At 32.3% G+C, this 72089-nt stretch overlaps 4 protein-coding genes and 1 non-coding gene across 7 annotated transcripts; 3 read left to right on the forward strand and 2 right to left on the reverse strand.

The window, feature by feature from the left end:
• Nucleotides 1-21777: 21777 nt before the first annotated feature.
• Nucleotides 21778-23920, forward strand: LOC131632212 (GEM-like protein 2). 2 transcript variants are annotated; one of them, XM_058902995.1, is made up of 4 exons: nt 21778-22047; nt 22147-22254; nt 23046-23320; nt 23417-23920. In XM_058902995.1, the coding sequence occupies exons 1-4, from the start codon at nt 21921-21923 to the stop codon at nt 23630-23632; spliced, it is 726 nt and encodes a 241-aa protein (XP_058758978.1). In that variant the 5' UTR covers nt 21778-21920; the 3' UTR covers nt 23633-23920. The 2 variants fall into 2 exon arrangements, with proteins under 2 accessions (XP_058758978.1, XP_058758977.1); XM_058902994.1 differs by having other exon boundaries at nt 21781-22047; nt 23043-23320.
• Nucleotides 23921-23971: 51 nt separating this feature from the next.
• Nucleotides 23972-27898, reverse strand: LOC131632211 (uroporphyrinogen decarboxylase 1, chloroplastic-like). The gene is made up of 6 exons (XM_058902993.1): nt 27698-27898; nt 27459-27595; nt 26142-26524; nt 25788-26072; nt 25014-25249; nt 23972-24313 (listed from the first exon to the last, which is right to left on the reverse strand). The coding sequence occupies exons 1-6, from the start codon at nt 27724-27726 to the stop codon at nt 24157-24159; spliced, it is 1227 nt and encodes a 408-aa protein (XP_058758976.1). The 5' UTR covers nt 27727-27898; the 3' UTR covers nt 23972-24156.
• Nucleotides 27899-36494: 8596 nt separating this feature from the next.
• Nucleotides 36495-39126, forward strand: LOC131632189 (uncharacterized). The gene is made up of 8 exons (XM_058902971.1): nt 36495-36587; nt 36690-36797; nt 36927-37004; nt 37189-37266; nt 37865-38476; nt 38568-38615; nt 38734-38781; nt 38881-39126. Exons 1-8 carry the CDS (start codon nt 36564-36566, stop codon nt 38911-38913), a joined length of 1029 nt encoding a protein of 342 aa, XP_058758954.1. The 5' UTR covers nt 36495-36563; the 3' UTR covers nt 38914-39126.
• A 2991-nt stretch (nt 39127-42117) lies between these two features.
• TRNAN-GUU (transfer RNA asparagine (anticodon GUU)) lies at nt 42118-42191 on the forward strand. Its single transcript has one exon. It is a non-coding gene; the product is annotated as a tRNA-Asn (tRNA).
• Nucleotides 42192-46896: 4705 nt separating this feature from the next.
• Nucleotides 46897-50627, reverse strand: LOC131632201 (uncharacterized). Of its 2 annotated transcripts, none has more exons than XM_058902984.1 (4): nt 50550-50627; nt 50381-50463; nt 50142-50246; nt 46897-47154 (listed from the first exon to the last, which is right to left on the reverse strand). In XM_058902984.1, exons 2-4 carry the CDS (start codon nt 50447-50449, stop codon nt 47113-47115), a joined length of 216 nt encoding a protein of 71 aa, XP_058758967.1. In that variant the 5' UTR covers nt 50450-50463; nt 50550-50627; the 3' UTR covers nt 46897-47112. The 2 variants fall into 2 exon arrangements, with proteins under 2 accessions (XP_058758967.1, XP_058758968.1); XM_058902985.1 differs by having other exon boundaries at nt 50381-50459; nt 50550-50623.
• Nucleotides 50628-72089: the final 21462 nt, after the last annotated feature.

Below are 72089 nucleotides of genomic sequence, written 5' to 3' on the forward strand. Positions count from 1 at the left end.
AGTGATAGAACATAAATTCTTTAACTGTTTCATATAAAAATTCAATCCCAAAGAGCCTAAAAGTAAGGAGCTAATGCTTAGGGTTCGAGATCTTCATATGGTTAATCTGGTCCTCTTAAATAAATGGAACATGAGGGTAATTACAAGATGTCATATTTTGTGGAGGGGTGGTTAGAACTTAAAATCACTCTTTTGGTCAAAATGGAGGGTTTAAATGTGGAGAGATAGAGAGAGATAATTGAGGACGAGAATGTATATTTTTAATATCTTTGACGAGGATACCCCTAAGGCATTTATACAATCAATATAAGTGAATTGGGACAAAATTTACATAAGCCAAATATCAGGAAAAAAAATTCTTGGACTTGTAACCATTACACTAACCTGTAACCGGTAACTGGTTACAGTTGTAAAAATAGAAAAATAACAAACAGTAGTAACTGGTTACTGCGAATACGTAACTGGTTACACCAATTCCATGATCACTTTTCTTCAGCTTATTTGACTTATTTTGACATTGGCCGGTTACACACCCGTGTTAACCAGCTACTTCACTTGAATTACTAAAAATCTCTTAACACACCACCTTAATTCAAGTGTTCCAAGTCTTCCATGCTCATGTTCATCTTCAACCTTTTGAACACTTCAATTATGACTTCCTTAGTCAATAAATCAGCCACGTGCTCTTCACTTCTACAGTATCTCAATCTCAACTTACTTTCACTAACAAGGTCTCTCAAGTAGTGAAACCTAATCTCAATTTTCTTTCTCCTCCCATTTGCAATTGGTTTCTTAGGAAGATTAATAGAGAAAACATTTTCAACCAAGAGCGTTACAGCGTCACCCTCGTCGTTGTCCAACTTCTTCAATAGATTCATCAACCACACGACTTGGCACGCACACAACAAAGTGACAATATACTCGGTCTAACAAGACGAGAGTGCTACTATTGGTTTCGTCTTCAAACACCGTGATATTGTTGTTCCACCGAACATAAAGATGTATTCAGCTGTAGACTTTTGATCTTGTTTATCTTTGCACCAATTGGAATCGATAAAACCGAGTAAATTTCATTTTCTTCCCATGTCCGTTGCGGGAAAGAGAATTCCACATCCAATGGAACATTCGACATATCTTAGAATCCTCTTAAATTCTACCGAGTGAGACACCTTCAGTCTCTCTATGAATCTACTCACAATACCGATACTAAACGCCAAGTTTGATCGTGTATTGCACAAGTAACACAAGGGTTCAATCAGCCTCCTATATTGAGTTGGTTTTACCTATTGCTCATCCTCATTCTTAGACAATTGTAACATTGGTTCAGCTAGAGTGATGACAACATTATAATGCTCCATTTCAAACTCCTTCAATATCTCAAGAGCATACCTTATTTGGTGCATGAGCAATCCCTTTTGGGACTTGTGAAACTTAATGCCAAGGTTGGTCATCTCGAATTCTTTTATAAGTTCACTCTTGAACTTAAAAATACACCTTTCGTCGCTGCCTGTGATCAAAAATTTGTCTATGTATATACAAAGGATGATCACTCCTTCCCTTGTGTCTTCACATACACACCATGTACGGATACACACTTCTTGAAGCCAATATCTTTTAAGAACCATCTATCATCTTGTTCCAAGCTCTTGGAGCTTGTTTCAAATCGTACAAATCTTTCTTTAACTTGTATAACTTTAACTCTTGGTTCTTCACAAAAAAAACAGGGACCGCTCTAGATAAACTTCCTATACAAGCGGTTCATTCAATAATGCAAATTTCACATCCATTTGATATATGGACCGATTGTTTTTATTCGCAATACCAACAAATAGTCTTATGGTTTCAATTCTAGCAACCAATGCAAATACCTCTTCAAAGTCTATGCCTACTCTTTGCTAAAATTCCTCTGCAACTAATCGAGCCTTATGCTTGATTATTTCACCGTTGGGATTTGCCTTCACCTTATAGACCCATCTTACAATAATCGGCTTTTTTCCTTTCAGTAGATCAACTAACCTCCAAGTATTATTTTTCTATATCGATTACAAGTATCTTTCATAGCATAAATCTATTTTGGATCACTCAAGGCCTCTTCCTACTTAACTGATTTGGATTCGGCCATAAGTGAAAAATGGATGAAATCACCATCATCATTGGTTTTGTTGTCTCGAAAGATCTCACAATCTTGGATTCTTGGAGGCAAACCTCTTTGTCTTGTTGATCTTCTCACATTTTTTTCAATTCGTGCTTCGACGGGAGGCGTTTCTGCACTATCAAATTGTGTAGAAATAGAATCTTCCCTGTTGTAACCGGTTATAGCTTTTACGTAACCGTTTACTAGCTGCTGCAACTACTTTAATTCATTGAAAACGATGTCTCGGCTGGTCACAGTCCTTCTGTTTTTGGCATCAAACAACTTGTAACCTCCGGTGGAGTGATACCCAACAAGTATCATCAACTCTCAAATAAATTATTTTTTTAACGTATGGATTACTATATTTAATCTACAACAAACTCAAATAAGTTGTATAGTCTCACCTACAAAGGTGAAAAGCCAATAACAATAATGCAAAACAAACAGGTACAACATATGTAATGTAAATTGTGCAAAGAATATAGAAGCAATTAACTATTTCAAGCCTCATACTAAGAAAAAAATGACTGTTATATGAGGCTCTCAAAGCAATATAGTCTAAACCGAACTGTATTCCAGAGTGTAATGGATAACTATTTATTTTGCCTTCATCATCCACAGACTCCAGACCAACTCCCATCACCTATAACATCTAAAACATAACATTTTCCACTCAATATCAATAATTAAATAAACACAACACCCTTTATAAACAACTACTCAGTAGTAAGTTTAACATCAATTTCTCTGGCAATTTTCTGCATGATAAACAATAATGATATCTTATATTCTAAGTATAAAAAAATATTGAAATATAAATGTCTTAATAGTCACATGCTTAATTTCAAAAGAAACAATTCTACTGATTTTTATGACATTTCTTTAAACACACATAAAAGAAAAATGATAGAATTACATTATATAAAACTTGGCTTCAACTTCAAAACTCCCATGTTATTTTGCAAACTCTGCTTTCCATCAGATGTCGCGATCTGATGAATCATCCCTTTGCATTTATCACAACATCTTGCACTTCATATCATGCCATATAAAATCCAAACCTGCAATATAAAATCTCGTAACTCATTAGTTCAAACAGGCTGTAAATCATATCAGTTAAAAAAACAAAAGACATGCATCAAAGCAAATACATACTTAAGCCTACATCGTCCCATAAGCTAGAATACCATTCTCTGTCTGCAAGTTATGCAACCACTGCTTGAATAAAGAGGAATCAATAGCAATCCTGCATAAACAAATATCAAAGTTTCGTTCAATTAACATAATAAACTTTAGTTTAAAATTCATGAATTCAGAAATAGGAAATGGAATATGAATGGTTCGGACTATTTAGTCGGCAGCATGATAGAGTGACTCAATGACGACGGTGACTCGGTTGACATTTTGCAGAAGAAACCCTTTTTGTTCTTAGTAAGCAAATTTGGAGAAGAACACTTATAGCCCTTATGTAGCAGATTAGGGTTTACGAAAAATTGCTCCACATAATGAATATCGGAAATTGTGATACAGAATTCACGCTTGTGATAGTATATTCATATTCCAAAGAAATTGTGAACGTGTATTAAACAGAAGGGTTTACATTTTGATTTTCAAAATGCATTATTAGTGGAGCAATTAATGTAACAATTAAAAAAAAGGAAAAACAAAAAAAATTCAAATAAAATCTACCAATCAAAATGTGACACAATAGACAGCATTTAATGTCAAATGAATATGGTGGATTTATTTATCAAAAAGACAAATTTAGCCATGGAATTTGAACGGTTTTAGTTATTTAATCAGAGGGCTTAAAATGTAATTATCAGGTACTTTACTTTTTATATATTATAATAGATTCTTAAATATTTATTATTCTCTCTTTCAATTATGTAAATTTATCTTTCACATTTCATTAATGAAGAATAATTTTATAAAAACTTTTCTAATTTTTCATTTTCACACAACAGTTATTATTATTTTTTTAACATGTGTGAAAAGTTCAAAACTTGTAAAAAAATACTGAGGAGGTAGTATAAGATAATATCCATATAAGCAATGTTATCTTGACACCACTTCCTACACCAAATACATACACCGTATACACTCTTCACCGTATTTATACAGTGAACAGTGTTTTTTAATTAAAATAATATTATTTTTGAAATATATAATTTTTTAAAAAAATATATTTATTTTTAAAATTTATTTTATAACATAAATATAAGATTGTGTCATTAACCAACATCACAATTGTATTAACCACAAAAATATATGTCATTAATCACTTATTTTACTTATAATTCATTAACCACTTTTAGTACTTCACTAACCAATAAAATGCATAGTATTAACCATGTTCTGACACTAAATTATAAATGTATTAACCAATTTTTATACTATATTAATCAATTTTATTTTACTATTTAATTTATGTTTGAGAACTCATTAATTATATTATGAACTGTATTAACCAACTTTATACAAACCATTAATCAAAATTTGAACGATATAGATATTAACTTTTTGTATCAGAATATATATTAACCAAACTTTAAACCGTATTAATCAAGTTTTAATATTTTATTAACTAAAAATAATTTTAAAGAAAATAAAAATATATGTCAAAAATTTAAAATAATAATAAAAATAGTGTTCATGTATTTGTGAACAGTGTATTGAATATAGGTGTATAAAATTGGTGTGAAGATATTATTTTTGTATCCATATATATGATGGATGCATTTGCAAACCTAGAATTCATCGGGTACCTTTGCTGTCCTCTTCAATATCTTTGACTTATTCCTCCATTTATTTTCCACTTAACTCACGCTTCTCTCAATTATAAAGTCCATATAGATGCATGCATTTGCTGATTTGCAAACCTAAACTTTTTCTCTTTGACAAGATTTGATTCAAAATCTTTGTCATCCATATATAGTTAACTTGCTGTCATCCATATATAGTTAACTATCGCAAATCCTTTGGCCACCAATTTATTGGTCATTATATTGATTGAACTTTTTTTCAATATCTAAATTAGTCACTAGAAAAAGAAAATTGTACATTATGATATATATTTTCATTTTACTTTAAAACCTGTATGTGCTCGACTCCAATTGGACTATATATAAACGGATCTAGCCATGAATAATTAAATACATATTCTAAATGTGTTAGGGTTATAAATAGTTATATATGCTTGAGTAAGATAATGTCATGATAACATGCATGTAGCTTAAATGGTGGAAGATGGTAGTATACTATAGGCAATATAGGTGTAATCCAATTCTTAAATTGAAACGCATCAAGAATGAGAATTAAGTTTTGGATATGATAAAAGGTTACATTTTTCTAATAAGGCTAAAATGAATTGAAGGTAGTTGAAATTTAATATGATACTCTAATGTTTAGTATATTGCCTTTGAAGAAAAAGAGTGCAAAGAAGATATCCTATTTAATTTGGTTTATTGTTATGGAGGGTTGATATCACTTTTTTTTTTCAATCTCACACTCTTCTACCTTATTCCTATTTTTGTCAACTTTTCTATTAATTTATTATTACTACTGATTTTACTGGGAGTGTAACAAAAATAAATTTTTTAAACAAAATAAAAAAGAAATATTTTATTTTAAAGTTATTTATTTTATATTTTATTTGTTTGTATGTTAATAAAATGTGGGTCAACAATCATAATAATTCAATGTGTTAGAACATACAATCACACAATTGATAAAAAATCTCTTAGATATTTTGAATGATGTCAAAATTAAGAAGAATGTAGTATTTATATATTGGACCTTAATTAATTATCTCTCTATGTCTAGGTTTCATTTTCATCTTATAACACTTACGGATCAAGACAAAAGCATTTGGACATGTTAGAATCTTCAAAAACATGCATTTTTATGAAAAATTATGTTTGGAGTCGACTCATTCGAGTTAGGATTCAATACATAGCCTCTTGGAGTTGATACACAGCGCGAAGGAGTCGACTCCCACGAGGTGTGGGTCGACTCCCACTAAAAGCGTTTTCAAAATTTTTTGCTAAGAAGGAGTCAGCTCCCACACATTTTGAGTCAATACATAAACACGAAGGAGTCGACTCCCAGTGTTGTGTCTCGACTTCTACTGAAGTTGTTCTTGAAAAATTCTTTTCTGTCCAAAAGGAGTCGACTTTCAGGTAGTATCGATCGACTCCCTTACCCTTAGGAGTTGACTCTTACTTCGAATGAGTCGACCCCACTGATTAAAATGTCCAATTTTGTAATTTTGCAACCCAATTTTTTTTTATTTTGTTTTTTCACACACACACACACACACACACACACACACACACACACACACACACACACACACACACACACACACACACACATATATATATATATATATATATATCCATTCATGCATCATTCCTCATATACGAAACCACAAATATATAAAGCATTATTCATCATCATCAACCTCTCATTGCATACATACAACAACTACACATAATCATTTTTGTTGAGTGATCAAGAGATGGCTTGATAAGGTCCAATTTAGGATAGGTGTAATAGAATTGGGCTAAGAATTCTTTAGGAGTTTCAAATCAGAAAACCAAGGTAGGGTTTTCCTTCAAGATCGTTGAGATTTGAAGGTTTTGGACAAGATTATGCAATTTAGATTCAGCCGGGTGAAAGCTTTGAAGAACGGTGGGTTCGATCGAATGAGTAACGGTAACTGGGGAATCAGTTTTGTAAGTCTTTGTTCATGATACGTTCTCAATTTGGATTCAGTCGAATGAAGGCTTTGAAGAACGGGGGTTCTATCAAAGGACTAACGGTAGAAGGATTTTCAAATTAGAATTATCAAGTTCACTTGATCGAGCTCAAGATCAAGGGAAGAGAAGAAGATATGATCAACATCATACTTAGGGTTTGGATTGTTGGATTAATACTTGTTCTATTGTAAAACTACATTTGCAAAGGTTAATTTTTCATTATCTCAATTCCTTTGGAATTGGGGGCAGATGTATCCATAGCGAGGTAGATTAGGGAACTATCTAAACAAATCCTTGTGTCTCTCTATCTGTCTCTCTTTTACGTTTATGTGCAAATTGTTAAACCATTGATTGTGTGATTGATAATACATAGAGAATTTTTCTTTTTCTTAAACTTCAAACAATTTTGTTGAGTTGATTACAATCTATGTGATTGAAATTGATTTCTCATATCGACAACATTCAAAGAAAAATATGATTTCAATCGATTGCACACAAAGTGTTCAACAAACTGCTTAAGTCATTTTTGTGTGTTAATTCATTAGAAATAGGTTACTAATGTGTGATTTATATTCAAAGGTAAATTGTTAAAAATATATTGGTTATCTTTCTCATCCTACGTGTTCGTTCGATCGGTTAACACATATTTGGTCTTTTCGATAACGGTTTTGGATAGACGATTGTCGATTCGGGATTGTGTCCGCATGTCTTAGTTAAAACATTTTTAAAACACAATTTTTGTAAGAAAAATTAATTTGCGATATATTCATCCCCTCTTTAGATTGTAGTATATCGTCTAACAAGTGGTATCACGAGCGCCGATTTATCTTGTGCTTCGAAATCACTTATTAGATAATGGATTATGAACCTAAAGGGACGTACAATAGACTGCATGTTTTCAATGACGGAAATTATGGTTATTTGAAATATTGTATGCGTATCCATCAAAATTCCATTGATAGGAAAGTATGGAGCGTTGTACAAAATGGTCCCTTTGAAATCACTATGACCAATGAGGCTGGCATTGTTGTACCTAAACCGGAAGCACAATAGGATGCGGAAGATGAGAAAAGGTGGTTGTATGATTTGAAAGCAAGAAATATCCGCATATCCTCTTTAGGAGTTGATGAATATTATCATGTTTCTTATTGTACAACTGCTAAAGCTATGTGGGACTCATTGCATGTTGCCCATGAGGGTACTAATGAAGTCAAACAATCTAGAATCAATAGTTTGAATCAAGAGTTTGAAGTCTTTCATATGAAGTATGGTGAAACCATTGCCTATATGCAAAAGTAGTTCACTCATCTTGTAAATCATTTGAATGCATTTGGTAAGCATGTTTCTAATGAAATTTCTACTAACAGAGTGTTTAGGTGCCTTAATAGGGAATGACAACCAAAGGTTACCGCAATTAAGGAATCTAATGATCTATTGACATTGGACGCCACTAATTCGTTTGGAAAGCTTGAAAAACATGAGCAAGAGCTCATTTGTTTAGATAAGCATAAGAAGAAGATTAAGAACGAAGAGAACAAGGATAAGGAGATAGGAGTGACTCTAGTGATAATGATTGTATGGATGAAGAAGAAATAGGGTTGTTTGCTAGAAGCTACAATACATATCTCAAGAAGAATGAAATGAAGCATTCCGACAAAATGTCTCATCAACTATAGAAGACAATCAAATTCCTCAAGATAAGATGACAATAATAAAGAAAATTTTAAAGGTTCATGCTATAATTGTGGAAAGGTTGGTCATTACAAACCGGATTGTCAGTTGCTTAAGATAAAGGAAAAGGTCAATACAAGAAGTCTAGTGATCGGTCACCATTTCTACTTAATTTCGTCATAAATTCGGCATAAGATCGTCATACTTGGTAACACTTTGTGGTTGTTTTCAAGAGTTTTTCGTTGATTCCTTTAATATTAGTTAATTGATTGCATTATGTTTTTGTACCCTTTATCATGTCTTTTTAGATGCTTTTGATCTCTCTACTTGGTGGTTGTAGGTTAATCCTGGATCAGATGGAAATTGCACAAGTGTTGGTGTAAAAGAAGCTGAAAATCGTGACATGCGTGTAGTATTTTGATCATAGCTGGAGCTTCGTAACTCGGAATGACGCGGTTCCGGTGGCAAAATTTCGCTAATGAAAAGGGCTACAACTTTGATGTTGAAGTCAAAGCCAAAGGAGGCAGAGGCGGACACGGTCAGACCGTGTCAAGTGACACGGCCGTGTCCAACCTGCTGAAGAATTCTCCCCAAAAGTGGCAGAGGCTGACACGGTCAGCCTGTGTCGAGTGACACGGCCGTGTCAGCCTGTGCGGACAGAATTTCTGATTTTCTATGTTTTTACAATTTTAAAGTTCTGGGGGCAATTTGGGTATTCTGGCTGAGATCTGAAAACCTAGAGGGATTAAAAGAGAATTGAGAGACAAGGGGAAGGCACTTTTGATCGTACGAAAGAATTCCAGAAGAGGGCAAGATAGCTTTATCAAGGTTTTGGAAGACGAAGAGATTCAACGGTGGACACCATTGAAGATCAGAGTTCTCCTAATCTTTGTAAATGTCTAAACTTTTTAATTTTGGTTTCTTGAATACTATGAGAGGCTAAACCCCCCAATGCCAGGGGGGTGTCCCTGATTTGAATTGTAACGACTCTGAATATCGTATTTCTTTAATCAAGTATTTGTATTTTGCAATTTGATTGTTTAATGTTTTTATGCTTTCTTTGTCGGCAAAACAAGATTGATCCATGGTTAACAATCTGTAGGACTACGGTTGTTAAGGTTTTTAAACAATTAAATCTTATAGTTATCACCTAGGACTAGGGATACCGTAAGGTTATTTGAACATTCTTGATCATTTACATCTTTGGTTTACAAACCTATGTTTCTAAGGACTTAGGCATTAGGATTGCAAACCAAAAGGTTTTCACTAAGGACTTAGGAAAACACCCTTAAGAACAAATAGTTGCATCATATGAACTTGTTAAAGAGATCTTTTTACAGAGTCATGATAAGGCTGATCATACACCTACCTTGGCATTACTCTAAATTTATACACAAAAGCTTAACTTTAATTTCAGCTTATTTATTTTAATTTAGTTATTTCAATATAACAAAAACACCCATATGCTATTTTGTTTAATTGACTAGTTACAATAATTTATATTTCCTACGCAATCCTCGTGATCGATACTTGGGGTAAAACCCATTATTACTACATCGGTGAAAATAGTACACTTGCTATTTTTCCGATCATCTAGCAAGACTGGAAGAGCATACATTGCTTGGGAAAGTGATAGTGAATCTTCAAGTGAAAATAGCTCAAGTGATGATGATGAAATATCAAACTTATGTCTCACAACCCATCATCATAAAGGTGAAGATAGCTCAAGTAATAGTGATGAAAGGGAAAACCTTTGCCTCATGGCCCATCAAAAGAAGAAGAAGAATGTAAGTCATTCTAAACATGAACCTAATGATGAAATATCTTATTTTGATTTACAAAATGCTTTTGATAATATATATATGGTGAAGCTAAAGATGCTTTTAAAAGGTTGGCTTAAAAGAATAATTTCACACTTAGAAGCCAAAGTTTTAGAAACGGAAAAATAAATAGAATCTCTTAAGCAAACCATGTTAGATGTTCTAAAAGTTTAAATTGAGGATGAGAAGCTTTCTTGGTTTGGTTGTGAAACTTGTCACAATTGGAAAAAAGAGGTTAATACTCTAAAAAAGTCAAATTGAACAAGGTTTTATAACCAAAAGCCACATTTTCTATTGATCCAACAAAGTTTAAAAAATCGTTAATAGTACCTTACAAAAGGTATAGTTTTGTTGAAAAAGGAATCAAATAGCAAAAATCATTCTCATCATTATTAGACTTGTCACTATTGTTTCAAGAAAGGTAATACCATTGCAAAAGGCAAATTTAGGAGAATTCTTGTTCCTAAAGGTGTCTTTCAATGGTTGCCTAAATTCAACATAGTTTTTACTTACTCTCACAGACCCAATGAAAATTGGATACCTACCAACTTTGTTTAATATTGTAGGTTGAATGTCTTGGCTCCATAGAGAGAATGGGTTTTCTTGATAGTGGATGCTCCAAGCACACGACGGGTGACATCTCCTTATTCATTGACTTTGTGGCAAAGAAGAAGGGGTGTGTGACATATGGAGACAATAACAAAGGTGTTATACTTGGAAAAGGTAGTGTAGGTAATCTCTCATCTACTACTATCAATGATGTTATGCTTGTTGAAGGCCTTAAACATAATATACTTAGCATTAGTCAACTATGCGACAAAGGATACAAAATATCTTTCACAAATGAATGTTGCATAATTGAACATAATGAGAAGAAAGATCAATTTTTAAAAGGCTTGGGGGTAAACAATATCTACACGCTTAACTTGGATGATGTGTCCTTGACAAGCACTAATTTTTTAGTAACCATGAGTGAAGAATCTTGGTTAGAGCATAGACATTTAGCTCAAGTCAAATTTGATTTACTCAACAAAGTGGTCTCAAAGGATCTAGTTATTGGTCTACCAAAGATTAAATTTCCAAAGAGAACATATGTGATGCATGCCAAATGAGAAAGCAAACAAGAGTCGCGTTCAAATCTAAAAACGTTATTTCAACTTGTAGACCTCTTGAGCTTCTCCATATGGATATTTTTGGTCCTTCACAAACTAAAAGATTTGGTAATTACTATGTTTTTTTATCGTAGACGATTATTCTAAATTTTGTTGGACCGTCATTTTGCATAGTAAAGATGAAAGTTTTCGGCTTTCACTAGTTTTGCAATGTTGTCTCAAAATAAAATGAATTTAAAAATTGTTGCAATTAAATGCAATCATGGAGGTGAATTTGAAAACCACCTCTTTGATGATTATCGTGATAAACATGGCATTGAACATAATATTTCTGCTCCAAGAACTCTACAATAAAATGGTGTTGTGGAGCGTAAAAACCGGGTTTTAGAGGAGTTGGCAAGAACTATGGTCAATGAAGGTGGTCTACCAAAATATTTTTGGGCTGATGTAATAAACTATGCAGAAGTGAATAGCAGAAGGTAAAACATACAATCAATTATTAACCCAGTTCAGTGCAACTCACCTACTCTAGGGCCTACTAAGCCAGAAAGTAAATCCACTATGATAGTATTAGTTTAAAGCTAAACAACCCTAGTTTACAACTTATCACCTAATCACTACCTTGTGCAACTTCTACATGGGACTCTCCTAGATATGAGATCCCCCTCTCACTTCCCTCAATCACACCCCTATGATTTTCAACAATAATAACAATTGATAGAAGACATACTTCCAATGACACACAATACACTCTTTGCTCTCATGGGTGATTAAAAATGAACAATGAACAATCAGTCAAAATCTACGCATCAAAAGATACATGGGTGACATACACAAAATGTAGTACTCTAAGAAGAATCCCAAAACCTTAAGACTCTTGCAACAATAATTCTCCTTATTTTTTTGTTTCGTAATCTTCTTAGGTTTAGACTCCTCATTTTATAAGCCAGTGCATCCATTGGGCTTGAATATTCAATCTGGCTATAACCTTCTGCAAATCAAATCAAATTAAATCAGATCAAATCTAATCGAATCTTCAAATGCAAGGCTAAAGGTTTTGACATCCAATCAAGCAAATCAAATATTACGTTATCTCTTGAGCATTGAAACAAATCTTCAGAGAATCCAATCATCAATGCGTTTCTTAACTCACAAATTACGAAAAAAATTCTGGAATAATAGTAACTGATCTTCCAGAAATAGAAATAATCGTAGACTGTAATGTCGTAGCAACATGTGTACAACATCTTGCTGAACTTATTATTTTACCAAAATGCAGCCAACAAACCAAAACCTAACAAGATATTTATATGTCATATTTTAAACAAAACTCCTTATGAACTTCTTAAAGTTAGAAAACCAAATTTATCACATCTTCATGTTTTCAGATGCAAATGTTTCTTATTGAACAATGGCAAAGACAGCCTTAGAAAATTTGACGCGAAAGCGGATGGAGGTATCTTCCTTGGGTACTCTCAATCAAGCAAAGCCAATAGAGTATATAATAAGAGATTACTTATTGTTGAAGAATCTATGCATGTCACTTTTGTTGAATCTTATCCGAGAAATGTTGGGTTCTCTCAAAGATATCGTTGAAGGAATTGATCAACCTAAAGCGGTTAAACCTGAGGAGGAGAAATATGACAATTCTGAAAAGGAGAAGGATGAAAATCCAACTAAAGTGACTGATCTACCCTTGGTCTGGAGGTCTTCAAAGTACCATCTAATTGACAACATTCTTGGAGACATACCCAAAAGCGTAACTACACACTCTAAGATAAGTATTTTATGTTATCACTTTGTATTTGTGTCACAAATTCAACCTAAATATGCAAAAGAGGCCCTACTTGATAAGCATTGGCTTATGACCATGCAAGATGATTTAAATCTATTTAAAAGAAATGATGCATGGGACCTTGTCCCTCGCCTGCGAGATCATCAAGTTATAGGCACTAAGTGGGTTTTTAGAAACAAATTAGACGAAAATATAGTGATAAACGAGGAACAGAGCCCAGCTAGTGGCTCAAGGATATAACCAATATGGGAGCATTGACTATGAGGAAACTTATGCTCCAGTTACCCGACTTCAGGTTATACTCCTTTTACTAGCGTTTGCATGTTCTAAAAATTTCAAATTATTTCAAATGGGCGTGAAAACTGATTTCCTTAACGGTTACATAAATGAAGAGGTGTATGTTTCACAACGTCTTGATTTTGAAAATCATGAGTATCCTAATCATGTATTTAAACTAAAATGAGCTTTGTATGGTCTCAAACAAGCCCTTAGGGCTTGGTATGAGCGACTTAGCAAGTTATTACTATTGGGATTTTAATAGGGGTTTTTCAAAAAATTTATCCTCTTAGCGGAATAATCCCATTGAACGGATCTAATCTGATGAAAGGATCTTTATTAAATCATTAATCACAAACCAAACCCCAATAAGAATTAAAGAATTAACTCTTGAAACATGTTTTATCATTTGGTCACGAACGGCGGAAAATATCGGCGTCTGAATGTAGTCCACGCGAGTGTAAAGTGGACGACGGTGCTAGTCGTTCTTGCTCTGAGAAAATTGACAATTAGCTATTGTTAAGGGAAAGAGCTCCTCTACTTATAGAGAGCTTCTAAAATCCTAATGCTCTTATTTTGGGCTTCTCCAAAATAAGCTCAATCTTATTTAATTAAATTATTTAATTAAATAAATATTATTTATATTTAACTAAACTCTTTTAATTAAATAAAATAATATTAATTAAATTAAATCACATTTAATTTAATCACATGTCAATTCTCATTTATTTAATTAAATCATATTTTATTAAATTATATGTGTTAATATATTGAATAATTTAAATACTATTGACACATAATTAAATTAATTCATATTTAATTTAATAATCAATTCCACTATAAGCACCATATGCGCCTGACCCTGTAGGTTCTCGTAATGTTGGCAATAATATTAAATTAAGTATTTAATATTAAAAACAGTGAGCGGTATCTAGCAATACATCATTGCTATCCAAGTGACGAGAATATCGTTTGATCAGACATAACATTTCTGTGATAATGATCATGTGTACTATTACTCTTTTGCCCTTATATCTATATTGAACACAAGGAATAGAATGTGTCACCTTTTATAGTCCAATATTTTATTCCTTGATCCCCGAGTATACTTGATAACAAAAAATAAATCTAATATCTGATATCGACTTATTTGAGCACGACTATGCATTTTTCAATCATACTCTATCAAAGGGCCCGCAAATATTACTCTTGTATATATAGGACGGACAAATCTCATCTATGTCACTCATGTCCCTCAGCATGATTTGTAAAATACTCATCAACCATCTTTATGGTCATCCTGTTACGGACAATGTTTGATTGGCAATAAAGTATTTGACTCCACATCTAAGGTCCATAGTGATTTCAGGTCGAAGGGTGGTATACACCACTAAAACCCTAATTTTGACCCATAAGCTTTCTCTTTGATTTTGATGCAACATATTGTTAAATATTAACTTTTTCATCAATGCCATGATCACATATTGATATCCATGTCTATATCATGTTAAAATTCACCATACTTTTGAACTTTGAATTACTTGTGTGTTTAATTGTTCACAAGAACAAGATGTTTGTCTTTTACCATGTCTTACTTGACATAAATTGATGTTTGCCTTTCCTTGTTTGATTGATCACACATTATTTGTCTACTTGTGTACATATTTAATTGATCCATATACTTGTATCATACACATTTATTATATACTTTTATCTTGATATACATTGTTGATTAACCATAAATACATGAGACACTTGTCCATATATACTTATCCATGTGATCATATACATCATACTTATACATACATGATATAATTGACATTGAAGTACCATATCCTGTGATATTACTTGAGATGCTTACCGTTGATACTTGCTTCAGATGTATGATTCCTCATTGTTATTGCTCGTAATCCAAAGGAATGGGATAGTATTGAATAAAATTGTCAAGGTACTCACCTCTTTTTCCTCCTATTTACTTTATGCTCTGTATTGTTAAAGCTTATCACTTCCCCCTGTTAAACCTAGTTTTGTATTGTTAGAGCTCAACCATTTTTAAAATTAACCATGCTTTGTATGGTTAAAGCTTAGCATGTCACCCTTGCCTTGTATTGATAAAGTTTAACCCCTTTTAAAAACTCGTTTTGTATTGTTAAAGCTTAGCATTTTAAAGACCCTGTTTGGTATTTATAAAGCTTAGCACCCAGAAAGATTTTTGCCACTTTGGCTTTTTATTTTTTATTTTTAAGGGGGGAACTAAAAATGCTCTGACTTCCCTATTGCATAAAATAGGTATGTAGACACAATATGCGATATCTTACCGAGCATAATAAAACTCTTTTCTCACTATCCCACTCTATTTCACAAAACAATAACAATAAAACAATAATATATATTTTCAAAGAGGTTGATGTGAGGGGTGCTTATACCTTCCCTTTTCATAACCAACCCCCGAACCTAAGATATTTGTTCATTTATTAGTTTTGATTTAAAAACTTATTTGGGTTTTACTTCGTTCTTTTTCCATTTCCTTTGGAAACAATAAAGCGCAGTGGCGACTTTCACTAAAATACGAGTCAGGTCAATCCTATGGCATAGGTCTCAATTTTTCACTGCTACAAGTTCTTTGTAAATCACTTCAGTTTAGTGTTCAACAATAATAATTTATCATGATTACTTTATTTTCTGCTATAGTTTTGTGTTATTTAGAAAGTATGCTTGCAACATGTTTGATTAAATGTCTGCATCGACAACAAGAATGTTATTAAACTTAGGAAGGTTTGTAACCCCCACAATCTGTAGCATTTTTTATACTGTTGATTTTTAGTGATTTGGCACCCCATATTCAATGCCATGCCAGCACTATTAGTGTCACCTCGCCAACATTAGTGCCACATAATTGTTTTTAAAACAGAATTTGTAAAAAAAAAAAAAAAAGAGTAACGGTGCACATGTTAGTTAACTTAAAGGACCAAATTATTGAAAAAAAAAAACTTAAAGGAACAACCTTTTATAATAAAATAACTTAAAGGGTTCCTGGTATAATTTTTCCTAACAAAAATTATAAGATAAGGGTTGGAGATATGACACTAGAGAATTATCTAGTTTTGCTCGAATGTTGGCCTACTTCTGCCCCCAAGAGATCTTCTTGAAAATTTACTATAACATTGAGTTTTTACAGGTTATGCCTACGAACCTCTTTAACAAGTGAAATAAGAGATTTTATAATGCCTTATCCCCAACCAAAAGTTATCTTTTCCACTAGCTCATCTCACGAACCGAGTAGAAAATTTACTGGCTAGTCTCAATAAGCAAACATAATTTTTCCAAGTTGAGTTCTATAACCAAAAGAGATTTTCAATTGATTTATCTCAAGAACCAAACTTAATTCTTCAAAAGTATCACACTATTGAAAATAACAACAGTGGCACGGCACCAATACAACTCTTTCCTCACTAGTAGTTTTCACTCGCAAGGCACTAGGGCAACTTCGGTGAAAAGAAAATATTTAGAGAGAGGGGGGAAGAGAAATGAATTGATAAGAATTAGAGAAAACCCTAATTCTGGTGTTTAATAAAGTCAGGAGGCGTCTTTATATGGGAAAAGAATTGGCTAAAAATAAAATGATCCATGAGCCAATTAACTCACCTAATCAATTAGGTCATATTCTTAATCAATTAGGTACTTCAAACAATCAATTATTTGTGCCCAATATGGAAGGTTTGGATATAGATTCGTTACTAATCATAAAGAGATTGTCATAATCAATTTTTCTTTATCTAACCGATTAACCTTAGGATCTAATCGGTTAGGTAGTTCAGAAATTTCTCCTATAAAGCTGACAATCTCCTAATCAACTAGCTAAGGCTTAAAAATATTTTCAGGTGTTTTGTTATGTAAAAGAAGGCTTAAAAATATTTTTAATGTGTTTGTGAATTTCCTTAGTATCTTGGGAGTTACACTCCTACTTAACAAGACTTTTGGTTTCTCATGCACACACGACCAGGTGAGCTTTCATGCTTTCTCTCTTTCATAACTCTGAGGCTTTCAAGTTCTTTTTCCAAATATACTGATCATATAAGCACTTCATTGGAACCTTGAGTCGTCACTTAATGAGGCTTGAGATGTATTCAAGTTAATCACCATCGTCAAATATTTGGAAAGATGTTACCCCCATCTTCAGCAATCACTAGTGTCATTGTCATCAAAACAATAGGTTTGAGTTTATGATGCTAAAAAGCCATGCTTCTTGTTCTCTTGGAGTAGGTACTTTTATTAACTTTTGGTTATATTCTTGTTGCGGCCAACTCCTTATTTTAAATAGAAACTTAGAGTTTCTTAGGGCTCAAGAAATCAAGGAGAACTTCATTGTCTTAGATTTCATATAGGATAGGAAGTGGCTTTTGCCTCGAAACTGAAAGGATTTATTCCATTTCCAATCTTAGAACTTTCCTCAGGTCCCTATACAAGTTAATAAGGATTATATGCTTTGGTTCATATCTAAGCCAGGTCCTCTTAGCTTCAAGGAAGCCTATTCATTGAAATCTCATCACACACCCCAAGTTGAATGGGCCAAAGTTATTTGGAGTCCTGACATCCTCCCATCAAAATCTCTATTAGTTTGGAAATTAATGCATGACAAGATCCCAAATGGCGACATGATCAAGAAAAGAGGAATCTATTTGGCCTCAATGTGTAGCCTCTATAAGAGTGATACTGAGATCACTACACACTTATTCTTCTTCCCATGCAAGTTTACCAAAAAAACTCTAGATTTGGCTTGGCAAAAAAATGAACATGAACAACATCCATTCAACAATGGAATATTAATGGCCTCATTGCATCAGGGGTGTTAGACGATGACAACTTATCTAGAGGGGGTGAATAGATCTCCAAAGTAAAATTTCCTTTTTAAAATATGTTTCTGAAACGCACAAAAACTATGGCAAGAGGAAGATTTAGCCTAGATCGAACAAGTCGTCTAAACCGAACTGATATTGGAAACTTGGATATGTGCAATACGTATGGAATATACAACAATGATAAGCAACTAATACACCAATTTATGAAGCAATCGTTTTAATAGGATCACTAAGATAATTTATTTCCAATGAAATTAGTGAGAAAACCTAAACTAGCAAATTGTCGAACACTTCACGTGCGATTGATTTTTTTCGATTTTCCTTTTGAGTTTATTGATATCAATTACCACTTACAATCCAATAGATTGTAATGTAATCAACAAAGAAATTTATCATTTAATAATCAAAGGATAAATCTATATGAATTGATTACTCAATCAATGAAATTAACAATTTTCTTATGAAAATTAAATGAGAGAGAGGACACCAGGATTTGTTTAGGAAGTTCACCAATCGTCCTCGCTATGGCTACACCTGCCCCTAATTGCAATCGGAATTGAGATTTCAATCTTACTTTGCAAAAAGTTATTTACAAGATAAATGTAGCAATCCAACCCTACAAACCCTATATTTGATGTTGATTCTAGCACTTCTCTTCCCATGATCTGAGTTTGATCAAGTCACCAACAATACCAATATGATTCATTGTCTCGCGCTACTCCTTTGCAAGAAACCACTATTCAGCTTTCACTCGGTTGAATTCAAATTGTGAATTGTTGTCACCCAAGATCTCCAATCGATTCACCGTCTCATGATACTCCTTTGCAAGAACCTCCAGTTCTTCAAAGGTTTCACTCGATCGAATCCAATTTGCAAAAATCTTTTCAAAACCTCCAAATCAACACCATGATCTTGGATGATAAATCCTCACAATTTTTTCGATGAAATCCCTAAAGATTCTCAACCCAATACACCGGTACACCTACCTAAATTGGACGCTATCAACCTAGTCTAGATGACACCCAAACGAAAAATGATTATGTGTAGTTTGTATGTGTGTATGCATAGATGGAAGGTTGAAGATGAAGAGATATATTTTTATGTGTTTATATTTTCATCAAATTGAAAAAGATGCATGTATGAAGTATTTATAAGTATACAAGTTGAAGGCAAAAGAGGAACTTAAAAATTGAAAAAGAATGTAATTTTTCAGAAAAGCTACAGCACGTGTCGACACGTATAAGCCATGTGTTGACACATGATCAAGGTCATGTTTCAACACATAGAAACATGAGCTACAGGCTTTAAAAATACAGCACATGTGTCGACTTGCAAATCGTATGTGTCGACATATATAAGTAATTGTTTTAGTATGTGTCGACCTAAGAGATTGTATGTGTCGACACATACAAATAGAGGCTACATGATTTATTATTGATGCACATGTGTCGACACATAGACATGTGTTTTGTGTAAAAACTAATTTTTAATGCATTGAAACTAATTTGTACTGCATGATACCTTTTTCAAATATGTTTTAAGTGCATTCTAAGTACCCTAATGCAAAGGTGCACATAATGACTCAGAGGTACCGTCCAATATACATAAATGCTAAAGTTATCCTTGTTTTGACATCACACAAAACATCTAACTAGCAAGTGCACTCACAAGGGGTAGGTCCAAGAAATGCAGTTTGACCATGAAAGTTGCAGTCACTTTCCTAATAAATCAAATGTGTGAAACCAAAAAATATTTCAGATACAGTAATCAGACTTCTAGATATCACATGTCCATCGATAAAATCTTGGCTCATGTAAGTCTTGTCAAAGATTTTGAGGTAAACCTTCATCCTTCTTGAGCTCCGTCAAATAAATAAGTCATTTGGCAACCTCCTATTCTCGGTTGAATAAAATGTAATTGTGATAGAGCTTTCACTCCTTCTTCTTCTACTTCGAGGTGTGGTGGAATTTTCAGAAACCACAAAGGAGATTTCTTATTGGCTTTTGTCGAACAAGTTTTTAGAGGTTCATCCATCAATGCATAATTCAATGTGATTATGATAGCAATTGAAGTATCCAAAAATAAAGGTTGGCACAAACTTTGGATTGAATCAGACTCTCATTTATAGAAAGAAAACAATAGTTGTGCATATTTTTTTTATATACGTGGGTCTCATAACTGCTCCCATAACTTTTTTTGTTTCCACCTCTTTTGGGATTAGAAAGAATTTTGTAAAAAAAAAAGTTTATTTATGCTTTTCTTTTTGATAGGGTTTTTCAAAAATATCCCCTCCCCCTATTTTGTAATGTCTTTATGTTCAATATATGGGCCTTATTCAAACCTAGCCCATCTTAAAAAAAATAAAAACCCAGAAATGTGAAGAAACAAAACTCAATAAATAGTTTGTGGAAAATAAAGGAGAAAGAAATTTTAAAGGGTGAGAAGGTGATTTACAAAAAATTTGTTTAAAAGAATTGAGGATAATGAAGGGAAGAATGTTTGTTGAAATGAATTTGAAAGATTTTATTTTATGAGTTCCAAATTTTTAGATTGTTGAAGATGATGAAGTAAAGGAAGTTTTTTTTTTTTAAGCCGAAGTAAAAGAAGAATCTTAACAATTTAAATTTTTAAAATGCCAAGTCTACAGCTTTTAAACCGAAATTAATTTAAAAAAAAAAAAAGGATTAACGGTGTAAATAAAAATAGCAATATTAATAATTTGGAACAAAAGATAATTGAAAAAGTCGATCCAAAAAATGCTTCTAACTTAAAATGTGACATATGTAATTTTACCTTAAATCAAACCAATATAGTATAAACTCTTAAATTCACACCCTAATACCCAAAATATGTCTCTAAATTATTTGTCATTTTATAATAATAAGTTAGTATTTTTAATAATTTTTCTAACAATTTTTTAAATTTTAATTCATCTAACTACATTATTGATTATTATTAATAAAAATATTAATCTATTTTGTTAAATCTGGTAATTATTAAAAAATATCAGATTTAGAGGGCAAATTTAAACTTGTGATATCTCATTCACCTGTAGAGGCGACGAAGTATCATTTATTTCCTCCATTATGGTATGCTTTTATGGCATCTTATTCCACAGCTGCAGCATCTCTCTTTTGGTGTAATGTTTTTCATTATCTTGAATTTATTCTCCACAATCACCTCTTGTAGTACTTAACTTTAATCCCAATTCCTAAACAAGTAAACATTCACACACCACTTCAAATATGCTCCTTGATATTTTATTTTTCAGAAACTCTTTTCAAAATAGCATTTTATACATCATAAACAATGTTTTTAATGGCAATGTGATGTGATGTTTTATTCCTTAACATATATTTCTCCAACTATTGACAACTACTAAGTTTCTATTATTCCACTTTTCTTTCACTTCCACCTTCTTCTAGTCTCTCTCTCTTTCCAATTTTTTATCCACTAGTGTTATTTGGTTCTTCTGCTGCTAAACAAGAGAATGAGCTTCAATCACAGAGAAATTCCAGTTACTGATGGAACAATTACTAGGACTGGCTTGCAAAACAATAGCAACAACCCTTATGTTCAACTTTCTCCTGCTAAGACTTCTTCTGCTGCTGCCAACCGTGAGTGATTTCTTTGAGATTTTGTGTTTTTTGTTGTAACAAAGTTGTTCTATTTCTCTGTGATGTTGATGATGATGACCCTGTTGGTATGATTTTCAGGTTCTAATCCCATGGATAAAATAAATGGTGCACTAAATACTTGTGGTAAGAAGGTTGAAGAAGCAACTAAACAGGCTGAGAGCATGGTTGGCAGTATTTGGAACCATGGTGAATTTTGCTCTTTCTGTTCTATTGCAGCAAATATATGTATCTATCTTGTACTTCTTACCTTATGTATGTAGCACATCAACACTTCTTAACAAAGACATGTTATGTGTATGACATGTGTCTCACACGATACAATACTTGACACATTTGATTACGTCTACTTTTGGATTGACATAAATTTATTTGGCCCTAAGAAGTAAGGTCCATGATAAGACAATGCAAACTAATTGCTTCAAAACTAGGCGAGTGTCCCACACAAGGTGACTGGTCGCCCTAAACGAGGCATAGGCCGCCCAATTGGGCTTGAACCGCCCGAATTGATCCATTTACTTATCTTATGTGACCAACAAGGTATCTAAGTAATAATCGGCTAGAGGAACGGTTCAAGGAGAGAGAGTCACCTCCCCATGATTATAAGAAGGACCCAGTCTTATTTCTCATATCTTTAACCTAGAAGATAGGGAAACTGTCTTTATGTCTGTCAATCCGGCCCAAGATGGAGTTTTTTCCACAAAGTCTTAACTCTATAAATACCTCAGTTTTAGGATTGAGGAATGGAACTTTTATTTTTCCCCACAAAACCATAGACATAATTACAAGTGTCAACATGACATGTTTGTGTCGGTGCTTTATAAATTCTTATTAATCTTGATTTTCGCTAGGAGTGACAATAGAAGGGTTATGAATACATAGTTATTTACTTTTGATGGTAAGAGTTTGAATTTGTGTGTTAATATTATTTGACAATGAAACTTTATTCTAATGGAATCCATTATCATTGTGTGCAGCAGTGAGAATGAGTTCTAATCCAATTGATACTGCAATGGCTAGAGTAGTTCAGGGAACAAAACTGATTGCAAATGGAGGTTCTGATAAGCTATTTCAGCAAACATTTGGGATTATTCAAGGAGAGAAACTGCTGAAGCAACATGTTTGTTACATATCAAAAATCTCTGGCCCTGTGATTGGAACACTTTATATAACAAACAAAAGATTGGCATTCTGCAGTGACTATCCACTCTGTCACCATCCATTCTCCTTGCAGCATCAATGTATCTACTATAAGGTACTTCCTTATCTCATTGCATCTTTAGCATCAACATGTATCAATAATTTTATGGTATCTGTCAAGTGTTGATTTTGAGTGTAACATAACTTGTAGGTGGTAATGCAGCTGGATCAGTTGAGGGCAGTTAGTCCTTCAGCAAATATATTTAACTCGAAAGAAAAATACATCGAGATTGTGACAGTGGATGGTTACGAGTTCTTTTTTATGGGATTTGTGTCATATGACAAGGCTCTCAAAACTCTGAATGAGGTTCTACACCAATATGGCAACAGTTCTTCCACTGACAAGTTCAATTGTCAAGTGTTTTAACAAACCTGAAATTCTTGTGAAACATTTTACTGTGTGCATGGAGACACCCTTCAAAAGACAGAAGTTAAATAAATATAAGGAATGTATTGTAGATTTTTTATTTCAGAATAAAAAATGCATTTAAATTTTCTATGGAAACCAAAAATAACTTTTGAAGTTTGGTCATAAGTTACCTTAAGTTTGTTAGCTTTGTTTTCTCGGTAATGAAATCAAAAGTTTATATGTCATTGTATTATTTGTATAATTTGTGTTTTCGCTGTAATGAAAGCATAATTAGTGTTCAAACAATGGAAGGAATCCTCTAATTAGTATATTGATTTATCATAAACAATTACAAAATACAGGAAAAATGCAGAGACTATTTTCATAAATTAGCCGACACGGTAATGTGTAAATTCTCAGACAATGATCAAATGATCATCATCGCATAGTTGGATTAGGAAGGACTGAACCTGTACTATTCCAGAAATGGCTTGATCTACCAGGAAAAGTACAAGAAGCGGCTACACTATTGACATTTTCCTTTAAACTACATTTGCAGTGTTATTTTGAGAGACTGTGTCAAACTTCAAGCTTCTAGCTACATCAAAGAAATGAGCAACAGCTTCTTCAGGTGTGCCAACAAGAACACCGTGCCCAAGATTAAGAATGTGTCGTCTAGGTCCCGCAGACCTCACAACCCTGACAGTCACATGTAATCATCATATTAAGAAATCAAGATAAATAATCAACAAATTTCATTTCTCTACTCTTATTTATAGCTATGAAGGTTCAATTGGACAAAAAAGCTAGTAACATAACAAGTAGAGATATCAGGATCTGTCACCGGACAAAACTTTGGCCTTTCTGGCAAAGGCACACTAGTCTTATTGATTAAATTCATAATTTTGAAACAAAAAAGATAAATAATAAAGCAACAATTCCTTGAAGAACATTTCTGTCATTTTTTGTTTAATGCCGTCCTTGTCATTTTTATTTTTGGTTCTTCAGTCAATTAAGCAAATACCATGGGCAGTTTAACCTACGCGTCTTAGACACTGGATCATAAGCAGCGGGATCACCTAGGAGGGTCACTTAGGAATCACTCTGGTGCAGTGTTGTCAAATAGCAGCTACAGAAGCACTATAGTGTGGGGGTATTTGAACAAAATGTTAATCTTTCGCAAAACAGTGTTTCGCGATATACTATTTACTATTTAGTACAAGTTACTGTCTAATAGTTGCTATAACTGCACGATAGCAATGTAGCATAGCGGAATTTGAACAAACTGTTATGCCTTGTGACACTGCTCTGATAGCGTAGCCACCCCTAGAATCTATATGCTGACGACCTAGAATGAGTATAAGAATACTAAAACGTAAATGGCAGTTATGTCACCAACCTCTGAATTTCTTCTGTCAGGGCAGTAAGAGGAGAGAATAAGCAAGCAGGGTCCACATTTCCTTGCACGCCTATCCCGCTACCTAATCTTCTTCTTCCATCAGCCATATCTACTGTCCAGTCTAGTCCAATAACATCAACTCCAGTATCAATCATACGCTCGAGAAAGCCACCATTTCCATTTATATAAAGAACAAGTGGTGTCTCTGGGCACTTTTTCTTCACCAAATTTACAATCTGGAAGTTCAGAAAGTAGTATACAACGAACAGAAAAAAATTAATTAAAAGAGATACTAATAGTAATACTTATCACAATGAAATATTTAGAATATGAAGATGTAGCAATAGAGTTCTAATTTCAAGTTTTCTCCCCTGAAGTCAGAAGCATGCTTAGTATACAACGAGCTTATGTAATAGTCAAGCTTGCAATAACAAGCTTTTTACCATAAGTGAAAAAAGTTAACAAGTTAAAACCTTTTAACCAATCACTTTATTTACAAAGTCAACCAACCACAAAGAATCATATTTCAAGATATAGACGCAACCTTCCAAAGTCTTTCCCTCTAAAAACCAACACCCAAACAGACCTTTAGTAAAGTATATACTAACTAACTTAACATAAAACCTATTAACTGTTGCAAAACTTGGCAAGCTACATTCTATTTTCCTTTCGTCAATAAAGAAATTGGTTTAAATTAGGATTAACAATGAAAAGTTTTAAGACCTAAAACAATTTTACAATGCAAGAAAGAAGCGGTGATTTTCCTATAGTTACCTCTTTGATATAAGGCTTTGACCAAAGCTCCCACATATGAGGAGGTAGCTGTCCGCCCCATGAATCAAAGATTTGTATGCAGTGAGCCCCAGATTCGACTTGGAAAACAATGTAATCTGCTATTGCCTTTGTCAAATGAGAAAGCAGAGTCCTCAATATGTGCGGTGCCGTATGGCACATACTTTTAATGTTTGTATACGTGCGTGTTGTACCGCCTTCAACTATATACGTTGCCAATGTCCAAGGTGCCCCCACAAAACCTAAAACAGCAGCATCACCACCAACCTAAACAAAACAAAACAAGTAAGAAAAACGGCCTTAGAAAAATCGCCAAGAAAAACAACCAATTTTTACCTCTTTCCGCAGGGCTTTAAGTGAATCTCCTACAAATGTAAGCTTGTCAAAGTCAATCGCGTGCAAAACGTTTAATCCCTCCTCAGAGCGGATAGGCGATTGTATTACAGGTCCCCTCACATCTTCTATGTCAAAATCAATCCCAAATGCAGGTAGAGGTGTAAGGATGTCGGAGAAAATAATTACTCCATCGGGCCTGAAAGCTTTCCAAGGCTGCAAAGAAATTTCTACAATGAGATCAGTTGTCTCTGACCTCTCTCGGAAGGAGGGATGTTTCTCAGCTAACTTTTTGTAAGCAGCCATGTACCTTCCTGCCTGGCGCATCATCCATGCTGGAGGACGACTAACTGGGTCTCCTCTGGCAGCTTTAACCAAGAGAGGATCTGATAATAAAAAGTAAAATGAAACATAGCCTCCGAGTCAAATTCTCTTGCCTATTCTCAGCAAGGTCACATTCGCATACACGACTGAACAGAGGAGAATGGAAGAATAATAAAGGGTGAGAAATGCTATAAGACTTTCTCAGACATGGATTAAATTGCGGTTTGCAAGCACAATCTTGACCACATCGGCGGCATTTTCCCGCAATATAAAAGTCAGCGTAACCTTGACAATATGACAATACGGTATAAAACACACTATTTTATTCAATTCATGGTTTTAAATTGCAGTCCGCAACAGCAAGCGATTGCAGCCGAATATTATTGATGCAGTAGCCTCCGCTACCGCATCGGACTGCAATTTCGGTGTGAATTAAAATCATGCGTCTGAGCGCCATTAGACATCACATCACAAACAGTTTTGCCCATGTTTCTTTAAGTATTTTCAGCAGAACTCAAAATTCCAGAAACCAAAAACTCAATTTCCTTATGAAAAATCTTAACATAAATTGTTTTTTAACGGTATATTTTAAACATCTCCCAATTAAAATTCACACCGCAATGCGCATCGCATCAACCACAATCGCAACACCCGCAGCCACAATTTAAAACCATGGTTCTATTCTCTTTTTTTTTTCACTTTTCTAATTGATCCATCTACCATTTGAATTGAACCAAAATGCATCATATTTTTAGGCTTATATCAGTTTTTGCAATACTTAAAAACCCACCCAAAATAAAACAGATACATATGTTATGTTGTGTCTCATTGTAACAACCCAAAATGAAATGCAAATATGAAAGAACACAAAAAAAATGGCATGGCATAGATAAAGCAAAAGCAACTACATTTCAAAATGAAAACAAACCAAACTCAAATTGAGAACAATTAATTAACAGTAAAAGACAAAAATGAGAGAAACTCAGCGGAGAATACCGGAAGAAGAAGAAGAAGAAGCGGCAGAGCAAGTAAGAGAAAACTTGGCGAGAGAGGGTTTTGGTTTGAGAGGAAGAGAAAGTAGGTTGAAGCAATTTGAATGTTGAAACAAGGAGGAAGAATTCCATCCCAAACCACTGCAAAAATTGCAAATTTCACAAGTCAGCACTTCAATTCAGAATCAAGGAGAGAGAAAGAGATTCAGAATGAAGGAGAGAGAAAGAGAGAGAATGGAAAACCTGTTGATGGAAGTAGGGATGGTGTCCATGATGAGAGAAATTTCGTCTGTTGTGTGTTGTTGAGAGTTTTGTTTATCCCTCTTAACCTCACCTTGTTGTTTTTCTTCTTCTCTCTAAGCTTGTACACAGTCCATAGGCATAGCCATAGCCATATGAGAGAGGGGACCTACACAACCAGGTTATAGCCATTTATTTACTGAGTAAAATTATGTAACCCAAATGTTACAGAAAACGAAATTAAAATTGTTTTTTTATACTAAATGGAAAAATTTGAGGCCTCAAATGGGCCGGTCGAACCAATCCGCTTTGAATCGGAAAATTATACCCCGTACCCCTACATTTATCCCAATACCCCTACAATTTTAAAAAAATTCCAATTTTGTCCTTATTAAATTTTTAACCATTTTTTTTATTTTTTTTTTTAATTTTACTGAACCGGATATCCCAGGGGTGGGTGTTCCGGTTCTTTTTTTTTTTTCAATTTTACTGAACCGGATATCCCAGACTTGGGTGTTCCGGTTCTTTTTTTCAATTTCTCTACATATTACCATCATATCCGGAACCAGAAGCGAAGAGAACTCTTCCGAGAAAAGAAGCGAAAGCCATTGCGTTGCGTTCTTGAGAAGAAGAAGAGAAAATCTAGGGTGAATTGAAATGCTGTTTTTTTTTTCTTTCTTGTATTTCTTTTTTCGGAGGAGAAAGAAAGAAAGAAAATAGAAATTATATATTTTATTTTTTGATTTGAAGAAAGTGAAAGAGAGATGATGATATGATGGTAATATGATTTTTGTTCCGGTTCTTTTTTTCAATTTCTCTACATATTACCATCAATTGAAAAAAAAAAAAGAACCGGAACACCCACCCCTGAGATATCCGGTTCAGTAAAATTGAAAAAAAAAAGAACCGGAACACCCACCCCTGGGATATCCGGTTCAGTAAAATTGAAAAAAAAGGAACCGGAACACCCACCCCTGGGATATCCGGTTCAGTAAAATTCAAAAATAAAGGAACCGGAACACCCACCCCTAGGATATCCGGTTCAGTAAAATTGAAAAAAAAAAATAAAAAAGAAAAGTTAAAAATTTAATAAGGACAAAATTAGGATTTTTTTAAAATTGTAGGGGTATTGGGATAAATGTAGGGGTACGGGGTATAATTTTCTTTGAATCGGTGAGTCAATATATTTAAATGGGTTGACTCGGTCAGGTCTAATTGTTTAATGGATTAAATGAGTCTGAATTGTTTTTCAATGACCCACGCAGTTTGATGGTCAAATCTGTATTTTAATATTATAATTTTAATTGTATAACAATTGATGAATGGATAAAAACTACATAAAAGTCATCATAAACTTAGTTAAGTGGTATTTAAAATAGGATAAACCTAACATGTGCCCTTTGAGGCACATGTTAAGAAACCTATATATAGAAAATTTGTATTGAAAAACGTAATAAACACATTAATTATCAACTTTTAATGAAAACAATGCACAATGCACAATTTCTAAAAAATAATTTCATATATATATATATATATATATATATATATATATATATATATATATATATATATATATATATATATATATCACAAAAACATTCATATAAAAGTATAAAGTAACTTAATATTATCACCAATATTTATCAAATTTTCTCTTCATCTCACATCATTTTCTTGATCACATCGTCTTGAAATCATATCTTCATCATCTTTAACTTTTCTTTATCACTTGAAAACACATTTATGCAATTGTATCTTATCTCAAATTTTTTTCTTCAAAATTTACCAAAATCTTTTTTTAATGGGCTAGCCGGAAGCCCGTTTGACACATTCCGACCCAGCCCTTGAAAAACATAGATTCGATGAGCTGGTCTAAAAAGATAGAGTTGTGTTTCTTTGAGATAATTTACGGTCCGACTCCCAATAAATTATTGGACTTATGGGCCTGCCTATTGGGCTGGAACGATTTTGACAGCTTTAAAAAAAATGTTGATGGATAGAGTAAATTTTTTTAAATTACTAACACGTAATCAAAATTCCCTTGTTTTATTTTATTGTTAACTTTTTGTTCATTTTTAATTATCTTTTCTTCAAAGTTTAAAATAGTATTAATCTCATTTTGTCAAAATTATTGTTTGTTATTTATTACATAAACTAAAAAAAAGTAAAAGACTTAATTGCAATTTTGGTCCCCCTATTATCTCTTTTTTTGAATTTTGGTCCCTTCATTTTAAAAATCAGTATTTTGGTCCCTTTTTAAATTTTTCTTTTGGATTTTAGTCCCCTTTACAATTTGGGTCTAATTTTGAATGACATGGCACATATACTGATGACTTGGCATATCCATATCATATTAATTAATTTATAATTACTTTATATTTTAAAATAAAAATTAAATAATATTAATCATGAGGAAAATACATATGATTAATAATATTAATATTAAATTTACTTCATTAGTATTAATACTGTTTAATAATATTAATATTAAATTTAGTTCATAAATATTAAAAATTCAAAAAAATATAATTAAAAATACTTCATTGTTTTATTTCATTTCATAAACAAACACTAGGCAATGATAATTTTTTAAATCATATTACTATACTCTAAATCTAAATCAATTAAAAGCCTAAAAGGCATGAACAAATATTAAATGTATTCATTCTAAATTATAAATTAAAATCACATGAAATCCAAAATAGGAATGAACAAAACCCAGAGAAAATATGAATAAAACATATAAATCTGAAACATTTAATTACTAAATAAAAATCTGAAAAAAAATCTCAATATCATCATTATTAATCTGTTGTAAACTGAAATTTTTTCTTCTACGTTTTAGTTAACAAAGAGATGAAATAAGGTTGAAAAATGAAAACCCTTTTCATTGATTTTGAAGAACAACAATCTATTACAACAAATGATTTTGAAGAACAACAATCTATTTTTCATGGTTTTGTTTGAAGAACAACAATAGATTATAATCAAAATCAACTAATGTAAAATCCCTAAAAACCAGAAGAATTTCTAGAGATGAGGAAGAATGAAGTAAATTAAGGGAGATGAGGAAGAAATAAATTTGCTGAGCTAATTGCTAGTGGAAGAGAGAAACTGTCTTTAATTCCTTCTAGTGGAGGTAATGTTGTTTTTGGTCCATCTGATTGCCCTGATGAAGCTGCTGAAGCAATATATCGAAAAGAATGTTAAAAGAAAAGGAAGATGATGTTGAATAACAAGGTAGGCTATGTGGGTCTCCTTTTTTCAATTGGGATAGTGTGTTTGGATAAAAATGTTTGATGAAATTTAATCTTCTTGAAGACAGAACACTTGGGTTTATGCTTCAGCTTGAAGATGAGGAACGCTTGGGTTTAGGGTTCCTTTTATCGGGAGGAGAAGAAGGGAGAATTCAATTTAGATTCCTTTAATTTGGAAAATAATAACTTATTATTAAATATTACTCCCTCCGTCTCATAATAAGTGTCCTATTTGAGTTTTGCACGGTTCTTTAGAAAATGATTGGATGTGTTGGTTTTAATGATAAAGTTAATATCATTTACTAAAGTACCCTTATTTCTTATAGGTAGTAGAATAGTTGAAAAACGTGAAAGTTAATAAATAGGGGTATAGTAGTGGAAAAATTAATAAATGTTGCATTGGTTTTCTAAAGAGACATTTATTTTGAGACATGAAAAAAGTGCAAATGAGACACTTATTATGAGACGGGGGGAGTAAGTTAATAATTTAAATATTGTTAATTAATATTACATGGATTTAAAATAGTTAAATTGAAATTGACAAGTCATCACAATCAATGACACATCATTCAAAATTAGGGGACTATAATCCAAAACAAAACTTAAAAGAGGGACCAAAATTCAGGTTTTTAAAATTAGGGGATTAATACTCAAAACAAAGGGAAAATATGGGGACCGAAATAGCAATTAAGCCAAAGTAAAAAAAAAAGTTAAGAGTATTGTAGATGAAAGAACAACTAATCAAATTTATTAGCTTCCTCAATTATATAAAAGGTATAAAAAAAATACAATTTTTAGAATAGTTCATACTTGAAAACATTTGGATAGGTAGTCTTTACATCATCCTTAATTGTCATTAACTTCACCTTAAAAGCATCATTTGACTGCAAGTCATTTACAACTTATTTTCTAAAGCTTAAACTTCTCATCAAAGTTTTTTTTCCTCGGTCCATAACTTTTGGTACGTAGTAAGCATGGAACTGGTCAGAGTTATCGCTTAGACTAGATAAGGAACACACTCAACCAAGACTTTGTGACTGCCTAGGGGCAATATCTCAACCACCAAGCGCAGTTCACCACAAGAATTACCCAAAAATCTTTTTCAAATAATAGATAGCGAGCTAGTTAAAATCAACATAAATTTCCCTTCTTCATATCTTTATGAAGTAGAGTTTTTTCCCTTTTTTGGAACGACATGCCATAGAAATATTAAGAGAGGGAGCCATCGGAGAAGATAATGTTATATAAAGCATTCTTAGTAGTCTTTGCAACAGTAGTCAAAGCAAGAGTTTGGGCCCAAGACCCTTAATAAGACTTATTTTTTTGTCAATGGACATGTTATCTACAAAAAAGAAAAACAAAGGCAAGTACAATGCAAAAAAAGGTCGTCGAACCCGCCCAACAAACCCTTGGCTTTGTTCCAGCTAAGGGTTAAGATTAGATATTCTTCTTGATCAAGTGACTCCAAACACAAGAGTGAGGTGAATTGTAATATTTTAAAATCAAGATTAATTTAATTTTAATTAAGAAAATGTTCTATTTCATAAAATGTTAATGCTAATATAAATATGGTAGAAAGAAGAGAGGGATAAAAAGTGATACGCAGCGGAAATAAAATAAGTAATGAAAAATAAAGAGAGAAAAGTTAGAGAAATTGCACTAGAAATTTATACAAGTTTGACCCAACCTTTTAGCAAACTCTTGTCCCCAATAGTTTTCTCTTGAGAGTTTCCACTAAAATGATTTGAGCTTTTCACAAGATTTTCTCACGAACCTTCTTACAACAAACAATAGATTTTTCAGAGAATAATCTCTAAACTCAACAAAGATTTTACACCGGCTAGCCTTACAAACCAAACATACATTTTACTAAGACGAGCTTAAGAACAAAACATCGGCCAAATTCAATAACCAACACACAGCTTTCACAAGGTGAGCTCAAGAACCAAATAAAGTTTTTCATAGTTTAAGCTCAAGAACCAAACAACAATTCTTAAAAGATATTACGCAACTGAAAATACCATTTTGAGTGATGTTACAAAACATCATATCACAAGTATATCAAAATTCGCACAAAGGATTTTTCACTCTCAAATCACTAAGGAAACTCTAGTAAAATAGAAAATAGAGGAGAAGATAATAGAAAGAATGATAGAAAGAGTTCTATTCTGAAAACTTATACATAGTGAAATGAGGGGAAGTCTTCTTTATATAAGAAAAAGTTTGGCTCAAAAGGAAATTGATTACAAGTTTTTTTAATAGATTAAGAAGTTATTTACCATGGTCTAATCGATTAGACCATGTTCTTAATCGATTATGCAATGTAAAAACTTTTAGTAGAAATACTTCTTAATTAACTTCATATAAACCCTTATAGGTTTTTAAGATGTTTTATAAAATCATAGAGGTTTTGAAAATATTTTTTTGTGTGTGCTTACCTTAGTTTTTTTAGAATTACTCTAATAAATTAAATTGATCATTCAAACATGCGCTAAGCGCAAGACTAGGCAAGCTTTCACATTTTCTCTCTTTCACAACTTCAAATCCCTTGCATGATTCAACATTGAGATCACACTTAATTTTGAACCTGGGTCTTAAGGCTTAAGATAACTCTTGAACAGATACCTTCATCAAAGATTGCTAGGTAGTTTACATCAACTCCTTTTTTACATAGTTTTCTCCAAGGACTTCAATGAATGTCGTTTGACATAAGGTGTTATCATCATTAAGGTGGATTGAATTTTGATTTCAAAAAGAATATCTTGATCGTTGAATCATCTTGACAGATGAATACTTCAATAAATGTTTGATATAAGGTGTTAGCATCACCAAAACCAACAAGATCCTCTAACGGTTGTAAACAATTGTACTTTGAAGCATATAGATTCACATTCTCCCTCTTTTCGGTGATGATAATGCATCTCTTAGGAAGGTGATAAAACATAAACAACTAGGTAAAATATTGAAATGGTTAAATTCCTCCTTGCAAATAAAGAGAGTATTTTCTACTTTGCCTAACAGTATACTTCTCCTCCTTTAGAATTATTGAAAAGGTAGGATAAAATGAAATATCACAAGCGCATAGATTACAAAATAACTCATATAAAAGGAATGTGCTACTTGATAAAAAGATAAATAAGCACAAAGAGAGACACAATTAAGCACAACATATGACCATACTTTTTTCCACACATGACAACATCCAACTTTGAGATTTCTTCTTTTAGCATAAGCTTTTGTTGACCTTCCCTTTTTATTAAAACTTTTTATCACATGTTGGGTAAACCTTAGAGGAATTCTTCCTCTTGATTCTTTCTAGAACCGAACTCTACTTTTCTTTGGCTCAACCATACTTATCAGTCTATTAGTAAAGACGAGGATCAAAATATTCCAAGCACCATGAGGACCTCCAATTTCCTTAACCACCTCATACTTCTTTCATTTTTTTTGAATCATAGTAAATCGAAGGAATGCCTAAATAAATGTAATCTACCCAAAAGCACAAATAACATTTTTCATTATCAATTATGGGCTTGGAAGGGCACTTAATTGTAAGAATCATTGTACTTAATCACACAAAAATATGAGTGAGTTCAAGGAAGGAAGTTCATATGCTCACTACTCTCATTCCCTTGAAAAGAATGATAACATAAATACCATTATACTAACCATCACACCATAACACAAGCAATTATTCTAAACCTTCGTCAACGAAGAAAATAGATGAGGGATATAGGAACAAAAAAGGAGTATACTACATCAAACTAGTAAATATCACTCCTAAAGAAATATGAAACAAGGAATAGATAATAAGAACTTACTAGTAGAGAGCCCGAAGAAAGTTAAAGAAAAGTATAAAATGCACGAAATAATCAAAGGGAAAAAGAGAAGAACACATCTAATGCCAATATTTATAGATATAATATCATCAAGGAAAGAAGACGAAGAGGAAAAAATTTAACGATCTAAAAGCGATAGAAATTAAGGGTCAAGTATTGACCAGTAAACAAATACCACGTCATTAAAGATGACACCAACGAAATAGTAATTATAGACGTGGTTCCTGGGAAACAACTATACCATTCTTAATAATAGACCACCACCTTATGTAGTATAAATGACGTGTGGTAGAAATTAGAGGCTACAAATTCCATATATTCTCATTACTTCATGATAAGAAAATAACGAAATACCAAAGATTAAAATCAATAAGATATGCTAATGATGGATGAAACATCCATTGAGACCGCCATAACGATGGACTAGGATTACAAGTCACGCTCCGGCTTCGATGGGCCAAGCTTAGAGCCTTATTGTTCATTCATGGGCCAAAAAATATAATAACCATGACCCGATACGAATATGAATCCATAATGAAGAACATGATTCGATTAGGCCCACAACATAATAATGGTTAGACGAATGGAAAGAATAAAACATATTAGGTAGAGAGAAATAAAACATAATAACGGTTATCAGATGACAGAACGAATGATATTCTGATATCTCTCATGTCTGGGACACTTTTAGATCCTTAAACCTTAAAATGTACCTAAAAAAGGGAACAAATGTCAAAATCAAGGTACAGACTCTATATAACCTAAAATATTCCTTTCAGTACCAAATTGTCACTAGTTTGAGCTTTTGAATATTTGTTGGTACTATCCCAAAACATGAGACAAAACTTCAACCACTTGTCAAACTATTAAAACTCATCATCTCACCAATACAATCAAACTAAACATCAACCATTTCAAATTCCAACCAAATCACATAAAATTAAAAATGTTATTGTCTTTAATAACTTGGTATTAAACTGATTATATATTCTTGACCGCTTAGATAATTTCATTTAGGTTTAAAAAAAATGACAACTCTGTTTATTCATAACATAATTGATTTTTCTAAATTTACTATGATTAAATTTTGGCAGAAAATGTGAATCCAACATACTTTATTATGTAAGTAGTTTGAAATTTTTTATTTCTTTTAAAAATATCTAATATTGATGTAGGATGTTTACTAAAGGAAAGCACAAGTCACATTCTATTCTATGCAACCCCTAAGAATAACATATCAAACTCATGTACTGTGACAGAAAAAAATAACACATCAAACTCCTCGTGGCGGAAAAAATGGATATAAAATGATGTCTTCTTTGTGCTGAAGAATTACTTACAAAAAATAACATATTGTTATATTATAAATACAAGGGAATACACTAACAATGTTGTAAAGTCAATTTAAAAAAAAAAACATAAATTTTAATAATCAATTTTAATAGTACAAGCAAGTTTTAGAAAATAATATTATAATGCAATAAGATAGTGAAATGTAATGTAATGTAAAATGTAAGACAGTACATAATTTAATGTCAATAGTTTTTTTTTTTTTTACATTAAAAAGTATTAATTAAAAATGAATGAGATGGTGTATAAGTAAACAAGTAGAGTGTGTTAGCAAACTCTAGAAATGTAAAAGAAACTGGGTTGGGCTTTTGCACCAGAATAGCAAGGCCCAGGCCCAAATGTTCAAAACTATTTCACACTTGATCAATATTTGACACTATACCCTAAAACTTCGTCAACAATTTTCTTCTCAGTGTGAAAATGAAGCTAACAGAGTCATCGGAGGTAAAAATGCATGCTTTTTTGAGCTTAATCGAACTTTTTTACTGCTTTTTCTCATGTTATTGTATAAACAAGTTGATATTGTGTGATTTTTGAACTTTTTAGAGCAATGCTGATGCTGGAAATGATTTTCCCCTTAAATCCGATGATCATGAATCAGTTCCAGTTGAGGTTCAGGATCGTGTAGAAGCGGTTCCTCATGCTGGCACTGAGGTTCGTTTCTTTGTATTTTGTTTATTTTTGTGTGTAAAGGTTCAATTCGGTCTTTTAAGGGTTTATATGTTTTGGCATGGTTTGAAATTTGTAATGTTTGAAGTTTTCTATTGGTTGTTGTGCATGTAGGGTTCTTTGAAAGAAGGTGAGATTCAAGATGAAAAAACTTTGGGTTTGAGTTCAGAAAAAGGAGGAGAATTAGTTGAGGTAAATCAAGTGTTTAAGGCCCTCTTTGTTATAAGATTAAAATTAAAACATAAGTGATTATGAAGTAAAAAGCTTAAGGAAATACAATTAAAATCACTAAATGTTTTTGTAGTTAGAAATGCTTTTTTTAGAATAATCTGTAACAAACGACTCTGAAGTTTTCGATTGATTGTTATGTGTGTAGAATGGTTTAAAGGAAGGTGAAATTCCAGATGAAAAAACATTGGGTGTGGGTTCAGAAAATGGAAGCGACTTAGTTGAGGTAAAACAATTGTAGTCCATCTCAAATTATATATGTTGAATAGAATCATATCTGTACTCTTGTTATTTTCTTTGGTTATTATTATTTTTTTCGTTTTTAATTCCTCTTATCTGTTTGTTTCTCTATAGTATAGACATAGTCATTGCTATAATGCTATTGCCTTGATACTGTTTGTTTTTATATGCTAAATTATGTGTTATTTGGTAATCTAGGTAAAATATAAGGCCCCTCATTTAATGTTTAATTCTAAAACCATTTATAGGCTAGAGAAGAAATAGTTACTAGATGTACAGAATTGGGTTTATATTCTGCTAGTTTATATTTAATTGAAGTTGTATCTTTCATGGCTACTATTGGTAACTGTTGTGAGCTGCATTCACTTCAATTTTGTGTAAATTGGAATAGCAGATGAATACTAGTATTAGTATTGTTTGTGTTCTGGCTCAGGAATCTCGATTCTTACATATTGTTTTGAAACAAACAATGTATTGTTGGTAATTTAGTATTATATTGGGGGTGAGGATCGGACCCTCGACCACCTTATCACTCCACTTTTAACAATGCTTTACTTCTGATTAGTAATTAAATTACAATGTAGGTAACTCACGAATCTGTGGTTTCTGATGCTAAATGGGTTTCCTCAAGTCCCAATGATGGATTAGCTTCAACGGCTTCAGAGTGGCCTTCCCTCAACTCTAATCCATATACTTACCCTTATTCTCCTGTGGGGAACGAAGAAGCAATTGTTGCAGTTTTGCATTTGCAGCACAATGCAATTGATGTTTGCCAAAAGTTCTTAGCTCCCGAGGATGGTTCCGACAGTGATGAGGATGTAGTTGAAGACGAGGATGAGGATGAAAGTGAAGATGAGTTGGTAGAAAATTGTGATGAAGAATCTGAACATTATAAGTTCTTTGAAAAGGTGTTTGCTGAAGATGTTGGGTTGAAGAAATATTACGAGGACAATTGTAAAAAAGGAGATTTTTATTGTTTGGTTTGTGGTGGTATTAAGAAGAAAATGTGGAAGAGGTTTAAGGACTGTGTTGCACTGATTCAGCATTCAACTACTGTTCTAAGGACGAAAAGGAAGCGAGCTCACCGGGCTTATGCACAAGTTGTCTGTAAAGTTGTTGGTTGGGACATGAATCAGATATCAGCAATTATGTTGAAGGATTTGGGTTCTTCTGTAGCAGCTTCAAAGAAGCTTTTGGTGAACAATTATAATTGATCAATCTATAATTTCTATTACGACTTTATAAATATCTTCATTATTGCTTATGAGGTTGTGTTGATTTTCACAGGCTGAACCTGAAAAACCAGTTCCTGTGAGTGGTGTTGATGATAAAAATGTAAGCATCATAAGTGAGAAGTATAATCATAATAATTGATATATGATTTATCTATAATTTCTATTTCAAGTTTATAAATACCCCATTATTTCTTATTAGCTTGGATTGATTTTCACAGGCTGAACCCAAAAAACCTGCTACTGTGAATGGTGCTGATGACCAAAATGTAAGAATCATTGTTGAGATAGTTGTATGTCACATGTAATTTGGTTTTAGATTATAGTTACTTTAAAGATATGCTGCTGACTATGATTTGTTCTTGCAGGGTAAACTTGTTAATTCTGTTGATGACAATTAGGATGTTAGTGAAACCAAAATGAGTAGGAATATGGTTTGTAGAGAGACCATTGCTGTTCTTCACAAAACTGGGGAGCTTGTTGGTTTGTGACTCAAGATCTTTGTCTAGGGAATTTCCTCTGTGCACTAACTAAGGGATGATTTTGTAAATACTTGCATCTCAAATTCCATGAATCTCAAAATGCAATGCTTAAATTGCAAGTGGTTATTCTCATTTCTCCATGTTCCTTTTATAATGTTGTTGGCCATTCTCATAGTGAAATTAGTGACTTAATTATAAGATTTTATAACTTTTTCTTTGACTCTAAATATAAATCCTTTTACAAAATACTACACACTAGCGATTTCATTACAAAATATACCTTTATTAAATCTGTCAATAAAGAAGTTTTTTTTCTCTTTTTTATTACGTATATAGGAAGCAAAAACAAGTTGACATAAACTCAAATAGACTTGGGTAGAATCAATAAACTTGCGAGTCCATGGTGAGTATAAGTTTTTTCAGAATTTTTATTTTTTTTTGAAAAAAACTCAAAAAATGTCCAAATTCCCCAATATTTTATAAAATTCCTTATTTTACTGCTTAACAGAATTAAAAACTTATCTCTCCTAGTCTCTTCTTTCATCAATGTTTCTCCCCCCTTCATCAACGATGTGGTCATGTTTGTTTATCTTTTGTTGAGTTTGCATTCGTTGCTGTAAATTAGTCGTGTTTTCTTGTATATTTTACTTGAATGCTTCATTATATATTCTCTTATGTAAAGGTGATGCGCCGTTTTGTTTCAATCAGGTCCAATGATGTAGTAATTTACACATGACAAAATGGTTTAAAACATTTACAATTTATAGTACAACAAGTTTTTGTCTATTTTGCAATAATGCATTGCTCACATGAAATTTAATGTTGAGCAAGATGATGTTATTATTTAGGGGTGTTCATGGGTTGGGTAAACCCAATAAACCCAGTAAAACCCACCCAAATCGATCCAAAAAAGTGGGTTGGATCGGGTTATTGGGTGAATACGGTTTTCAAAAATAAAAACCCATTCAAAATAATTGGGTTATGGGTAAAACCACACCCAACCCACAAAACCCATGGGTTATTGAGTGACTATATTTTCTCTTTTTTTGTAATTTGACAAGTGATGACTTTGATGTTTTTTATTTTGCTTGCTTCAATTTCAAAATTTTGAACATCTTTTATTTAGGATGCCACATTTTGATTATTTTGATACTTATTCTAATAAATTGCAAGTATTTTATGCAATTCTAGGTTTTACTAATGTAACTTTGGTTTTTACAAATATATGGTTATGATAAATTTCATTATACATTTTGACATTTGATGTTTAAAAAAACAACAGTAATGTGTTAAGCTATTTATTATGAAAAAATGTAACAAATCATTAATAATTATATAAGAAAAAATAATGTTGGGTAACCCATTACCCAACCCAATCCAACCCATAAATTTGTGGTTTTACCCAAACCAACCCAATGATATTGTGGGTGGTTATTTTTCCTCACCCAAACCAGTGTACCATGTACGGGTTGGGTTATGGTTTTGGCTAAATTCAACCCAAACCGACCCATGAACACCCCTATTATTATTAACAATGTTGTGGAAGCTGATGTTATTGTTAATAATATTGTGCAAAGTGGTGGCGGCGGCAATGTTGAATTAGGTGAAATTGGAACTTTAAGCAATTCAACTTTGGTAAATGATGAAGAAGTTTTTTCAATTGGGGAACAATTTGATGATGATAGTCAAGATACCAATGAAGAGATGGTGATGATATTAGTGGTGGTGATTTCATTGGAGCTTTGGATGTTTAAAGCCATTAGCATATATGTTTTATGATTTTTTTGTTTTATGTTGTAGCAAATTAGGAAGGAATTAGTACTTTAAGTCTTTAACTGAATACTTTTCTATTTTGTTTGTTTTATTATCGAGTTTGTTTGTAAAGAAGTTTGTTATGAAGTGTGAAATTAAAATTTTGATGTTGATTGGTATTCTATTATATATATTTGTGTCATATATGAAGCATTTACATGTTTATAAATATATGTATGCCACTTATAGATTTTTTAAAGTCATTTTTAATTTTCCATAAACTCCTACAAGTTTGCGAGCCAAGTCAGCGAGTCGAGTCTACGGACCTTTTACGAGTCTGAGTAGACTCGCGAGTCCGACAACCATGGTAGAGAATACTTGTCATATAATATAATTTTAGAGTCATTCAAATACATTGACACACAACAAAATAATGTCTCATCTAACAATTCAAATAGACAACTAAATAAAGTATAAAATAGAGAATTTTTTTTGCCAAGTCCTTTGAACACTTGGCGAATCTAACAATTGGATCATCTCCACTTCTACTATATTTATCCAATTCGTAATACATGATAAATCAATAACTAAAAAGCAAATCCAAATTGAAAATAAAATGTGAGGACTATGAATTACAATTTACAACTTACCAGAAGGTCCAACTCCTTTAAAATAATGCAACCAATTACATATAAAAATTAAAGTTTGCATAGTTTGAAAGAATAAGCAATTCTTATACGACCAATGTTGCTAAATAAAAATTCAGAAGCCATTATTGTGTTTGGAATACTTAAAATGTCCCAAGCTATTAAATAAAGTTGAAAAAAGTTGAACACTATTTAATTTTCAATATTGAAGAATATCTACATCATCATTAATACATTTTTCATCCAAATATATTTTAAGTTTGGACTTGTCGGCATTTGAAATTTTTGTATATTTTCTCGATGGTATTCTTAAAGTTAGACATATCATTTGAGTTTAGGAGTGGAACCAAGATTTTATATGAATTGAAATTGTGAACTCCTGATGTGGTGCTACAAATACTCCAACACTCAAGTCAATAAATAAGTTCATACAAAGTGTAGAGTAAAATATTAAAATTGTGTGTGTACATTAAATCTTAAGCATGTAGAAGTATATATATGGATCAAGTAGTCATTTGACTTTTTTTATTGGGGTTTGGCCGCCTGAGAATAATTTGTATCTTTTCATTATATTTTATTGCAGCCTGACATGTCTAAAATATAGAGTTTATGGGTTGACTCGATGAGTCATCCCATTTTGAAAATTCAACAAATTAAACTTTAAGAAACATAAATTATACTTGTTAATTAAATAAATTGAAGTACATTAAATTTTAATCAACAAGCTGGAATAGCTCAGTTGGTTAGAGCGTGTGGCTGTTAACCACAAGGTCGGAGGTTCAACCCCTCCTTCTAGCGTTTTTAATATTTATTAATCATTTTTTGACTCATAGTCGAAGCTGGTTATTGAAGCATGCACTTCCATACATAAGGTCGGAGGTTCAATTCCTCCTTCTAGCATTTTTAATATTTTTTGATACATCAAGTACAACTGAATGAGAATTTCGGAAGCACACCAAAAGAAAAAAAGGGAAAATTGCACTAAGTGGTTATAAATCAATGACAGTGAAGTGACTTGATCGAAATCAAATAAGTACAATCGAGGAGGAATTAAGAAGCATACCAAAATGAAAAAAGAAAAATTACATTATGTGGTTCTAAATCAAAGACAACTAAGCGAATTGATCCACCAAATATTCATATCAAATAGAAAACTTTTATTCCTAGAATTATACCACCACCTTACATTAAATATAACTTGGTCTAGAATATGCGATACAAAAAGTTCTTTTACTAAAAAGTTTATTATGTTCTTTCCACAAAATCCATACACAAGGTCGGAGGTTCAACCCCTCCTTAAGTGGTTATAAATCAAAGACAGTAAAGTAATTTGATCCTCAAATATATTGAAATCAAATAAATATAATCGAGGAGAATTTAAGAAGCATACCAAAAAGAAAAAAAGAAAAATTACATTATGTGATTGTAAATCAAAGACAACTAAGCGAATTGATCCACCAAATATTCATATCAAATAGAAAACTTTTATTCTTAGACTTTTACCACCACCACACATTAATTTTAACTTGATGTAGAATATGCGATATAAAAAATTCTTTTACCTAAAAAGGTTATTATGTAATTTCTAAAAAATTCATACACAAGGTCGGAGGTTTAACTCCTCCTTCTAGCGTTTTTAATATTTTTTTGACACGTCAAGTACAATCTAATGAGAATTTCGGAAACACACTAAAACGATAAAATAAAAATTACATTAAGTGGTTATAGATCAAAGACAACGAAATGAATTGATCCATAAACATATTGAGATCAAATAAAACCCTTCCTTCTAACGTTTTTAATATTTTTAAAAACATATTTAGTGGGAACTAGAAATTCTTTTACAAATTCTTGATTTAGCAAGTGATATGTCATATCGGACATAGTACTTTTCATTGTCGTTAAACCTTCAAATATATCTATCTGAAACATTTTCTGTTGCAAAATGTTATTCACCAAAGAACAACAGTATAATAAAAAGGCATCCTCTTGTAAGAATAAGATTTGGTTTTGCATCTAGCCTTTAATTTTGACGATAACATTACGTGATATCTTAGAGAACAATTTTGTACCCTAATGGTTTTTGTCTAGTATGTAGCTTTTACTTACTGGTTCTGATTCTGATAGTATGGCATGTGACGTCATCAGTTTCTAGAATCAACACACTCCGACCATGAAGAGTTACAACATGTTCTTTATAAAGACCAGTCAAGTTCTGGAACACTCTTTAACTATGCTTCTAATAAATTGGTCATCAAATAGTTTCTGACTTTGACTCTGATAACTAAGAGAGCTTATGGAGAATCTCAAGCTCTTACATCTGGCACAAGTTCTAAAGAACATGTTCAGAAGACTCTGAAAACAAGGTAATGGAGAACAAGTTTTGAAGATTATGAAGACAATGTTCTGAAGACTTTGATTCAGCATTTGATCCTTCTAAACATGTTTCACCAACTTGCGTTCTTAAGCCTCTGAAGATTAGAAGATAAGATTATAGGTTTTACGTGAGACAAATAGTACATGGTACAAATCAAATATTCCTTCCACTACACATGTTGTGCGGCGCAAGGGTTATATTATTGTACAATGTTGTCTACCACTCTCTGCTGACCATTGTGAAGAATACAACCAAGAAATGTGCAATTCCATCTTCACCCTTCAACGGATCTTTTTATGCCTAAAAAAATGAAGAATCGCAAGATTTCAAAAGAACTAACGAAAAACAAGTGAAAATAATTTTTGAATACAATGAAACTCTGTTCCTTTGAAAAGTTGTAATAGCAAGGAATTGTTGTTCATAAACTTGCTCAAACAATGTTGTGTTATCTTTTATATTTCATTTATGTAATCTGCTTATTAAGAAGCATCTTATAAAGACACTCTTTGTACAGTGGGTGGTTGGCATGTGGGACCGACACTATAGTTAGGTATCTTCCAGAGCGATGCATGCGGCAGTTTGGCTATGTCCAGATCATACTCAGATCTACATCTTAGGCTGCTTCCGACACTATTGTCTGTCGGGGGTCTTGATGACATCTTTGACGATTGAGAGCATCATATGGTGTTGTAGGACTATTGGATGATGCACGCATTCAACAATTGGCATTGTGTAGACGGATAAGTGACATGGCTCTACACAATGTTATACCCTATCAATACACCTGATGCTCCTAGACGTTCACCTAGGCCAGCTCATAAGGAGATTTTAGAGAACTAGCAGGTCGATGATGACCAAGCCACTGACCTCTTGCCGGTCTGTCAGCGGATACAATTGATTGGGCATAAGGCTTTGGAGTTAAGTATCATTGAGAGGGGCTGTCCCGAGGTAGTGACCATCGTAGAGAGGACGGTTAGGGAAGAAGCAAGTGCGATGAAATACATGAGGCAGAGGAGGGGTCAGAGGGTGAGGATTAGGCATACGTAGTAGGCTATGCCTTTTTTTATTCCATAATAGTTTATGTATAATATTTTACTATTTTCAGAACAACATTTTATACTTATCGTTTGTTATTGTTTGATATGACTTATTATCGTTTAACATTTTTATTCCGTTCGAGGTTTTATTTAAAGTTTTAATCTAATTCCGTATTAAAACTTTGATGAATTTCTATAAAAAAAAAACACTGTCAGAGGTTATTTCAGAGATGCATCTCTGAAACACCTTTAAAACGCATAAAGGGTGCTTTTGGAGATGCATCTCCGAAAACACCTCTTTTGTAGAGCGTTCGGAGATACATCTCCAAAAAGTATTTTGGAATTTTCAGAGGTGTTTTTCACCATTACCATGTAAAAAAAAAAGAAATTTTCTAATTTTTCTGTTAAAACCCTAGTTAGAAGGGTAAAGTTGAGAGATAAGTCTGCTAGGCTCTATGAACAATGGATAAATTTGCAATTGTAAAAAATTTGTTAAGTCTCATTTCAACTAGAAGAGTGAGTCAATGGGATTCGAGACAAAATTTATTTCAGTGAAAATATAAAATGGCAAAATAGTGTTTTTCTTTCCTATTATCGGACATATTTTTACAAGAAAATGAGAAAGCTTTGTGAATTTGTAACTCATTGGACAATAGTATTTAGTAAAAGATGCTTATATGATGTTGAAAATTATGCTGTGGTCTTGACAACAAATCACGATTTAACGTAGAACAAATTGGTCACAATATGACATGGAACAAATTGGTCTCATTCATAATATCAATGTTTACTTGTAGGCTCTTGAATATAAAAATTTTCACAAGACAATTTAAGATATCAATGTATTAGGTAGAAAAATGTGCATAAATTGTTAAGGTTTAAAAGAATTGACTCCACTTTTATTTTGTATTTTTTTTGGAATTGCCAATCTCACCCTTAAGTGTTAAAAAACATCCTATAAAAATTTAAATATGTTTTTTTATTTTAGATATACATCTCAAGACACACCATATATAAGTATTATTTATTTGTTTTTGAGCTGCACTACGATTTTATGACTAAGTTTATTCCAAAAATGCATTTCTTGAGTGTAAATACATGTTTTTACCACTTTCATTCCAAATTTCCACACACTATAGTGACATTTATCAGATAGAGACACACCCGAGACATATTTCCTATTTAGACGCAGAATATTAACATTTTAAAATTCTCTTAATAGGATGAAAAATAGACAAAGATTACAAAGAATAGCTGAAGGAAAAGGGCGTAGAATATTAATATTTTAAAATTCTCTCAAAAGGATGAAAAATAGACGAAGATAAGGAATGCAAAATAGACAAAGATTACAAAGAATAGTAGGAGGAAAAAGGCGCAGAATATTAACATTTTAAAATTCTCTCAAAAGGATGAAAAATAGACGAAGATTACAAATAATAGCATAGAATATTAACATTTTAAAATTTTCTCAAAAGAATAAAAAATAGACAAAGATTGCAAAGAATAGCGGGAGGAAAAAGACGCAGAATATTAACAAAGAATAGCGGAAGGAACCAAGCGCATAATACTAACATTTTAAAATTATCTCAACAGAATAAAAAATAGATGAAGAATACAAAGAATAGCGAAAGGAAAAGGCCACCGAATATTAACATTTTAAAATTCTCTCAAAAGGATGAAAAATAAGTGAAGATTACAAAGAATAGCGGAAGTAAAAGGGCGCGGAATATTAACATTTTAAAATTCTCTCAAAAGGATGAAAAATAGATGAATATTACAAAGAATAGCAGAAGGAAAATGGCGCAGACAACTACAAATGAATGCAAGATGTGTGTGATAATAAAAGTTATGCTGGTTAACCGTAGGTTTCAAAAATGCATTTCCAAAATTTGGAAATATATATTCAAAATAAATTTAGTCATAAAATTGAAACGTGTCTCAAAAACAAATGAATATACATGAATTGTGTATATTTGAAATGTGTTGAGAGATCCATCTCTAAAAACATGGATTCTACTAGTTAGCGTGAAAATTATACAGTAGTTCATAATTTTACTAATCTTGTAGTAAAAAAAGAGCATTATACTAATTTAAAAATTGAAACTCTGACTTGAGTTTTATACTAATTTTTCTACGTAACAAAGTACATTTTTTCAAGTGCATGAAAACTTAAAATGCCATGAATCAAACAATTATTAGTATGCATTCTCTCTGATTCATTCTCATCTTTTACTTTGAGTTGGCTTCATCTTGGGTATCATAACTGGACAGTACAATACCACAGTTTTCCAATTTATGGCATTCATTAATACCCTTTGTTTCCACGAATCCTTGCTCTCATATCAATCTGAAAAGGAGAAAAATAGCTGTTTAGTTTCAATATCATGCTGAACTGAAGCTTACACATTAATACTAACATAAAAGCTATTCATTTTCTTCACCAAATATATGCAACAACACGCATACTTACCAATTTGAAATCTTTTAAGATCATAAACAACCCACTTTAGCGGTTAATAACTGACTAAGCTAACTAAATTACAACTATTAACATATCCTCCTTTAAACAGAATTGCATTTTGCAACCAGTTTTGTTACACATCCTGTCATTTTGAGCCACTTAATGTCTAATTCTACCTAGGTCTGTCATTGACTTCCAAGATAACACACCTGATGTTCTTGTGGTCCAATTTCTTTCTTAGAGTGTGTGCACATTAATATGTATAATCCGCCCAAATACTTGAAATGACGGACTAACCATTCCAAGCCTCCTCGGGTGCAGTGCGGTATCCTTTACCACTAAAGCATGTATATTATCCAAAATTCTTCAGGAACCTCTTTTTCTAAGAACATACCTCTAAGTCTAACCATAATCATTGCAGTTCTATTTTTCCTTTATACTACTTCATTCTACTATGGACTGTAATGCCACGGTGGAGTTGTCTTTTAATGCCATTAGTTCTGCAAAATACATCAAATACTGAGGAAGTGTATTCTCCACCCGTCTATTCCAAGGAACTAAACCCATGTTTTGGTACTTCAGTCATCAAAAAAGGTGATGATGAAATACCTCTTATTTTCCATTTGATTCAGGTTTGACGGGTCCAGAGATGTTAGAATGACACAAGATGAAGTCTCTAAGAAGCTTTCAAATGACTCAATCTCCTAATGTGAAGAAATTCTCAAGCCTTTAATGCTGATATGACCATATCTCTAGAGTCACAATTGAGCGCTGTCTGCACTCATTTTTTGCAAACAGGAAGATAGAAATAAGGCCTCTTTCAGAATGATAAATAAACCACTTGTTTCCCTCAATTGTGGTATTTGTAGCCTCTGTAGATGTCATGAGCATCATCTCCTCTTCATCGAAGTTTACATAGTTGGCAATCCCTTCCCCACTAGGACATTGGTATTGCCTCAACTTGTTGCATTTGTAACATTCCACCAACTCTTTGTTAAAGGGTTGTCTTCCTCTATCTCTTCCCCTGCGACCCCAGCATCTTCCTCCTGCTCCGTCTAGCATTGGAGATTGTAAGGGCTAGTTCTCCATTTTGGCCTTTCATCCGTTGCTTGAGCACCAAGAGACCAGTCAATGGACACGGTGGTTACATTGCTCGACTCCTCAAAATATCATACCCCATAATCAAATCTTGCAGTCACAAAGCTGAGGATTTTTTAGGCAATCATATGTTGCTCCATCTTCTCATCACGAATCTTCATTCTGTTCACAATTGCAAGCAATGTTGTGAAACCCGTAAATCGGATTAGGATCGGGAGAAGGGTAATAGTTCGTAACTCGGATAATCGTAACACGGATCGTAAGATCCTACCAAAATAGATGACCATAGATCGGAAAAGGATCGTAATACAAAACCGTAGGATCGTAACCTCAAACATAAAGATTAAAATTCAAAACTCAAACAATTCAACATGGAATTCAAACAGAAAGAAAAATGAAAATGAAAACGGTGGTATCTCAAGAAAGAAAGGTTTAATTTTAAAAAAAAAAAAGGTTTAATTTAAAAAGAGCTTTAATTTAAAAAAGCTTTAATTTAAAAAGCTTTAATTTTTTATTAAAAAAAAAGGAAAATGAAACGGTGGTATCTCAAGAAAGAAAGGTTTAATTTTTTTTTTTAAAAAAAAAGGCAAAACAAAGCAAAGGTGGGTTTCGTGACCCGACCCGGAACATAAACAGATCGGAACGCACGCCGTTCCTGCGATTCACCGCTCCAGCACGACGATCCGGCGCCGATCCTCTTCTCCGGCGATTTTGATCACGATTTCGCTCGGTCATCTATGGGTAAAGCGCAAACTCGTGCAATTCAGCGAGTTGACTCGCGATTTTGACAACACTGATTGCAAGAGTTCTTGCAAAAAAACAATCATCAAACCAGTTTTCTGTTCCTTATTCCAAGAATTTCATGATCCCTCCTAAGGGCTTGCAACCAAGTGCCTTTAACCTTTGTAGAACTTTGATATTCCTGCCCTTAGCTTGAAATAGATATATTTTACCCCTCAGATCTTTAAACTTGCTCTCTTAGACAATCTTGACCTGTTTTAAAGTTGCTACGACAGGGAGAAACAGAATCCTAGTTTCCATCAAGTTCCAATACTCCTCCAATCAAAGGAGACTTTCCATAAGAGTTTCCTACTAGTCAGTGGCCATCAAACCATGGGATTGCAGGAAGTTGCTCCCATCGGCCATGAATTTCTATTGTTTCTTGTTTTCTTTCATTCACATAGAAGAAACTACAATTTTCTATGAGGCACTAAACCAGACACTGACTCTGTACTTGACATTGACAAGTCGACCCCAATAATATATATTTTTAAATGAATGAATTGAAAGTAGTCACATGTGTCCAAGTCATGTCAGTGTCCAACACAACACGTGTCGAACACCAGGCACATCTTCCATCATAAGTGTCACTTATACATAGACAATTTCTATATCGAACCCCACATGTAGCTCTGATACCAGTTGTAAGGAAGACCGGTAGAGTGAAATTTGGAAAAACTAAAATTTTGTAATAGAATTCTATTACTTATACAAGTCTATACAATAGTTGGTTAGCAACTTAGCATAAACAAACAAAAATAAAATCTAACTAACCAACTCAAACCAACTAACCCACTTAAGGAGGTAATAACTATCTAAAAGTCCACATATATATAACAACTAACAAGCTATGAAGCACGACGGAAACAGGAAAAACGATACCGACACTGACACGTAATCACAAGTGTCGCACACTTTTTTACAGAGGTGCCGGTGCTACAGACCTAAGAGCTAACAAGATAACATGATGAAGACAAGAAATAATAAAAACTTGCCTGGCCTCTTTTGCAATTGAAATAGGTTTCCCTGAGTCCTACACACTCGCTTGATATTGATGGACACTTCTCTCCAGCACAATCCCTGTACGATCTGTTCTCAACCTATTTACCAACAACGTATAAGCCATTAAACATAAAAAACAATCAAAATCAAACATTGCAAAAACTACACAAATAACAAAAAAAATCATTTAAAATTTCAATAACATCACAAAAATAGAACAAACAGACCGAACCTTAACACAATCAGATTCACTGAGACACTTCACAAGCTCCATGGCCAATCCCTTGCAAGACTTGGCCATTGTTCTTCACCTATCTTAAACATGAGAATTAAAAATCAACATCAATAATCAAAATCGAAAAAAAAATGAAATTGAATATTAACACGAAGAAAGATTGAACCTTGAAACGCTTTTTTCGCAGAAAGGAAGAAACTTTTCCTCTGTGTACTTTGTTTTGAAGAAGCGATTCTGGAAAAGCCCAGACGGTTTTTCTAAAGTGGTTTATTCCGTGGATGTTTTCGACCCGACCCGATCCGGTTTAAAATCTTTTTAAATTAAATATCTAATTAGAACGATTTTAGATAAGTATTAAAGCTAAAAAAAAAAATGTCAATGGTTTGTACAACAATTTGGATTCATATTAAGCTCAAGCTATTTCATTTTTCATTTTCATTTGTTAACTTCTGAAATTTGTTTTATAATTATAATTATAAACATTCGCATAATCATAGATATATAGATTAATAATTTAAATCAACTTTTAAATTGAAATATGATTCAATAAGTAATTTTGAGAACTTACTTATCAACTATATATTTTTTTACCGTTTGTAAAATATTTGTATAATAATAATTTTTTTTCTATTTATAAAAATATTTGTATCAACAATAAATTTATTATCATTTATTTGTATCAATAATAAATATATAATGTATAATAATTTAAATCAACTTGTATTCTAATCTAAATTGAGTAATTCAAGCCCAAGCCAAATTAGAACCTACTTAGAATACAAGTTAATGGTATATAAATAGACATAGTTTGTAAATCAGTTTGTACAATACAATTCAATAATATCAATCCTTATTTTTCTTATTCTCTCCTCATTAAAAGTGTCTCACACACTAACAAATTGGTATATAGAGCTTCCGGTTCGTGTTCTTGATCGTGTTTTCAAGAGCTTCACGTTAGTGGTTGTGTTTCTAGGGAACGTGAATCAATTGCTGCAATGATGAATGATACTAACGGAATTCTGAATTTTCTTCCAATTCTTGACGGCAAAAATTGGAACCGATGGAGCAAGCAGATGAAGTCCTTGTTCGATTTTCATGAATCCCTAGAAGTAGTCAAAAACGATGTTTCTGAGCTTGCTCGGAATGCAAACGACGTGTAGAAAACTGCACACAATGAGGCGAATAAGAAAGATGGCAAAGATGCATCTTGCATTCAATCGGCGATAGATTCAGAGAATTTTGATAAGATCTCTTATGCTGAATCGGCGAAGGAGGCATGAGATATTCTTGTCAAGTACCATGAAGGAGGTGAAAAAGTCAAAGTTGTCAAATTGCAAACTTTGCAACAGCAATATGAATTACTTTAGATGGGAGAAGATGAAAAGATTGCAGGATATGTGTCGAAGGTGCATAATCTTGTCCATATCATGAAAGGCTGTGGTGAAACTCTAACTGATAAGATGATAGTTGAGAAGGTAATGCGTACGTTGACCTCTCACTTTGATCACGTTATCGTAGCCATTCAAGAATTCAACAATCTTGAAAACTTAAAATTGGAAGATTTGGTTAGTTTGTTGGAGGCGCGTGAGATTAGGATTGTTGAAAGGAAATGGGTTCAAGATTCGATACAAGCACTACAGGCTCAAACATGGAAGAAGAATGGTGGTTCCAACAAATTCAAAGGCAAAACCGACAAGACTCAGAGTCTTGGTCGAATCCTCACAAGAATAAAATCGACGATAGGGCTTCTGAATCCATGAAAAGAGGAGGAGGAAACTATCAGAAAGACAAAGAAGATAAAAAAGGTGTGTAGTGCTATAACTGTGAAAAGTGAGGTCACTTGGCTAATAATTATCGGTACTGGAAAGACAAAGGATCAACAAAAAGCAAGGACGAATGAGCGAACCTTGCACGTCAAGATTCAGATGATTCAAATGATATAGTGGTTATTATGGTTGTAGTTACAGATAACCATGTTGAATCCAAGATCTGGTTCCTCGACTCTAACTACTCGAATCACATGATTGGCCGAAAAGAGCGGTAGTAGATTTCGACGAGTCGAAGAAGAGTAAGGTCAAACTTGCTGATAATAGCTCATTGCAAGCATAAGGTACTAGCAACATTGTTTTTCAAAGGAGCAATGTTGCAAAAGCCTTGATCAAAGATGTATTTTATGTACCTGGTATGAAGTGCAATCTACTAAGTGTTGGACAACTAGTCGAAAAAGGTTTCTCAGTTGTAATGAAATATGGAGCTTAATTTGGTCTTAAAATCTCCGTTGTTGTATAATCGGGCATTTAAGACTATGATCAGTTCGACAGAGGTACAATGCTTGAAAATAATTGTCGACGACAAGGATAATTGGTTGTGGCATTTGAGGTTTAGGTCATTTGAGTTTTAGGTCACTCAATAAACTAAAGTACGAAGATTTTGAAATCTTTAAGAGATTCAAAAGGCTTGTTGAAAACCAGAGTGAGAAGAAGATCAAAATTCTGCAAGATGGAGATGGCGAATACACATCCAAGTTATTTGAAGAGTTTTATGCAAAACATGGTGTCGATTATACGATAACTACTCCTTATACGCCTTAACATAATGGAATTGAAGAAAGAAGAAACAGGACCATATTGGATATGTCGATATGCATGCTAAAGCAGAAGAATTTGCCAAAATCCTCATGGGGTGAAGTTGTTTCCACTGTTGTTTATATTCTGTACAAGTGCCCTTCCAAGAAATTGAACAAGGTTCCAAAAGAAGTGTGGAGTGGCAAATGACCATCAGTGAGTCATCTAAAGGTGTTTGGCTCTATTTGTTATAAGCATGTTCCTGATGCGAGACGAAGGAAGCTTGATGACAAGAGTGACCCTATGATTCTGGTAGGATATCGTAAAACTGGTGCATACAAGTTGTTCAATCCAATTAATGAGAAGATTGTGATGAGTCGAGATATTGTGATTGATGAAAATCGTGTCTGGGATTGGAATTCTGGTAATTCAATTAACAAGCCATTGATGAGCTATGGCTTCGACGAAGAAACTGATGAAGTTGAAGTATAAGAAATTGCAGATATTCCAATTGAAGAAGTTTCTGACATTCCCGACATAGTCGAAGTCGAAGAGGGTGTGGCTATTACAAACCAAAGACCTCAAAGAACTAGAGTGTGTTCAACAAGACTTCAAGACTATGAAGTGACTAGCAATGATGAAGTCACACCAGATGGAGATTTACATGGGGCGTGGACATCACCTTGCTACGAGTTGTAGCAGGCCACTTCATTTGGCCAACTATTTTCCGTTTTTCCCTAATTGTGTCTTTTGTTGTGTATACCATGTATTCCTTCCTTGATTACCTTGAATTATGGAAAATAGAATTGAATTAGGAAGGCGGTGATTGATTGGAGAATTGATTGGATTATCCTTCACCATGAAATATATGTTAGGTTCATCACATGTTGGAACCGTAATACAGTAGAAACTCTTTAAGTTAATACTCGGTAAATTAATAAACTCTCTAAAATAATAAATTTGCCCGGTCCCGACTTGGGCCAGTGTAAAAAATTGAAAAACTCGATAAAATAATAAGATAATAATTTTTCGGGAGATCCCTTTATAATTTTCTATCCCAAAAAAATCATAAATTAATAATTCATAGAAACTGAAAAAAATATCTTACACTCTATTGAAATATAATTCAATAGTTGTCTGTTTTACTTTAAAGTTCAAGTCTATTTGGAGCTCATCTCTAACTTTTCTTATTGCATCCAATAGCATATGAACACAATAGTTACTAATTTACGTTGAGTCCCAAAATTCGCTGCAACGTAATTCTAAGAGGCATAGAGTAATTTGTCTTTTTGTTTGGTATGTATAGTATAATTACTTAAAAGCTCTTTAAATTAACAATTATTAATTTATCGATAAATTAATAACTCTCTAAAATAATAAATTTCTCTGGTCCTGACATTATTAATTTAAAGAGTTTCTACTGTAGTTATGTTTGTATAACATTGACGTTGTATGTTTCAATAGCTATTGAAACTGAAATAGTATGTGCCCTATAAGATTGGTATGCGTGTTATGTTTCATTTATAACATGAAACCAAAATTCTTTATTCTTGTTTCCATTGGAGAAATATGTTTTATCAGTGAATGAAACCACAATGTATGAAGTAGGCTATGCTTCAATGATGATTGGGGTCGTAATAGCTTAAGTTTCATTCAACTTTGGATATCGTGTATGCTTCATTAATAATGAAATTGTAATAGTATGAGCATTATGTTTCGATGTTATGGAACCGTAATAATGCGTATTGTTTTCCTTGTTGGATAAGCATTGTTTCATTTGAAATGGAATGTAATAGTGTAAGTGATATGTTTTGAAGTAAACAAAATCGTCATAACACGTGTATATGTTTTTAAGTAATGATATTGAAATGATAACCTATACTATGTTCAGATGTTAAGGGAAATTTAATAGTACGATATTCCCATTTTGGTTAATCACTCAATACAAGACCTAGGAAAGGTATTAACTAGAAGTCATCTAATCTGTAAGCTAGTTAGAAGTTGGCTTCCAAAGCTGAAAACCATCGTTCTAGAGTTTCAAACTTTGCTTCACCGTCAAAATTATGTGCCACAATAGTCCAACCCCTTCTCCTCTCCGTTTTTTTCCTATTTATAAAAGTCAAAACGTGTCAGTACGTCACATGCAAATACTTATAAAAATTAAATGATAACAATAGGTCATCAACGAGTATTAAAATATTTGTAGCAGCCAGGATTCGAACACTTGATCTATTGGTTGCTTAAGAGGATATCAAACCACTACACCACTTCACACTTATTTGAATATCTTACAAACTTAGTGGAATAAAACTGTCTCTTTCTCCACTCAAACCAAAGAGAATCATCATCAACATAGGTTGCCCAAAATTTTCTTACGAACCCAACAACACCAACAATCAAACATTTACCTATATGATATTATTAATTATTCCATTCAAGTTTATTTTATTTCATCTGTGCAATTAGATGAATGTTGTTTGTAGGTCTTCTTAAAAAATTGGATGCCTGAAATTACTTGAAATAATTTGTATAGACAGGCTTTTGATCCGGCAGAAAAAGAAGCAAATAGAATAGGACATGGTCTAGTCCTTAGCACCTGCATAACCCAATGCAACTTTTTCACTTAAAACAGATTTATACACATAAAGTGATCAAGGAATCCCTAATTCATAAGCAGTACGAATAACACGAACAACAATTTCGTCTCTATTCGCGATCAAGATCTTCTGGCTACCTTTCTCGCCGTAAGTAAAAACCCAGATTTATACACATAAAGTGAAAACTCAAATTTATACTGAAAACCCAGATTTACCACAACTTTAACCAAATACCCAGATTCTTCGTCTCTTCACACTCTCAAACCCTTCTAACTTCCAAAATCGAACCTTTTTGCAAAAGGGTGTAATGGGTTGTGCTTGAAAATTTGTAAATCTAAGAGAACTTTGAGGATTGAAATTGGAGAAATAATGAGAATAAGAACTAAATTGAAATTGCAGATCTAAAAATTTGGTTTGTGAATGTTAGATTTTGGAGATCCAAATATCAAAATAATTGCAGATCCAAAAATTGCAGAAAGGGTTGTCCTTCATTTTGATGTTAATGGAGGTTAGGTTACTGTGGTTATGGAATGGGTTGAAGAAAGCATGGTGAAGTTACGGTTTGTCAAGGTTGTGGAATTGACGAAGAAGAGTGATTAATAACGATTTACTTGATAACAAAGTTGAATGTAAAATTAATCATCAATGACTAAGCAGCCCAGTGGAAAGTTAGTTTCTTAGCAATCAATGTAGCCTGAGTTGGAATCTAGGTTTAAGGCAAAATTTTAGAATTTTGATGACCTTGCTATTAAACATATGCCACGTCAAACGCCAGCATGAAAAAATAGACGCCGTTACAAAAAATTGGACGGAAAGGACTAACGTGTACCTTTTTGAATAATTAAAGGATTATTTTGACAATTTTTAAAGATTAGGGACCAGAATGGACCTCGAGGTATACTTAAGGGATAAAAAAGGATATTTTGCCTATTTTTTATGAGAAAATTCATGAATTTTATCTATTTAATTTCTATCTTAAAAAATAATTAAATAAATAAAATATATTTGAAATTCAAATTAAGCTTAAATATATTATTTTATTGATTTTAATAATTATTAAAATATAGGTAAAATATTAATTTTGATCCCTTAACTATACACTTAGATTCAGATTGATCCCTTAATTTTTTTTCATGTTACCTTGGTCCCTTAACTTCTAAAACGTTTCATTTTAGTCCTTTTTGTCTAATTTGAGACGGATTTAGCGACCGATTTCAAAAAACATTCGTCGCTAATTAGACAAAAATAACTAAAATAAAATATTTTAAAAGTTAAAAGACCAAGGTGACACGAAAAATAATTAAGAGACCAATATAAACTCAATAATATAGTTAAGGAAGTAAAATGAGTATTTTACCTAAAATATAATATTAAATTATACACTGATAGTTGATAGTTAATAATGTTCACCATCTGAAAAGAAAAATACTAATAATGTTAATAACTATTTAAGGAAAAACCTGAAAATATCCACATATGTAAATAATATATAAAAAAAGTAATACAAAACTCATTTGAAAAATCACTTAAGAAATAAATAACTATTCTTAATTTAAATAAAGTTTAAAGTCAAAAAAGGATATATTTCATTTTGAGTATTTTTTTGGTACATGAAAATATTTCATATTAACATATTAAAAATTATATGTTTTTATGAAAATAAAATTAATTAATTTAATTCATAGTGAAATGATAAAAATACTTTAAAAATTAAAATATCTCACCTTTTTTTTATTTAAAAAAGAAATTACCTTTAAAAAAAAAGATGATTATTGATAAAATAATTTTAGTTTTGGATTAATATGTTTTTATGCCTATAAATATTTCAACTTTCATTGTTAGTCCCTATTAAAAAAAGTATATTTTAGTCCCTATAAAAACTTTATGCATGTAATTTTAGTCCCTCATATTAAACCAATATGTATTTTTGAATGATTATTTTGAAGACATGTTTAAAACGTTATAAAAAGTTCCTCTAAAAAAAAGAAACTTAAAATTTGATTTCTAAGTCGAGGTTTTCAGTACTTTTATCATTATCTTTTGAAATTTAAAAAATTCATATTTAATTCTTCTTATTTTAAAAAATTCTAAAATTTGGTAAAGAAATATTTTATTGTATTCTAAACATGTATGAAAATAATTTCAAAAATATGAAAGTTTAAGGATAATAAAACAGTTTTTAAAATTTTAGAAAATAGTAAGGATTAAAACTGTATGCATAAATTTTTTTTAGGGATTAAAATATATTATTTTTTAATAGGGACTAAAAATGAAAGTTCAGATTTTTATAGGGACCAAAAATATATTTAACCCTTTAGTTTTTTATTCTAATTAATTTTTTACTATTTCATAGATATTAAGATTTGTAATTATTGATGTATAAAAAAACAAAATTATGAATGTTTTTTATAAAATCATTTTTTATTAATAGTATGTGAAAGATAAATTAAAAGACAAAATAATAATAAATATTTGATGGTTTGAGTCATATTTTTTTAAAAAAATATTTAGTATAAATGAAAAAGTAATTATAAACTTTTTCCTTATCGACATAAATTATAATAATTGTCTTATAAATGTTGAAAAATATCAGTTTTTTAATGCTATAGCATATACTACTTTTAATTTTATATTTAGATCTATATTTTTAATTCTTTTAAAATATATTTTAATATAGACATACAAATAATTATAAATCTCTTCTTTATGACATGATATTTTTAATTAGAGATGTTCATGCTCCAGTTTGAATCGGTTTTGATAAAATTACTCAATTAAAAGTGTTTGCGGTACAAGTTAAACTAATTTTGAGACAAAAATTTAATCTAATCCCGTTTAATTTAGAATAATTTTGAAATCTCCAAATTATATATTATATTTTATTAATATTATAAAATAATATATTTAATGTTATATATAACCTATATAATAAAAAGTAATATTTAAAAATAAGAATGATATTTGGATTAATCTTTGGATTACAATTTCTATTTTTATTAAATATTATAATACATGGTAAACATTAATTTATAATATGTTTGATGTAATCTCATTTTGAAAAAAAGTCAGAAATTTGATTCAAGTCGAACAGTTTTCACAAAATAACATCTTAACACATTCAATAATATTTAATTTTTTTTATAATTTATAATTTTTTGAAATCATTTTTATTTAGATTGTTTTGGACTTCATACCCCTATTCTCGACCCCTTTTGATGAAACTTTATATTAATTTATAAAAATAAAAACAAGCTATCTCATTTTCTTTTTTCCATAAAACAATTGCGCCCATAGTATTTTTATCGAATTTTTGACCATCACAAATTTATTCTACATGATATCCGACTAGATCTAAGATCATCTCATTTAAATATTTTATTTTCACCATTCTTTCTTCTATTCATTTCTAGTCATCAAAAGATTCATTATCGCCTTGCTAGATCACTGTGAGTATCTTATAGTTTTTTCTATCACTTTTCTTATTTTCTTTTTATATTTTATTTTGTCAATCTCGATTCCAATGATACAAATTCTAAATAAATTGTTAGTGTTGAAACAATTCATATACAAATTCTAAATCCATATACTATTAGATTAGACTATGGTATAGTTAGTGTTGAAACAATTCTAAATAAATTGAAGATCACATGTATGTTTGTTTAAAAATATCAAATTCGACGGAAAAACACCATGATATAAATTTGTTTAAATCCAAACAACCAAATCTTGAGACATCTAAGGGATCTTAGTATAATAGATTATGATTTTATATATGTGTAGATCAAGCAATTTATTGATTTAATCGAAGATTTGATGATTATTACATTTATGAGGGGAATTTTGGATTTTATTTTAAAATAGTGTAAGAGTTAGGTCTTTTTTATAATAAAGACTTGGAATTATGTTGCAAAATCTTGAAATCTATATAAACCATGACAAGACCAATGATCTTGAAATTTTAATTGAAGAATTATAAGTTATTAGATAGATTTTAACAGTTGAATCAAAGTCGATTTTTATAATCTTTAGTTTATTTAAAACATATAATTTTGTGTCTTAATACATGCAAAGTTTATCAAATATTTACTGGAATTTTTTTTTAAATTGAAATATCAAACTATTATTTGTGATTAATTATGTCATCAAGTAGATGAATACACTTGATCTTATTTCCTTAGAAAATAGTTCCTTAAAAACTATTATTATGAATGAATTATTGGTGACTTTTGTATGAAAAAAAATGCAAAGAGGATATTATTCAAATGATTAATTGATTTTTTTTTGTCGTTTAAGAAGGCTCAAATAATTTCATGGATGATGCTAGAGGTCCACCCAAAAGAGTTAGAATAAATCGCCAATCTCCTAATACTTTGGCCAGATCTTCTGCTTCTTCCTCCAATTCAAGACATGCTAATGAAGTTGTTACTAGGGATAATCCAGCATTTCCCTTTCAGCCTTTGTTTAATGTTCAAGGTAAATCTTTCTTTTAATTATATGTTATCCTTTTTTGTTATTTATATTCTTCATTTAGAGTTCTAGAAAACATAATATACATATTTATGACCACATAAAAAAATCTTTCTCAAATGTAAAAAAATTATGCAAAGCTATTTTTAAAAAATTTAAGTTTGTATAAATGCATACATGATTCTCCTATATGTGATGTGTTTAACATTGAAGCATTTCTTTGGATTTGTTATGCTGGTTTATTTAAGATTGTTTTTTTTTTATAAGTAAAGTGATTTTATTAAAGCGAGCACATGAGAAACTCAATTTATTGTCTTGTTATAATTTTTCAGCACCTAATACAAATGAAAGTTTATTAGAGAGTGCAAACATGGGTTTTCAGAGATACTATAGTGAAACAATTGGCTTAAGATTATCTCATCGTCCTATCTTCCGACATCAACGTCGTCGGTATGATCTCCCAACAATTCCTATGCATGGAGTTCCACCAAATCCTCCACATGGTGTTGTAGTCCCACCACAGGCAAGCTTTCAAAATTTTCAATTTCATAGGGTATGCTTTAGAGTATTCTTGACATAAAATAAATACATTTTAATTTTGTTACGAACACTCTCTTTCTCTAACAGTTATTTTTTTATTGGATAAAATACATGTGAGTCTCACCCTTTTATGTGGAACACATTTCTAAAGTGAGGAACCCACATATATATTTTTCACCTGATAGAAATATGGTTTTGAACTTCATTTCACTTTTGCATTCATGATATTAAATTCATTACAATGTCATGGCCCCTATATTTATAGATTTTCATGCATGCTAGCTCACTTATGTTACTCATGCATATGCAATGTCATGTTTCATGCATATACTTCTAATACTCCCTCACAAGATCATGGACGGGTGAAAACCACGACTTTGAGCTTGGTGTGAAGCTCTTGGAATGCATTTTTGGTAAGAGGTTTCATCAGTGTATCAACAACTTGCAATGAACTTGGAACATGTTGAATTTTCACGTGTTTTGATATAACCTTTCACGTACGAAATAGATGTCAAGCGTAATATGCTTAGTATGCGCATGAAGAATGGGATTACGTGACAGAAGAACCGTGCTGAGATGGTGACACAAGAGCGTATGAGGAAGGAATGAAATGACAAGTCCAGTGAGAAATAACTCCAACCAAATTAAGTCAGATGTCGTGTACGCCAAGGCACGATACTCAGCCTCCGTAGTTGATATGATGACAAGTGGTTTTTTCTTAGAGCTCCATGAGGCAAGAACCAAGCCAAAGAAGATACATGATCCTGATGTAGAGCGATGATCATCTGGGTCAATCCCCAGTGTGAATCACTATAAGCACGTAGTGAATATTTTTAAGAAGGGGAGCTGGAGACAATAAGAAACCATTGTTAATAGTAGAACTTATACTAAGGATCCATTTGACAGTTTACCAATGTGATTCCAGAGGAATTGTCATGAATTGACAAGCTTTATTAACACAGAAAGCAATATCTGGTCTCGTGAGGGTCACATATTGAAGTGCTCCAATAATAAAGTGAAACAAGTAAGGCTCTGTGTGTGAGAGAGTGTGTGTGTGTGTGTGAGAGAGAGAGAGTATGATCCATGTTTATTGAGTTTGCAGTTTCTTAGAAAATGAGTAGTGACACCATTGGCATTACACATTTTGGATGGTGTAAGAAGGTCTCAGATACATTTTTCTTAATTAAGAAGTAGAATTTATGTAGACAAATACTTGATTTCAATGCCTAGAAAGTATTCAGGAATGCCCAACTTCTTAAGAGCAAAAGTAGCATGGAGGAAATCAATGAGTTTGTGAACCAAAGTAGACGAGGAACATGTGATTAAGAGATCATAGACATATACAACCACATAGAGAGTAATACCTTAATGAGAGCTAATAAAGAGGGAGTGATCACATTTTCTATGAGTGAAGCAAAAGCGAACTAGTTCCTGAGTTAAATTCTCGTATCAGGCCCTAGGAGATTCCTTAAGTCCATATAAGGCTTTATGTAACTTAAAAACGAGTGAATGGTTTTGTTTCTCAATCTAAGGTGGTTGATACATATATACTTCCTCATTTAAGGAGTCATTAGGAAATGCATTGTTTATATCAATCTGTTGTAGTTCCCATTTGTTTGTAAGAGTCAGAGTAAGAATCACTCGAATAGTAGTTGGCTTGCCAACAGGATAAAATGTCTCAGTAAAATCAAAACCAAAATTTTGATTTTATCCTTTATCAAAAAGCCTAGCTTTGTATTTATTCACATTTACATCAGGATTCTTTCACTTTGAATACCCACTTGCATCCCACAAGTTTTCTATGATGTGGGAAAGTGGTCACTGTCCAAGAATGATTAGCCAACATTGCGTCATATTCAATTTGCACAGTCTAAAGCCAAGATGGTTGAGATATAGCTTGTTTAATTGATGTTGGTTCCACTTGTGTGAGAAGATCATTGGGTTTAGAATGGTATTTTTTGGATCTAGTTAATATTGGATGTTCATTGAACTGAAGAACTTAAGGGAGGGAAGAGTTATGTAAGGAGCGTGAGAATTATTGTATTGAGCTAGTAACATCAGGGGAATAATGAGAACTAGGGATGATGTTGGATAAGGTGTTAGAATTGACTTGAATGTCTGGAGGTGTCGGGCTTGGTTGAATGGATTAAGACATTTTAGAAGTGCTGTGAGAATTGCTTTGAGGTGAACCAGGTTTAGGAATAAGTTGTGACATAGGATTGGATTGGTTACCAAATGTTGGAATAGATGACAGACTCTTAACTACTACAAAAGGAGATGGAACATTATCCACTAGACTAGTGCCAGGTATGTGAGACACTTTAGTTGAATACAATTATGGAAAAGGAAGTGACTCAAGGCAATAATATTAGTTTTAGAGGAAAACAATACAGAAAAAGAAAATGAGTGTTCATGAAAAATGGAATATTTTGATATGATTATTTTGCTAGTCTTATTCAAGCATTTTTACCCTCTATGGTGATATGAAATACTAATAAATACACACTATTAACTTCTAAATTCTAACTTGTGTTTGTTGTAAGGTCCGTGTAAGGAAAAACATGCACAACCAAACACTTTGAGAGTGTCATAACTAGGTAGCTCGTGGTACAAGGCATGATAAAGGGGGTTGAAGTTTTGGAAGACCAACAGATGGTAACCTATTGATGACATGAACTGATGTTTCAAAACTATGTTCCCAAATTAGGGAGGAATGAAAGCATGTGATAACAATATAAGGTCTATTTCTACAATGTTCTTATGTTTCATTTCCACTGTTAAATTTTGGTGAGAGGTGCGTGGACAAGTAAGCCTGTGTAAAATGCCCAGCTTAGTTAGGTACTTGGTGAAAGGCCTAAATTCTCCCCCATAATTTAATTGTAAGGCCTTAATATTGGTGTGAAGCTGAGTTTGGAAAATTTTCAAAAATAATTTGAAAAGATAAAATGCTTCAAACTTCTGCTTCAAGAAGTAAATCCATGTGTGCTTGGTATATGCATCAATAAAGGAAATGTAGTAAAGAAAGCCAAAACTAGAGGGAAAAGGTGCAGGCTCCTAAATTCAAAGGAGCTCTATAAACAATTTAGGTAAGAGGAGCATGTATCCTATAAAAGAATAACCATATCCAATTTACATCATAGTTATTTGATGAGGATCAAAAGTTAAGGCTTCAAGTTTATTAGTAGAAGTGTCTAAAAACTATGGTGTTGTCGACTGTGTTGGTGTAGGTGTAAGTTTCTCATCAAACCTATGACACCGATCAACTATAACATATCCATATTTACCGTATAATTGACATGTAGGTCATGTTCCAGGTGAGGCACGTCCTTAACCACATGGCATGCATCCTCTACCACAATTGCTTGGAGCACTTTCACGCACACCACATGTTTACTGATTTTCATGTGCTATATGTGAAAATATAGATGACACAACCAATTCTTGTAAGAAAATTTCAAGTTAGGCCTCCTAAACATAGAGGAGAGCTTCCACATCGTAGAAAGATTAAGGCTCAGATGTGCTAGACATTTGCATTACAAATGGATTATATTCCTCAAGAAGTCTATCAAGAATCAAATCAATGTAATCTTGCTCCAAAACAACATTTCCAACTACAAGTATCAAATTGGAAATGACTTTAATACGTAGAACATATTCATTGATAGATTTATTACCTTTCTTGATGGATTTTAGTTCAACACGAAGTTTCCTAACTCAAACTTTCATGTGCACATTGAAATACTTATGGATCTTGTTCCAAACTTCAAATGCATGTTTGCAGGATAGAACATGAGGTAAAATTGATTCTGAAAGTTAGAGAGTATCCATATGAAGATAGCTTGATCTTGCACTATCCATGCTTCATACTTGTTTAAAACTCTATCTTCATCTTGATCTTGCACGACCTTGAACTTCTGTGGAATTTGAGGGTTTACAACTATTTTGTGAATTCTTTGAGCGAGAGTGATACCCCCACCTATTGATTCCATAACAGAGTTATTCTCATGCAACTTGATCGATGGTTTTTGTCCAAATTAGTGTGAGGAAAACGATTCAGATGCATTGGTCACAAAGCTCTATGGATTATGGAACATGCTTCCAAGTGGTATAGCTTGAGCAACTTGTAGATTTTCAGCTATGGCGACTCAAGGAAGAAGAGACAGTTACGTGCCTTGAGATTGGTGAGAATGTAACATAAATAAGTTAGGGTAGTTAGAGAGTGCAAGGGATCAACTAGGCAAATGGTACTAAGATAGCATTATAATTTTTAACTTCATTGGAATTTTGTATTCATGAAAGCTAATTCATTATAATGTCATGGCTCATATATTTATAGATTATCATGAATGCTAGCTCACATATGCTACTCATTCACATACATAATGATTTACATTAATTTCATACATACTCATTTATGAGTTTTATGCATATACGTCTATGGTGAAATGTCTTGTTTCTTTCATTCCAAGATAATCTTGTAATATCACTCAATAATAGAGTGAGTATTTGAAAGACTGTTCATAGCACTACTTAATCTATTTTCATGATATAAAGCACATACACCTCTAGGAGTATACGTGTCGCAGTGTCCAACACTTATTAATGTTCGACAATCATACGATACATGTTGGAAAAGACAAACATGTGTCTGAAATATCATACAAGTATCTTCTAGAAAAATGGTTTTTTTCTTTCACACTCTAGAATCAGTGTATGACACTTGTATAACACTCATACAACATGTAATGGAAAATCCCGACAAGCTTTTTATAGAAATATGTTTTTTTCTCTATTTTAACATGCCTTATAGATTTTATGAACAAATCTCACACACATCTAAAAAGGTTAAATATGTATTGAAATAATATTATCGATGAAGAATTAAATATATTAATTTTGATTATAATAGTTTTGACTCTCTAAATAATACATGCACAAGTGAACCTCAAATACTATCATATATGTAGCGATGTTAATGTCCTATATTTTTTTACGTTATCAATGTCTGAGTATATGTATCTGCGTCATGTCCAAGCAGAGTTGTCTCAAACTTTTGAGATGCCATATGTAAGAAGTTGGAGTTAACTTTCCTTGAGTTGTGGAAGTTTTTTAACAGACTATATTTAAGCATAAATTAGCCATATACATGTGCACGAAGGGCCTTTTTTCTATAGCTTAATCATAAAAAGGCGTGAGGTCCTGTGTTGTAGGCCTCCTTGCACACCTTTAACGATGACCATGTGTTCTGACGTCCGTGTCAGAGTCTGTGCTTCATTGTTTTAATGTAATTATTGATTATTTTATTAGAATATATATATATATATATATATATATATATATATATATATATATATATATATATATATATATATATATATATATATATATATATTTACTTATCAATTGAACTTCATTTTTATAGGATATTAATCATAAAAAATTGTGAGGTTCTATAATGTAGGCCTCCTTGGACACCTTCAAACATGGCCATATGTCTTGATGTTTGTGCTTCCTAGGTTTCATATAATTATTGATTATTTTAGTATAACATGTATACTTACTTATCAATTGAACTTCATTTTTATAGGATATTGCTATTTTAAATGAAGAAGTGGAAAATCGGGTTGATCCATATAGAGGAATGCGTTTGAACATTGAAGACATGTCTTATGAGGTCAATTATATTTATCTTATCAATATAGAAATTCTTTAAATTAAGAGGTTACACAAAAAATTAAAAAAGTTTATGTTTGAATTGTTGATTATATAGGAACTTCTTGAACTGGGTGAGAGTATTGGTAGTGTTAAAACTAATTTATCAGAGGAAACAATCACTACTCTACTGAAGACAAAAGCATACAAAATAAGTATTAATTTGGAGGAGTTACCATCCGACGATCAAGAATCTGATACTTGCATTATATGTCAGGTATGATATTTCAACAACAAGTTTCATTTTACTTAATATTTTCACTAATTTCACGATTGACAATTCAAAATCAATTTTTTTCTAAAATATTTATAAATTTAATGTACTCATTAATTATTATTTATTAATTGAATAGGAACCATTTGAAATTCAAGAAAATATTGGAGTCCTTTCATGCGAGCATGTATTTCATGTCGGATGCATAACACAATGGTTGTTGGTAAAAAATAAGTGTCCAATCTGCAAATCTGAAGCTTTGACTCCTACAAAGGTTGAATAGAAGAAATCCAAAGATTTTTCATGACTATGAATATCTTTTTCTTATTATATATGCACTTTTTTGAATAATTTGATTTTGAACATGTCTTGCTATGGTATTTGTTTAATATTCTTGTTGGATACTTGATTTAATATCTATAAATTTTTGTAGACATTGTTATGTTGGATTTTTTTACTTCAAATAATTATTATAATACTTTTGCATTTATCATTTTGATATGAAAGCTAACTTTAAGCTTTTATTTTATATGTATCCATGTGTTTTAAGTAGGGTTGTTATTGGACCTATGAAACCGAAAAATCATCTAGGAATTGATCATTGGAACCGGACCAATGGATCGGCTGAAATGTTATTCGGTTCGGGAATGGATAATTTTTTTATCCAATACTAATAATGAATACTATATTGAATATTTATTGAATACTTTTGTCGGATATCTGAAGTAACGGTCCGGTTTCGATCCAAAAAAATAATCCATCACTGTTTCGGTCCGATCCGAATTTATCCGATTACTATTTCGGTCCGATTCTCGGAATAGTAAATATCCGGACCGGACCGGACCGATAACAGTCCTTGTTTTAAGCAGTTGCATATGACTTCATGTGATATTGACTGTCAGGTTGTGTGCTTATGACATGATCTCATTGTGTTTGAATTAGAATACAAATTTTTTATATTCATGGGAAGTAATATATATGATAGTGAAATATAACTTTATGATTTTAATGTATTACTAGTTTTACATGATACTAATTTTATTACATAATATTTCAATCATATTTATCTAAATCAACATATATAAGAATCATGTAACAACAAAATTAATATAGGTTAAGATCAGATTTAGAAAAGTGTTTGAAATATGATTCATAGAATATTTGTGATATAGTATGATGATATGACATCAACGATCAAAACTAAACTTTACGGTATTTATCAACATCGTGAGAATATGAAAGGATTCATTAAGATTTCTTAATGTTTAAAAACTCATTAACACCATCACATTTCAAGTAAAATTTGTTATGTTCACCAACATGGTCCTAGTCTTTTATGCATAAGTTAATTAAATAAGCTTGCTATAGGTCTATTATCTAGTTAAGTAGTTAACCATATTAATTCTTAGGATCTATTTATTTAACACTACTGCAACTTAATAAAATTGTATTTAATTCTAAGTTGATCAATACTGAAATCAAATATATAGCATAAAGAACATATGAATTAAACATGCATAAACATGCACATAAAAAGACTAGCTATTTTATCATTGATTTTTACATATTCAAACATAAGAAGTTTAAGCTTATAATGAGCTTAGCAAAGACTAAAAACTGAGTACTTAAATTATACATTTCTAAAAATATTTGTTAATTAAAATAAAAGCCTAATAGATCAATATAATCAAAAGAAATATTTTAAATGTAAGATGACTTCATCAATGTATAAACTCTTAACTTCATCTTCATAGACAATAATAAAAATGAGGTAATATGTGTAGGGATTAACTACAAGATATTCGAATCAATTATTATTTTTATTTCCATAAAGGGCATCCTTTTCTTAATGTACTAGCTCCATTGGCATTTGGGTCAATCCTACTTGTATTTTTAGAATTATCCCAAAAAATAGATAATATTTTTTTTTTAGTAGTATGATAGAATCATTTTGCACATGAAAAAGGCATATGTTTATTCTTTTAGAGCCGAATTTTATTTTTATCGATATATGTAAGCTCTACGCTATTTATCATTTCTCAAAAGTTTCTTATGTATCATATGTTTATTAAAGTGTCATGACTATTATATTGGTCAAAAAGTAGAGGTGTGTGTCTTCCCCATACAAGGGCAGGAAGACTTAAAGGTCATAGTAGGTTTATAACACTATATGGTGGTTATAGCATACCAACAATGGCGAGAAGCCTTGTACAATGGTGATTTAAGACGATTTAGGGGTTATGCTCACGTGAGGTGAGAGGCCCTGTTGGTGGACAATGTGTTTAGGTATAAGTTTTTGATGAGTGTGAATATACGAGAAATGATCTTGGATAAGCGCTATGCTTTTAGGGTGTAAGTATGTGTATGACTTAAGATTTGCCCTCATCCTTCTAGGAGAAGAAGTATTTATAGAGGCCTTTTGCGCCTAGGGTTTGGGTAACCCCGGATGGTAATAACCACTCCCCACTAATTGGAAAGAGTTATTAACCACCTATCCTCTAGGAATGGTGGAGGATTCCATCTCCTTTGACTGATATCTTTACACGTCATTGATACCTCTGGGCAATTCATCAAGATATCGCCTAGTCGATATAGTTTTTTGGGCGAGAGCGCCCTAGTATAGGACCTTAATAAATATAACATTACATAGTCCCTCTAGCATGAGGATTCTGCTAAGTACAAAGTGTTTTTAGGCCCCTTATTTGAAGCGTGCATCTCTCCTTGAAAGGGATTCCCTGGTTCGGTGAGGTCTTTATATTATGAGCGGGCGAGTCCCTCCTCCGAAGACGAATATATTTACAGGCGAGTCCTTCAACTTGGGGTTACTCCCTCATCTTGGGGCGACTCCCTCAGCCGAAGGAGACTATATTTAAAGGCAAGTCCCTCAGATTGAGGAGAGTGTCTTAGACGAAGTCGAATATATTTAAAGGTGATTCCCTCAATTTGAGGTTTACTTGCGTGAGCCCTTAATTTGAGGGATGAGTCATTTACCAGGTGTCTCTAGTTTAACTAAAGTATTTTAGCGAGGAATATAAATCAATCACTTAGCGTGTCAAACTTACTTTCATTTAATGTAAGTAATGAAGACTTGTTTTTCGAGACCGTAAATGTTAGTGGCAGGTGTCAAAAGTGTGTTGAGTTTTTTCAAAAACCACGGAGGAGTCTATAGGATCCTTTACGGCTTCCTCTATAAATAATTTTCTATTTCATTTCGTTTCGTTTGCTCAAATTAGTTTTCTACTTTTTGCTCGCAACCTTCTTCTAGTACGATTTTCATCTAGAACATGTGTTAAGAGCTTGAAAAATAAAGTTTTCTTAAAATTAACCCCATTTGTTATATGATTAATGTTGAATATACATTACATTTGTATCAAATTGTGTCAACAATACATAAAAAAGAGTCACCGTCTAAATACATTGTGAAATTCTGGTACACAAATATCAGATGTCGAATCAGATGCCACGATAATGATATCAGGTCAGTCACAACAACAAGTACAATTAAGTAAGTAACGTAAACTGCTGAAAATAAATAACACAAATAATTGTCAACCAAGTTTGGTGCAACGTCGCCTACTTTAGGGGCTTTCAATCCACAAAGGAAATCCACTAAAATAGTATTAGTTTGAAGCCTAAGTAAACAACCTCTGGTTTACAATCTTCTCACCTAATCACTACACGTGCTATTTCTATCTAAGGCACTCTTAGATATGAGACCCCTCTCATCACCCTTCTATCATACGACAATGATAACAATAATGATAATCAAATAATAGAAGACACAATCAACTCTTGCTTAAAAGCTTATGAGTGATTGAAAAATTACATCTCAAACTCAGTCCAACTCTAATATAAATGTGATAATAGAGTGGCTCAAAATAAACAATAAACAAATTAAACCCAAAAATATCTTCAATTCGCACGGCTTAGTCGATGCATTAGGTTTAGGCTGTTCTTTTAAATAGACTTCCATAAGCATGGGCTTTAGGCTCTTCCTTCAAATTAAACGCATATCCAAAACATAAAATGCAAATCTTCAGCATAATCTTCTGCTTTAAATATGGAACAAACATCACATGTTTCCTAAAATGTCTCAACATCCTATTTTATGAAACAAGTGTACACCTGGAATAGAAACATTTGTTCCAAAATAAACCCTTCTTGTACTACAAAAATATATGAGATAAAATAGCAGATAATCTCACAATAAATAAACCAAATTTTCCAAGAATTAAAACCACAGTCTGCTATGATGTCTGATCAACATGTCACGACATCTTGCTCAACATCTTGATATGGCATATATTTTAATAAAATTGCTGCCAATCATAAAATCACATAACTAACAATCTCCCCCTTTGGTAAATTTTGTCTAAAACAACCTTTGCACAATGAAGCTAGAAAGAAATAGAAAAATAACAAACAACTAGAAACCACAAGATAGACAAATCACATGCATACTTGGTATATCATCAAAAACATATCAGAGGCACACACCACAAAACTAAAGAGAGACTTAGCCTCATACACACACAAACACACACAGAGAAATAAACTCTCACACTCTAGAATTTCTTCAAAGACCACATGTCATGACATTCTGTTAGACATCACAACAATACAATACTTCACCAAAATCACAACACCAACATCGCAACAATACAATACAGTCACACAGTAAAAACTTAAGAGAGAACTCTCCATATACCAATACTAAACTCCCTTATCATACATGATCATTACTCCCCATGTCACATAGGATCAAAACTCCCCCTTAAGAACAAATCCAACACACAAAAACATGCGCATACAAACATTCATGCACACATACAAACAACAAAATCACACAATTTCTCCCCTTTTTTAGCCATATATTAGACAACAACTATCACCAACAGCAACAACCCCTTCTTCCTTTTCTCCTTGTGAAATATCAACAAACTATTGTTCCTAAAAAAATGCAGATCCCTAGTTCACCACTTAATTTTTCAAATTTATTTGAATCCAATGCTTTGGTGAAAATATCAGCCAGTTGCTTCTCAATGGCCATATGCTCTAGAGTATCGACTTTATCTTCAACTATACTCTAGCAAACATAAATTTGATCCCAAAGAGGTTACCCGAATGGAAAAGTAACCTTCTATGTTAAAAATATTTTGGATGCTATATAAAGACGTTTATTTTCAATTACCCTAATATAGGCCTTATTAAATCTAGTCAACTCAGAATGATCGATGTTAAATTCTAAGTGAGCAAAAACCGGTTTATTCTTCGCTAGTTTTGGCCATTTCTTGAGTCGTTCTTGACTATATTAAGAACATTGGTCTCCATATCTCCTGAAAGATGTTTCACCATTAAAAAACGAACGTGCGTGGTTGTTGTTGAACGTGATATCCCTTTTACCAGCTTTTTCCTCCCTTCTCGGTTCCTTCTCCCTGAACACACCTCTTTCATGCTTCCTCTAGAAGCGAGGCACATTGACTAACTACTTCCTCTCACCAATGAATATGTTATCCAACCTTGTAGCTAACACTCTTTCATTCAATACATTGAAAAATCTAACAAACCCATATCTCCTTCCTATAACATCTTTGTTGCTAGGAATTACCACC

Source organism: Vicia villosa, unplaced genomic scaffold, assembly GCF_029867415.1.
Source record: "Vicia villosa cultivar HV-30 ecotype Madison, WI unplaced genomic scaffold, Vvil1.0 ctg.000912F_1_1, whole genome shotgun sequence".
Classification (NCBI taxonomy): domain Eukaryota; kingdom Viridiplantae; phylum Streptophyta; class Magnoliopsida; order Fabales; family Fabaceae; genus Vicia; species Vicia villosa.

What these genes read in the sequence shown, in the direction of transcription:
- LOC131632189 (XM_058902971.1), top strand. Translation starts at nt 36,564, where the DNA reads ATGAAGCTAACAGAGTCATCGGAG. An exon ending in AAGGAGGAGAATTAGTTGAG is followed by an intron (nt 37,005 to 37,188) that starts GTAAATCAAGTG and finishes TTATGTGTGTAG; the next exon opens with AATGGTTTAAAGGAAGGTGA. An exon ending in CAGCTTCAAAGAAGCTTTTG is followed by an intron (nt 38,477 to 38,567) that starts GTGAACAATTAT and finishes TGATTTTCACAG; the next exon opens with GCTGAACCTGAAAAACCAGT.
- LOC131632201 (XM_058902984.1), bottom strand. Translation starts at nt 50,449, where the DNA reads ATGGCCAAGTCTTGCAAGGGATTGGCCATGGAGCTTGTGAAGTGTCTC. An exon ending in GTGAATCTGATTGTGTTAAG is followed by an intron (nt 50,247 to 50,380) that starts GTTCGGTCTGTT and finishes GTTGGTAAATAG; the next exon opens with GTTGAGAACAGATCGTACAG. An exon ending in TCAATTGCAAAAGAGGCCAG is followed by an intron (nt 47,155 to 50,141) that starts GCAAGTTTTTAT and finishes TCTCCTTTTCAG; the next exon opens with ATTGATATGAGAGCAAGGAT.
- LOC131632212 (XM_058902994.1), top strand. Translation starts at nt 21,921, where the DNA reads ATGAGCTTCAATCACAGAGAAATTCCAGTTACTGATGGAACAATTACT. An exon ending in TTCTTCTGCTGCTGCCAACC is followed by an intron (nt 22,048 to 22,146) that starts GTGAGTGATTTC and finishes TATGATTTTCAG; the next exon opens with GTTCTAATCCCATGGATAAA. An exon ending in ATCAATGTATCTACTATAAG is followed by an intron (nt 23,321 to 23,416) that starts GTACTTCCTTAT and finishes CATAACTTGTAG; the next exon opens with GTGGTAATGCAGCTGGATCA.
- LOC131632211 (XM_058902993.1), bottom strand. Translation starts at nt 27,726, where the DNA reads ATGGACACCATCCCTACTTCCATCAACAG. An exon ending in TTCTTCTTCTTCTTCTTCCG is followed by an intron (nt 26,525 to 27,458) that starts GTATTCTCCGCT and finishes TTTTATTATCAG; the next exon opens with ATCCTCTCTTGGTTAAAGCT. An exon ending in CAAAGCCTTATATCAAAGAG is followed by an intron (nt 25,250 to 25,787) that starts GTAACTATAGGA and finishes CTGAACTTCCAG; the next exon opens with ATTGTAAATTTGGTGAAGAA.